General features: G+C 56.1%; 14 protein-coding genes across 14 annotated transcripts; 10 read left to right on the top strand and 4 right to left on the bottom strand.

The window, feature by feature from the left end:
* Positions 1-7,028: 7,028 nt before the first annotated feature.
* On the top strand, positions 7,029-9,525 carry ColSpa_12250 (cullin-4B; the record flags this gene model as incomplete). Its single annotated transcript, XM_049278462.1, has 3 exons — positions 7,029-7,445; positions 7,507-9,419; positions 9,468-9,525. 3 exons carry the CDS (start codon positions 7,029-7,031, stop codon positions 9,523-9,525), a joined length of 2,388 nt encoding a protein of 795 aa, XP_049134419.1.
* Positions 9,526-10,378: 853 nt separating this feature from the next.
* On the top strand, positions 10,379-11,328 carry ColSpa_12249 (ribosome assembly protein 1; the record flags this gene model as incomplete). The annotated part of the gene is made up of 2 exons (XM_049278461.1): positions 10,379-10,569; positions 10,704-11,328. The coding sequence occupies 2 exons, from the start codon at positions 10,379-10,381 to the stop codon at positions 11,326-11,328; spliced, it is 816 nt and encodes a 271-aa protein (XP_049134418.1).
* Positions 11,329-12,174: 846 nt separating this feature from the next.
* Positions 12,175-13,758, bottom strand: ColSpa_12248 (U1 small nuclear ribonucleoprotein C; the record flags this gene model as incomplete). The annotated part of the gene is made up of 4 exons (XM_049278460.1): positions 12,175-12,911; positions 13,150-13,219; positions 13,311-13,438; positions 13,497-13,758. The coding sequence occupies 4 exons, from the start codon at positions 13,756-13,758 to the stop codon at positions 12,175-12,177; spliced, it is 1,197 nt and encodes a 398-aa protein (XP_049134417.1).
* Positions 13,759-14,161: 403 nt separating this feature from the next.
* On the top strand, positions 14,162-14,680 carry ColSpa_12247 (54S ribosomal protein L51, mitochondrial; the record flags this gene model as incomplete). Its single annotated transcript, XM_049278459.1, has 3 exons — positions 14,162-14,200; positions 14,253-14,335; positions 14,389-14,680. 3 exons carry the CDS (start codon positions 14,162-14,164, stop codon positions 14,678-14,680), a joined length of 414 nt encoding a protein of 137 aa, XP_049134416.1.
* Positions 14,681-14,992: 312 nt separating this feature from the next.
* Positions 14,993-15,991, bottom strand: ColSpa_12246 (tripeptidyl aminopeptidase; the record flags this gene model as incomplete). The annotated part of the gene is made up of 4 exons (XM_049278458.1): positions 14,993-15,021; positions 15,072-15,677; positions 15,744-15,814; positions 15,954-15,991. The coding sequence occupies 4 exons, from the start codon at positions 15,989-15,991 to the stop codon at positions 14,993-14,995; spliced, it is 744 nt and encodes a 247-aa protein (XP_049134415.1).
* Positions 15,992-21,022: 5,031 nt separating this feature from the next.
* On the top strand, positions 21,023-22,583 carry ColSpa_12245 (uncharacterized protein; the record flags this gene model as incomplete). The annotated part of the gene is made up of 2 exons (XM_049278457.1): positions 21,023-21,516; positions 21,560-22,583. 2 exons carry the CDS (start codon positions 21,023-21,025, stop codon positions 22,581-22,583), a joined length of 1,518 nt encoding a protein of 505 aa, XP_049134414.1.
* A 3,886-nt stretch (positions 22,584-26,469) lies between these two features.
* Positions 26,470-28,225, bottom strand: ColSpa_12244 (uncharacterized protein; the record flags this gene model as incomplete). Its single annotated transcript, XM_049278456.1, has 3 exons — positions 26,470-27,082; positions 27,147-27,416; positions 27,444-28,225. 3 exons carry the CDS (start codon positions 28,223-28,225, stop codon positions 26,470-26,472), a joined length of 1,665 nt encoding a protein of 554 aa, XP_049134413.1.
* A 4,678-nt stretch (positions 28,226-32,903) lies between these two features.
* ColSpa_12243 (uncharacterized protein) lies at positions 32,904-33,911 on the bottom strand (the record flags this gene model as incomplete). The annotated part of the gene is made up of 1 exon (XM_049278455.1): positions 32,904-33,911. The coding sequence occupies one exon, from the start codon at positions 33,909-33,911 to the stop codon at positions 32,904-32,906; it is 1,008 nt and encodes a 335-aa protein (XP_049134412.1).
* A 7,236-nt stretch (positions 33,912-41,147) lies between these two features.
* On the top strand, positions 41,148-41,884 carry ColSpa_12242 (uncharacterized protein; the record flags this gene model as incomplete). Its single annotated transcript, XM_049278454.1, is given in 2 exon segments — positions 41,148-41,162; positions 41,177-41,884. The coding sequence occupies 2 exon segments, from the start codon at positions 41,148-41,150 to the stop codon at positions 41,882-41,884; spliced, it is 723 nt and encodes a 240-aa protein (XP_049134411.1).
* A 4,340-nt stretch (positions 41,885-46,224) lies between these two features.
* Positions 46,225-48,593, top strand: ColSpa_12241 (uncharacterized protein; the record flags this gene model as incomplete). Its single annotated transcript, XM_049278453.1, has 3 exons — positions 46,225-46,612; positions 46,675-47,726; positions 47,778-48,593. The coding sequence occupies 3 exons, from the start codon at positions 46,225-46,227 to the stop codon at positions 48,591-48,593; spliced, it is 2,256 nt and encodes a 751-aa protein (XP_049134410.1).
* Positions 48,594-53,082: 4,489 nt separating this feature from the next.
* On the top strand, positions 53,083-54,884 carry ColSpa_12240 (uncharacterized protein; the record flags this gene model as incomplete). The annotated part of the gene is made up of 2 exons (XM_049278452.1): positions 53,083-53,987; positions 54,047-54,884. The coding sequence occupies 2 exons, from the start codon at positions 53,083-53,085 to the stop codon at positions 54,882-54,884; spliced, it is 1,743 nt and encodes a 580-aa protein (XP_049134409.1).
* A 1,038-nt stretch (positions 54,885-55,922) lies between these two features.
* On the top strand, positions 55,923-57,733 carry ColSpa_12239 (uncharacterized protein; the record flags this gene model as incomplete). Its single annotated transcript, XM_049278451.1, has 2 exons — positions 55,923-56,128; positions 56,206-57,733. 2 exons carry the CDS (start codon positions 55,923-55,925, stop codon positions 57,731-57,733), a joined length of 1,734 nt encoding a protein of 577 aa, XP_049134408.1.
* Positions 57,734-58,119: 386 nt separating this feature from the next.
* ColSpa_12238 (protein kti12) lies at positions 58,120-59,322 on the top strand (the record flags this gene model as incomplete). Its single annotated transcript, XM_049278450.1, has 2 exons — positions 58,120-58,125; positions 58,186-59,322. 2 exons carry the CDS (start codon positions 58,120-58,122, stop codon positions 59,320-59,322), a joined length of 1,143 nt encoding a protein of 380 aa, XP_049134407.1.
* Positions 59,323-65,263: 5,941 nt separating this feature from the next.
* On the top strand, positions 65,264-67,471 carry ColSpa_12237 (pH-response regulator protein palH/prr-4; the record flags this gene model as incomplete). The annotated part of the gene is made up of 1 exon (XM_049278449.1): positions 65,264-67,471. The coding sequence occupies one exon, from the start codon at positions 65,264-65,266 to the stop codon at positions 67,469-67,471; it is 2,208 nt and encodes a 735-aa protein (XP_049134406.1).
* Between the last annotated feature and the right edge of the window lie 978 nt (positions 67,472-68,449).

Here is a 68,449-nt window from a genome sequence, read left to right as displayed (position 1 = left end):
CTTCTATGCAGCTCCATGCTCTCGGAGCTATTCGCGTCTGACTTGCCTATCAGCCCTGATGATGCTTTACGAGTCGTCGAGAAGCTTGGTGAGGTCATTGGCGAGCAGGACTACACGTGCTGCGAAGTAGCACATTCGACAAGCCTGAGCGTTCTTGAGGGCCTCATACGGGTCTGGATGGACGAGAAACATGAGGTATTCTCACTTGTTGGTGACCTGTACAACTATTTTGTCAAGGCCTCGCTTCCAAAGAACAGTCTGTCTCCCAAGTCGCAGATGTCTCTCGCAGGCTTGTTGTTTGCGCTTCTACGAATCAACCCGCAGTATGGAAGCGACCTCGGCCTTGACTCCTGCCGCACGACACTACTTTCCATCATGCAAGATGGGACATTGGCTGTCAAGCATTTTATCGGGTCTGCCTTGCCAGATATATTCGGCATCTATGTCCTTAAAATGCATGACGACATCTTCGTAGATGTCCTGAACAGCCTTCCTACCGATCCGGAGGCCATCGAAGGCATTGCGTTTCGGCTTTTCGTGCTGTCTCGGCTGGCGTGCCGTTGGCCAACGCTCCTGAGACGATGCACCTACCATATTTTTGAGACGCCGGGCAAGATCATGCAATCAACCAAGTATGCGAAAAGATGCCTGGAGAAGGTGTCTGAAGCTCTTCACTTGTCATCTCCTCAGGAGCTATTCAGCATCTTCAGCCCCCAGCTGTTGTATACTTGGCTTGAGCTGGATGCCATCGAAGACATCCCGTTTGAAATTTTCGGTTTCGCAAGTCTTGATAGTCTCCTCCGAGAAGCACAGGCCGAAACAACCGCATTGGAAATCATGCGAGGGCGGTATGATAGTGTTCGGTCGCTAGCACAGCGCCTTGGAACTCCTTTGGTCGATATGGTCAAACAAGGATTCACCAAAATCATGACCTACACAATTGCCCATGAAACAAGTACTTCTGGCGCAGAAAGCGATGGTGGCGAGACCTGGGTGCGCAAGCTTCTGGGCAGGGAACCGTTTTTGAATTACATATATCTTAACTTCGCCGACATTGTGGCGTTGTTGTTGGACCTTTTCGATCAAGAAGATCCGATTGAGAAATACCTCTCAAGGGACAAGAACTTTCAGTACGCAGCCGACAACTTGAACGAGATGAAAGCATTCGCTCAGTCTACAACAACACTGCCGCCTAATCAACAACCCATGTTCAGAGCCAAATTTCTTACCAAGGAACTGTTCCATCTGTGCAGCAAAACAGAATATGAGCTACACGCACTATGGACGCCAGCCCTTGTGGTCTCAGTCGCCCGAAGACTCCTCAATACGGTTCACCCAGCGTTGGGCTCCCTTCACGCATGTTCCGTGCTGCGGAAGGTTCGAGTAGTGATCGCCCTTGCCGGTCCCGTGGCGTTGGAAGCCTACCCTCTTGAGATGCTCCTCTCGTCTATTCGACCGCTCATTGTGGACTCGGAATGCGCTGATGATGCACTTGGCGTAAGTCGGTACTTGGTCACCAAGGGGAGCGGGCATCTGGAACAAACTCCCTCCTTCCTTGCCGGCTATGCGCTATCTACCTTGGCTTCACTGAGGGTTTTCCTCGAGTCCAGTCAGTCAAGCACTACTCAAGAGAGTCAATTCCAGGCTACCATGAGCAAGGCACAGACTTTCCACTCGTGGCTCAGCTCATACCTCATGGGCTATGACTCGCCTAACTTCGCGGATGGCCAACAAAGAGAGGCCTTCGGATCAATCACTCGATCGGCTTCCAATATTCGATCTTCAGGGAACGCCGAGAAGGGAACGCCCGAGAGCACGCTTCTCTTGGAGATTCTCAGAGATGGCGAGCGCGAATCCAAACTCCTGAACGAAGCAGCGCGAGACCTGGCACTCGGCATGCTCTGCGGAGATTTCGTAGTGCCCGCTGTTGGCCACCAAGACGTTATTGACAACGACGCCGAGGCCCTACGCCATAGTGGCCTTGTTTGGAAGAGCTGTGATGCACTTGCACTGAGTGACGAATATCTTGCCTGGGCGGGCCGCGTCGTAGGCAGGTCTTTCGCTGCGTCAGGGGAGATACAATCCGAGCTGTTGGAAGAGTCCGAGCTCTCACGGTACAACAGCCTTGCGCCAGGAGCCAATGATTCCGAGCAGGCACTGCTCAACCTGTTGCAGCAACTCACACAGAGCAAGGAGTCTGACATTGCTGGCCTCGCCGAATCAGCGTTGAGGGCAGTTGTGTCGGAGGCAACAGCCCAGGGGGACGAGGCCCTCCTCGTTGCAGCCCAGAGAACGTTGACCGAATCGTTGTGTCTAGCTTCGGCTTGGGACCAATACCGTACGCCACCTTCCGACTTCGTCTTGTCGCAGACTGTCCCGAATTCTCAGGTCTTCTTCCGCGACCACGTGGAGAGTTCCAACTGGGTTCAGCAGCTGGCAGTCCATCTTGCACAGTCAGTCCCTGAGTACATCATCCTTATCGCATTGGTACCGATCCTCAAGAACGTCAAGGGTTTCGCTCAAGACTCTTTCCCTTTTATAGTTCATTTGGCCTTATACAGCCAACTTGACAAACAGCAGCTCATCAAGCGTAATCTGTCCGAAGCTGCAAAAGAATGGCTCAAGATTCAAGATGATGCTGCGCAAACTAACCAGAGGCAACTTATCAATACGATTCTGTACTTACGTACGCAGTCATTGCCCAAGGAATCGTCCATTGCCGATCGGGTCTCGTGGCTCGATATCGACTTTACCACCGCCGCTGCTGCCGCCTGCCGCTGCGGTATGCACAAGACTGCTCTTCTTTTCACCGAGATAGCCGCCTCCCAGACTATCCGCGCGTCCAGACGGTCATCCGCAGTTCGTGAAGAGGACTCTACTGAGATTCTTCTCTCAATCTTCGAGAACATTGACGACCCTGACGCTTACTACGGCCTGCCACAGTCTGCCGATCTCTCTAGCGTCCTGGCTCGTTTGGAGTACGAAAAAGATGGCTCTAAGAATCTGGCCTTCCGAGGAGCCCAGTACGACAGTCATATTCGAAGACGAAATCCCGCATCACAGTTGGATAGCCAATGTCTTGTCAGAGCTCTCGGCACTCTAGGCTTGGCTGGTCTCTCTCACTCCTTACTGCAGACGCAGCAGAGCCCTGATGGCGATGCAGCTTCTCTTGAAAGCACATTCCAAACAGCACGTCGATTGGAGTTGTGGAACCTGCCTGTGCCTGCAACGGCCGACAACTGCTCTGTGACTATCTACAAAGCGTACCAGAACTTGCAACATGCTAGCGGGGAGGCTGCCGTGCGTAACGCTATCTACGACGGCTTCAGCCAAACAATGCGGAGCCTTGTCAACCGTGGGTTGAATGCAGCTAAGCTCAGGCAGCATCTTGGCGCTCTCGCTGTCTTGACCGAGCTAGACGAAGTGGTGAATGTGATCGACTTGTCCGAGCTAGAAGGCATGCTCGGAAACTTCGAGCAGCGTAGCCAGTGGATGAGACGCGGACGGTACGTTTCCCCTACCATACATTGCTTCCTTTGATCTACGCATCTGAGGTTTCCCCAACATTTCTATCCTCAAGTTTCTCGAGTGTCTGAGCCTTTAGACCTTCAAAGCTAACGAACGACAGATACGAGGATGTTAGCCATCTACTGTCGTGTCGAGAAACAACATTGAGCTTGTTGAGTCAACAGTCGACACTCCGAAGCCAAGCCCTGTCCACTGCCGAAGCTAGACAAGTGGAGATTCGGTGCATGTTGATGTCCTCAGGGATATACCGCTTCCATCAAGCCACGCAGGAATCCCTCAATCTTTCCACGTCACTAACAGACTTGGTCGGCCCCTGCGAGGACTTGGGTATCAAAGTTGATGCTGCCATCAAAATCGAGGCGGCGAACTCCCTGTGGGACCACGGAGAGATGATTTCCTCGATCCGCATGCTCCAAAGCATCGATAACGACTCTTCTCTGAAGAAACAGACCATACCAGTAAGCCGTTCGGATCTGTTGTCTAAAATCGGTCATCAGGTGTCGGTGGCGAAGCTGGAGAAACCCCATCACATCCAGAAGAATTACCTCGAACCCGCCCTTAAAGAGCTCAAGGGTAAGAGCGAAGGACAGCAGGCCGGGCACGTCTACCATCAGTTCGCCATGTTCTGCGATGAACAGCTACAGAACCAAGACAGCCTGGAGGACTTGGCAAGATTACAGAGCTTGAGGAAAGGCAAGAGCGACGAGGTCTCCCAGCTGCAGAGCCTCATTTCAAGCAGCCGCGACTCGCAACTGAAACACAGATACCAGTCGCACCTGAACCGCGCTCGCCAATGGCTGCAGCTAGATGAACAGGAGCTTCGCCGCGTGGAGCAAACGAGAAGCGAGTTTGTTCGGCTCAGTCTCGAGAACTACTTGCTCTCTCTCATTGCGTCCGACGAGCACAACAACGACGCCTTGCGTTTCACCGCTCTCTGGCTTGAGCGTTCGGAAGAGACGGCAACTAATGAGGCTGTCAAGAAACACCTTGACAAGGTGCCGACGAGAAAGTTTGCCACGTTGATGAATCAACTTTCTTCGAGACTGCAGGATCAGCCAACTTCGGCTTTCCAAAAACTCCTCATTAATCTTGTCTACAAGATCTGCGCCGAGCACCCGTATCACGGCATGTATCAAATCTGGTCCGGCACGAAGGTCAAAACGCGAAAGGAAGATCAAGTAGCAGTGCTGAGGCTCAAGGCAACGGAGAAAGTTGCAGCCCTCCTGCAGTCAACCAAGAACGTGGCAGCGATCTGGCAGGCCGTCGATCGGACGAGCGCCTACTACCATCGATTGGCCGTCGACCGAGACCCTGCCAAATTCAAGGCCGGACAAAAGATTGCGCTCAAAGAAATCCACTCAGCCCAGTCCTTGCAAAATGCGCTGATGAAATACCGGATTCCGCCACCAACCATGCAGCTCGAGGTATCAGCGACAAAGAACTACTCGGACGTCCCGATCATCGAGAGACTTGAGCCTCAGATGTCGATCGCGTCTGGTGTCAGCGCCCCCAAGATTATCACGGCCGTCGGAAGCGATGGTAAAAAATACCGGCAGCTGGTCAAGGGCGGCAATGACGACCTCCGTCAGGACGCCATCATGGAACAGGTATTCGCAGCAGTATCGTCCCTTCTGAAGCTACACCGTTCGACCCAGCAGAGGAACCTCGGTATTCGCACTTACAAAGTTTTGCCTCTCACCTCGGCGTCTGGTCTCATCGAATTCGTCCCAAACACCATCCCGTTGCACGAATTTCTTATGCCGGCTCACGAGAGATACTTTCCCAAGGATCTTAAGGGGTCTCAATGTAGGAAAGAGATTTCTAACGCGCAGGGCAAGACGACAGAGACTCGGATAAGCGTGTATAGGAAGGTGACGGAAAGATTTCATCCCGTCATGAAGTACTTCTTCATGGAGAATTTTGTCGACCCTGATGACTGGTTCGTGAAGCGGCTAGCTTATACGCGCACCACTGCAGCAATCTCGATGCTCGGCCACGTACTCGGTCTGGGAGACAGGCACGGCCACAACATCCTGTTGGATAACAAGACTGGCGAGGTCGTACACATTGATCTGGGTGTTGCGTTCGAAATGGGCCGCGTTCTTCCTGTGCCAGAACTCGTCCCGTTCCGGCTGACCAGAGACATCGTAGACGGCATGGGTATAACAGGGACCGAAGGTGTCTTCCGCCGTTGCTGCGAGTTTACGCTCCACGCCCTGCGAGAGGAAACGTATTCGATCATGACAATTCTCGACGTCCTCCGTTATGACCCTCTCTATTCATGGTCTATCTCCCCCGTCCGGCTGGCGAAGCTACAGGGTGGTGAGTATGACGGCGACGGGGACGAGGGGGAAGGAGAAGGAAGAAAGGACAGAAAGGGTCAGCAGGTCAACGAGCCGTCGGAAGCAGATCGGGCGTTGGAGGTGGTGAGGAAGAAGCTCTCAAAGACGTTGAGTGTAACGGCGACAGTCAACGACCTGATTAATCAGGCGACCGATGTGAGCAATTTGGCGGTCTTGTACTCGGGCTGGGCAGCATATGCGTAGAACATATTCTGTCACTCTGATTAACTCCTCCCATTCGCATTCCAATGATATCGATGCCAGGCCAGGCAGATATAAATACACGAACAGCGGTGCCCTACGGCCTATGGGGACAATATCCAGAAATAGCTTCTCTGAAGACGTAGTCGATGTTATAGGACACGCAAAGGCACTCGATTCAGTTGATGTATCGAATTAGACTCCTGAAATCAATTTTCTTTGATTTGCAGGAGGGTCTTTGGTACTAGACTGTTCATCGTGCTTCTCTGTGTTTCCAGATGAATGGGAGTTTAAGGAGGTTTGTAGGTGTGCCTGTCCACGAAATGCAGCTAGTCAGAATATTGCTCTAACAGTAGGCGTCCGTTCAGGGGGGGGTGGTTGCCATGGTGGGGTAGGAGTCTTATCTAATACCCGGTCGACGCGATAACCGGTGCAGGGTACGTGCTAAATGGATGATGCGAACGAACCGATGGTGATTTGTTAATGGCGTCCATAGCTCCGCGTTTAACTCCGCGACAAGTTTCCCACGACAACGACCTCTGTACTCGGGTTCCCAACCTCCTGCAAGAAGCCACTCTGCAACCACCCGACGACTTGCATACGCCGAAATTGAATAAACACCCGCGATCTTAGCCGCCGGCCTACCCCCTCCTATCCATTTCCACCAAGAGCGCATAGGTCTGTAACAGCTTGGACAGAAGTTGTTGCAGGGCCACCCGGTCCATGCCGTCGAATTCACCCCCCGCAGTCGAGGGAGCTTTGCCAACACGGGCGACGGGACGGACAGGTGGAACAGCAGCGCCATTCAACGACACGGGTAGTCCTCCGCGACGAAGACCCCGTGTGGACTCTGACGTCTCGCGCTCCGGCTCTATCGCCCCGCACCAACAGCAGTCAAGCAGACCAAGCCCCAAGCGGCTCAAGGTCGGCGCCGAAGACCCTCCCTCCCACTCCACCATGTCGACCAAGATGAAGGGGAAGCTTCCCGAGGTCATTGACCTCACGCAGTCCAACTCGTACCGGCCGTACACGGGCGCCAAGAAGCTAGTGATCAAGAACCTGCGGCCTGCGGCGCGGAACGAGCAGCTAGAACAGTACTATCAACGGACCGAGCAGGAGTTGGTTGACGCCTTGCAAGACATTTTCAACGGGCGCAAGCCGCAACTGCCATTGGAGAGGCTATATAGGGCTGTCGAGGATATCTGTAGGCGTGGCAAGGACAATGAGCTGCAGCTTTATGAGACGTTGCGGCGGAAGTGCGAGGAGCACCTGACCCATGATGTCCTGCGGTCAATCAAGTCCCGTGGCGGCAACACAGACGTTGACATGCTGCGGAGCGTCCTCCAGCATTGGCGGGTTTGGAACGGTCAAATCGTGAGTTGAGCCGGCGCTCCCGCCACTCGCATGGATTGTGAACTAATAAGCCTGTGGACAGATGACGATTCGGTCTACATTCAGCTACCTCGACCGCACTTTTCTTCTCAAGAACAAGCATTACCCTTCCATCAACGACATGACCATTTCGCAATTCAAGAGAATGGCATTTCCATCTCGAGATGATCCAGACGGTCAGTCGCCCGGTGGTAGGGCGTTACGTGGCATGTACGACCTGATCTCATATGACCGCCTTGGGGACGAGCGATTCGATGCGGCACTACTGAAAGACTCCATCATGATGCTTCACGTCTTCAACATCTACACCAAGTACTTCGAACCCCGGTTCATCGAGTTATCAGAGCACTACTTTGAAGAGTTCGCAGAGGAGAGGAGCGCGTCGAGTCTGAAAGAGTACATTTTGGCGTGTGAAAGACTCTTGAAGAGAGAGGACTACCGCTGCAACGAGTACAACCTAGACTCGACGACGAAGAAGCAGCTGCTTGATTCGGCACACGGTATATTGATTAAGAACTACTCTGACAAGCTTCTCAATGTTGAGAGTCTTTCTAAGCTCCTCTCTGACCATGAGGTGGATTCAATGAAGGCGCTCTACGATCTGTTGCGGCTCTCCGGAATCCAAAAGAAACTGAAGGAGCCTTGGAGCGCGTACATCCGGAAGACCGGCGCAATCATTGTTGCCGACAAAGAACGAGGCGATGAGATGGTGCAGAGACTCCTTGAACTCAAGAGATCCCTGGGACTTATCGTACGGGATGCCTACGGGGGCGATTCAGACTTTGTCAACGACCTCAGAAACGCCTTTGGCGATTTCATGAACGACCGCAGCATTGCGGCGACATGGAGCTCGGGAACATCCAAGGTCGGAGAGATGATTGCAAAGTACGTCGACATGCTGCTTCGTGGTGGTATCAAGGCTCTGCCCAAGGTCATGCTCTCGGACAACAAAGACCGAGCTGCGGCGGAACAGAGCGGGCTGGCCAGCACAGGAGACGAAGACGCAGAGCTCGACCGGCAACTCGACCAAGCTCTTGAGCTCTTCCGCTTCATCCAGGGCAAAGACGCGTTTGAAGCGTTCTACAAGAAGGACCTAGCCCGTCGTCTGCTCATGGGCAGGAGTGCCAGCCAGGACGCCGAGCGAAACATGCTCCGAAAGCTCAGAGAGGAGTGTGGAATGAACTTTACCCACAACTTGGAGCAGATGTTTAAGGACGTTGAGGTGGCCAAGGAGGAGATGGAGGCATACAAGCAATGGTCCGAAGGCACCGGTGTTGGCAGAGCCCCTGTCGACCTTTCCGTCATGATCCTGTCAGCTGCTGCTTGGCCCACGTACCCCGATGTCAAGGTACACCTGCCAGACGATGTCGCCAAGCAGATCGAGCGCTTCGACCAATACTACAAGAATAAGCATACCGGCCGGCTTCTCAACTGGAAGCACGCTCTGGCGCACTGCACGGTCAAGGCGAAATTCCCCAAGGGCACGAAGGAGCTTCTCGTCAGTGCGTACCAGGCGATCATTCTCGTCCTCTTCAACGAGGTCGGCCTCGAGGGCTTCCTCACCTACGAACAGATCGCCCGCGCCACGAATCTCCAGGGAGAAGAACTAGGCCGGACGCTGCAGTCGCTCGCCTGCGGCCAGGTCCGCGTGCTTGCGAAGCATCCCAAGGGCAAGGACGTCAACCCGACGGACACATTTACAATCAACAAGACGTTTGCGCATCCCAAGATCCGGGTCAAGATCAACCAGATCCAGCTCAAGGAGACCAAGGAGGAGAACAAGGCGACGCACGAGCGCATCGCGCAGGACAGACGGTTCGAGACGCAGGCGGCCATTGTGAGGATCATGAAGAGCAGGAAGGAGATGAGCCACGGCGAGCTGGTAGCCGAGGTGATTAATCTGACCAAGAACCGTGGGGCGGTTGACGCGGCGCAAATCAAGAAGGAGATTGAGAAGTAAGTTGACCTCTGATGACAGTGGGAGCATTGCTAACCGCCAAATAGCCTGATTGACAAAGACTACCTCGAGCGCGAGGGCAACACCTATACTTACCTGGCATAGACAGGGAGGTGGCAATAAGACTAGACAAACGTTAGACATGGACGTCATCGCGGGCGCGGGGTTGCATGTCGGAAAGGGTGATACACATGAACGTAACGAAACGGGTTCCGGACGAACAGGGACTGGAACAGGGGCGTTGGAAGCAATGGGAATCAATGGACTTGACTTTGCAGACTGTGTGCTGATCACCAGTGAGACCCAGGGTGTAGTTACATGTCGTGCACAGTGATACGGCCCAAACCTATTGCCATCGACCAGACATGTAAAGATATCTACGCTTCGCTGCGACTTTAATCTCGTCAAGGGTAGCGTTTCATGGCATCAAGTAGTAGAACGTCCCAGTAGCGAATCACGCATTCGACCTGCGGTCTTTATTCAAAAGGCAAAGTCTCAGCCTCACGAAACGCGATAGAGCTGGCATGGGTGGGGACACAAGCTCGGTGGTCAGTGGCATCTACCTCAGAAGTGTAGCGCCCCAGCGTCGGCCTCGGTGAGCTCGGTCAGGACCCCTGCCAGAGGACCCTGCGGAATATCGTTCCACCTAGCGCATTGCGGGGTTCGAAAAAAGTTGCGGCGGTCCCTCTTGCAGCGGCGGGCGTGGTGGTGTGCACCCGGGAGCCAAAAATTTGGGAAATTTTGTGCCAAAGGCGGTCGGCCAGAAATATTTCCCATTGCAGTCCCGCGCAAACCTCTTGACGACTTTTACTCGCAATCGATCCGGTCCCCTCGATTTCGCAACCACCCCACGATCCGAAGCCAACCAGGTCGCCGAGCACTTTTATTCTCCTGATACCCTAAGTCGGCTTTTCCGCATTTATAGAAAGAAGGTCCCGTTTGTCTCGCAGCCGCCAAGATGCCCAAGTCGAAGCGCAACAGAGTGGTCAACCTGACCCAGGTGAGCAAGAAGACGCGCGAGCAAAAGGACAAGCTCTTCTCCAACATCCGCGAATCGGTCCCGGAATACCAGCACTGCTTCGTCTTCGGCGTCAACAACATGCGCAACAACTACCTCAAGGAGGTCCGCCACGAGCTCAGCGACTGCAGGTTCGTCGTCCCCTCCTCCAAAGTCCTGTTGCTCTACGCCATGGCACAAGCCCCCTCCCCCCGTGGTCGTGCATACCCAGGACAGCAAGCCTTGAGACCAATACAGTACTGACAGACCCCCGCGCGCAATGTAGACTCTTCTTCGGCAAGACAAAACTCATGGCCAAGGCGCTCGGCCAGGACCCCTCCTCGGCAGTCGCCGAAGGCATCGACCGCCTGACCCCCTTCCTCGCCGGCACCGTCGGCCTCCTCTTCACCAACCGCGACCCGGCCGCGATCCTTTCCTACTTTGACGGCGTCGCCCCCGTCGACTTTGCGCGCGCCGGCACCGTCGCGACCCGCGACTTCACCATCCCCTCGGGCGTCGTCTACGCCACGGGCGGCGAGGTCCCCGCCGAGCACGACGTGCCCATGGAGCACAGCATCGAGCCCGAGCTGCGCCGCCTCGGCATGCCCACCCGCATGATCAAGGGCCGCGTCTGCCTCGGCGACGCCGAGGGCAGCGGCGACGGCTACGTCGTCTGCCGCGAGGGCGATGTACTCGACAGCAGGCAGACGAGGCTGCTGAAGCTGTTTGGCGTTTGCCTGAGCGAGTTCAAGGTCAAGGTTCTGGCGTACGTTTTCCCCAATAGCTCCCCTCACCCCTCAATACAAGCAACCGTGACTGACCTCCTCCGCAGATACTGGAGCTCCGCCTCAGGAAAGGTGACGGAGGTGAACCCCGACGCCATGGACGGCGTCGAGGACGAGAGCGACTAAGTCTGTCGGGAGCATGGATGACCAGAGAGGGACACGCACACACACACACACACACAAAAAAGCTTCTAGACTTGATGATTGCTTTCTATCATGTAGGCCGATACCATCATGGATTGCGAGGGTGGATTCCAAAAAAACAACTTACGGCGTTCCGGGCGGTTTATTAGACATTTTCGGTCATGCGTCAGGGACCAAATTTATCACGTATTTTTTCTTCCTTCTTCTTTTTCCTCACGCAAAAGGTCCCTCTCTCCGCGGAGGCAAAGCTTCTTTCTATACATGGAAAATTCGGGGGCAGGCTGTGTGCTCTTCCGCGACATCAAGCAATGAGAAAGCTACTGTGCGACCCTGTCTACGTAGAGAGACGACGAGAGGTCCTCACCTATTGATACAAGTAATTATAACGTGGTACATGTCCTTTGATCCATATCCGTGTCTCCTTACTACGCTCCAGGTCAGTAGGCACGAAGTCCCTTACCTCTGACCTTACCTGCGTCGCCAATCACTGTTGGAATATGTCGTTGAAGCAATCCGTAGCCTGGTCGTTTGATCCGGGTGGGCGCGCAAAACACGTAGAGAAGATTACCTTCAAGCGGGTGCTATAGACGTTCGAGGCACTTGGTGACCTGCGAGATGTTTGTATGTTGTGGTACCGGCGCGCCTGGTGGTTTGCCGTATACTTGCCCAGTGGCATGGGTCCGACTTGTCTTGATCCGAATACGGAGATACTTGAGAATCTTGCGCCTGACACCTTCTGCTTACCCTCGATAGAGAAGGGGAAGGAGAAAAGAGACTAAGAGATGAGACGAGCGAGCTGTCACCCACCGCAAGACACTACGTGTCTCGTCAGTAACGACGCAACTTCCTGGGGTCCTCGTAGCCGCCGCCTTCGTAGCCACGTTTCCTACTATCATCGTCGCGGGGTCGGTCGTAGTCCCTGTCTCTGTCGCGTCCACGATCCCGGTCCTCTCTGTCGCCTCGGTCACCGCGATACCCACCTTCTCCTCTGGGTCTGATCGGTTCCATGTTGCTTCCAGTTCTTCGGCCACCGTCGCGGTCCCGATCGCCGCGGTCGCCGAAGCGGCCTCCATCACGGTAGCCGCCGCCGCCGCCGCCACCGCCGCCGCCAGATCTGTCGTCAAATGAGCGGCCACCACCACGGTCATACCCACTGCCCGAGAAGCTGCGATCGCCACGGTCGCCACGGTCGCTTCCGAAGCCGCGACCAGGTCCTGATGGGGCATCTCTGGGTGCGCCATATCCGTTAGGGCCGCGGTCACCGCCCCGGGAACCAAAGTCGCCGCCACCACGGAAACCTCCACGGCCACCGAAGCCTCCCCTGAAACCTCCGCGGCCACGTCCTCCCTCGAAGCCGCCACGGAAACCTCCTCGGAAGCCGCCGCCAAAGTTGCCGCCAGGCCCGCCGCCCATTGGCCGGGCGGGGAGAGCCTTGGTGTAACCTCTGCCACCAAGACCACCGCCAAATCTGCGGGGCACCCAACCCTTGACGGTGCGGCCTCGCTCGACGTCTACCTTGATACGTCGGTCCTTGATTCGAATACCATCGCAGGCATCTAGAGCAGCTACTCACCAGTGCGCCAAGGCGCGTGTGTCAGTAAAACCTTACCAATATCATATACCTTTGCATCATGGTTGAGTAAGAATAGAGAAGAAAAACATGATTTGAGATGGGCATGCTTGAGGGCCACAGATCTCGGTGTGCAAAGCAGAACGCGGGCAAGCCTGAGGGCCTCGCGCCTGAGGGGCAGGACTGGCAGGCCAGCCGGGTCTCGTCGAAAGGGGTGGGTTCAGCGGTATTACCTCTCATGTCTTTCTCTCGTTCAAATACGACGAAGGCATAGCCACGGTGGGGCTTCTTCTTCTTTCTGGGCTTCTCATGTGCATGAGTGTCAGTGATGATGCGAATCTGTTCACATGTTAGCAATGGATTCGCAAGTTTGAAGAGGGCATGAGGCACATACACGCTCAATGGGGCCGAATCGACCAAACTCCCTCTCGAGATCCTGCTCGTTGGCCTCGTACGAGAGCCGCGCCACGATCAATGTCTTGAAAGCGTCGCCACGGATGTTCGGATCTTCGTGTGGCTTGACTAGATGGCAGATGGGTTAGCAGAGATTACTCGATAGCCGATGAAGTCGGAAACCAACAGTTCTTCGGCCCCTCAGTCTTCAGCCTCTCAACGGCAGCCTGTTTCTCAAGCTTCTTGCGGTCGCGCATCTGCAGCCAGCTCTCCGTCGGCTTGTATTCGTCCGTTTCTTTGTAATGTTGGAGCGCGGGAAGGAACTCGGCGACGCCAGAAACAGGCAGGGTTCGTCGGGATTCGGGCGCATGGTCGGGAGGCGCAACCCATCGCAGCGGAGGGCGCGGCGCGAAGAGCGCCAGCAAGTTAGGAGGGAGCTTGTCCGTCATCGCGAAGGCGTCTCTTCGTCGAGTCCCAAGTGTCGCGGTCGGCGGCTCGGATGAGATGCGTGGCGTCTGTTGACTAGCAATGCATCGATCGAGCGTAGTGGGATGGAGTTGAGGAAGGGAGCGTCGCGTCGTCCCGGAAATTGACACGAGAGAGCATGGGAAAGTTTGTGGTGCAACCTGGCGCAGGCAAGGTCCATCCAATCAACCGTCGTTCAGCCGACCCAGTCCGTCCTGCCGCAAAGCTGCCAGGGAGGTACGTACCGAACCCAAGCTGCCACCTCAGGCTAGGCGTCGGCGGCCGGAACATCTTGCATTGACGCGCTAAGAAATTTCCCGTCCATCCTCGAACAGGAGCTTCTCGACCCATACCATCAATTGGATTCTGTATGCCAAGCAGGATACCATGACGATCAAGGCATTGAAGACGGTGTCTACCGGCCGGGTAAGACGTCTGGCTATTGACTTACTTGGACCTCTCGCTGACACCCTGACAGAATGGCCTCGGCGCCTTCATCCTGCAATGCAGGAAGATGGACTTCCACTACTGCGACTGGGCCGGCAGCTCCAAGGGAATGAAGTACGCAGATCCTTGGTAACAACGGTTAGAATCTCTGCTGACACTTCCTGCAGCGGCTTCATCAAGTCTCAGCTCCCCAAGTTCGCGGCCGCCAACCCCCAGATCGAGTTCACCGTCTCCCCCCGTCCCTCGAAACACCCGGTCATCGTCGGCCACTACATCAACGGCCGCGAAAAGGCCATCTGCGTGCGGAACATGGAGCCCCTCGAAATCCTTAAGAAGGCGGAGTTGCTGCGCGACGCCAGCGGAGAGAAGGTCAAGAGGGTGAACAAGCCGGTGACGAGCATCAACCCTAGTGTCAGAGGCATCTGGAGTCCTTACCACGGAAAGGGCATGACTGTATAAATACGAGAGGACGTGAGCGCTGTGAATTTGAGAAATGTGTAAAGCTACGAACAGAATAAGGCGTGCATAGGAGGAGGCGGCATCTTTGGATGCTTGTATCATACAAACACCTGGCAGGGAGGGGAAGAGCGCCCCCTTAAAAGCGCTCGAATTTAAAATCTCAAACATTCACGTTGTGTCCGTTGTGCACGCGATGGGGGTATATTATTTTTCAATTCTTCTCGCGGCTAGGGAGCTAGGGAGTGCTAGTCGCTCTAGGCTCATCCCGGTCAGGTTTCAAGTCATCATCATCAAGTATGTAATCTGTTGTATTTACTGCTTGGCGTTGACGATGTCGACGACTGCGGACTGTTAGCTGTCTGCTCATCATGGAACGCCGGGAAACACTCACAGCCGGGCTTCAGGGAGGCACCGCCGACCAGGAAGCCGTCGATGTCCTTCTCCTTGGCAAGGTCCTTGCAGTTCTTCTCGTTGACACTGCCGCCGTACAAGATGCGGGTCTCCTCGGCAACCTTGTCGCTGACCTCCTTCTTGAGCCAGGCGCGGATGGCGGCGTGAACCTCCTGGGCCTGCTCGTTGGTGGCGACCTTGCCGGTGCCGATGGCCCAGATGGGCTCGTAGGCGATGACGACCTTGGACCAGTCGGAGATGGCGGCCTTGAGAGCAGCCAGCTGCTTGCTGACGACGTCAACGGTGGTGCCGGCCTCACGCTCCTCGAGGCTCTCGCCGCAGCACCAGATGGCGCCAACGCCGTTCTCGGTGGCGTACTTGGTCTTGGAGGCAACGACCTCGTCGGACTCGCGGAGGATGGTGCGGCGCTCCGAGTGGCCAAGGATGGCCCAGTTGATGTTGAGGTCCTTCAGCTGAGAGACGCTGATCTCGCCGGTGAAGGCACCGTTGGGCTTGTCGAAGACGTTCTGGGCAGCAACCTCGACATCCTTGCGGAGAAGGTCGCGGACAAGCTGGAGGTAGATGGCGGGAGGAGAGACGACGACCTCTGTGGGACGGTTGTCAGCCAAGTTGCACTCCGGTGAGCCGAAAATGAGAGAGGAGTTGCACGTACCAGTGTTGGGGTCGAGGTTGGCGTTGTTTAGGTTCTGGACAATCTCCTTGATGGACGAGAGGGACCCGTTCCTGTAATGTTGGAAACACGCTGCGTCAGCCTGTCATGTTTTGGCTAGAGACCGAAGCTTCCATGTTTCGTTCCCCCTCCCGCTCCCTTTCTGTGTGGTGGTGCAGAGATCGTGGGACCCCGCCATCGGACAAGACTTACATCTTGAAGTTGCCGCCGACGAAGAACTTGCGAGCCATGTTGGGCAATTGGTGATATCTGATGTTTTGAGGGAGGGTTGTTGGAGCGTGAGACGTCTGAGTGACTGTCAAGAAGGAAAAGATCAGATCAAGGCTGGATGTAAATGACGCAGGATGGGTTTGGCAGCGGTAGCTCGATCGTAGTAGGCAGTAAAAAGACCTCAGGGTTGGGTCACGTCAAAAGCTCCAGCGCGAGGTGGGCTTGGTTTGTCTCAATGGAGGGGCAGAAGAGGGGCGCCAGCGCGGGCTGGGCGAGAGGGGCAGCTGGTACCGCCGCTGGGACGCCGACAACACCAGTTTGCAGCACACAATCAGCAGTTCCGGTGGGTCTCCCAGCGGCTCCGACCTGGCCCGGGGGGCTGCAGCTGCCCCGCACTCAACCTGCCTGCAGCAGTCCAGCTTCGTGGTGACCAGCGAGCGAGTGTCTGCCGTGGGCTGAGACCATCCTCCAACAACCAGCGCCCCTCAACAGTTTTCGTGCCCAGTCGGACCGTTGCGCTTCCTATGCCCCTCGGGTGCCGAGTTTCTGGCTTGCCAATCCAATCGGATGTCCGCTGTCGTCTCCTTGTGTATAAGTGAATGGCACGCGGTAGCACACAACTGGCTAACGACTAGTTTGCAGATTCAGTCGGAGACGATGAAGTGTTGGACTTCACCAACCGTAGCGAGAAACAACAGCAAGATTTTACTCGCGGGTCCAGCCGAGTGCTCGAGTTACCAGAATCCGCAATCGAGCTTGATCAACCCGCGATGCTTCAACTCTGTTTAGACATGCCATGCCTCTTTGGCAAGGTCAACAAAGAGGTCGCCTCGCTGCTGTGAGGTGATGGACTCGGCCACTCTGGTCGGAACCCTGTTTCATCCGATTCCACCGCTATTCGGGCTCCCAGCTTCCCTTAAACCTCGGTAAATCGACGTAGACAACATTTTCTTGTTTGGCAGATGATGTACTGACAAATGTTTCAATAAGTGACGACTGGCTGGCCGCAGGACTTCGAGTGAGCACTGTGCTGGTCACGCCCACAGTATTGACAAACCTTGAGATTGGTTGTTAGAGGCTCGACAGTCAGTCTTGTTTCCTTGATCTCGGTAACAAAGATCGCGTCGCCAGTTGCGACAATTTGTCATGACTCAACCTCCGACTCAAAAACGAAGAAGCTGTCATTCCACGCAGCAGGTCCCGTTGTCAACGCGCTTGCAGTTCTAAGTCATCTCAAGAAGGGTGCGTGCTGTCTTCGATCTGGGGCATCAAAAGCAAGAGAGGGTGATGCTGTCTCAGATATTCCACAGCCAAACATCGACCCGGACTGGGAGGCCTATGTTCCAAACGTCCATCACTGAGAAGGAGACTAGCAAGTGCAGTGTCTCCTCCAGCTCCCACGCTTGTCGCGGTACTGGCACAGTTTATGATCGGCAATCTGCATGATTTTTGTCTTCCTGCAGGGCACGGACCGCCTTTGTGGACTTCCTCCCAGTAAGTGATCTTCATATCTTGGTGACCAAGTGACGTCCCAGAGACAGCGATACCAGGGAGCGCGAGCCGGCCCAGGTCTTTGGCTGTGCTCGACTCCCTCGTGTCGTGCTGATCGATAATTCCTTCATCAGGTTTGGGATCCCTGAGCTCGGATCTACGCGCCCTGAGCAGCGTCGTGTTGGTCCTGTGTTGTGACTCTGGGAAAATACAACTGTGACACATCTTCGCATTCGACTGCAGCTTGGCCCGAAGGAAACACCACGAGGCCAAGGTTTAGTTCTGCTTGCTCCTGATCAGTCTCACTAACTTGACATCCCACATGTCCAACGTCCCAGGTCCAACGGCAGCGTTCTACGCATGACGAGTCGTTCGATGTCGAAAACACACACATACACGACGTCGACTGACACTGGACGGTCTGAAATGCGAGTCTGACGTGACAGAGTTTGCTGAAGGAAGAGACGAAAATCCAGGCCTAACGTGTTGCATACCGGCCGCCTATCGGGTCTGCCATCGGCCCGGTTTCCCCACTCGGCCTTCCGCCACTCTCCATTGCCGGTCACGGCATTTCATCCTGAGAGTTTTTCTTTTTGCTTCGCCCCTTTTCCTTTATAATATTGGTCTAGATATGTCAAGTCTATATTGAATCTTGGAAAGCCTCACAGTCTGGTTGAGACCCAACCGCCGTCGCAAGAGCATCAAGCCCATATGAAGGCAGTTCGGTTGAACAGGTCCAGATCGCGCAAGGACGAAAAGCTATCTGGAAACGACACAGCGAAGACCCTTCAGAGTGGTGGCCTTTAGCAAAGAAGGCGGATGACAGGGCTTGGCTTATCGGATCGCCGCCAAGGCCAACAAGGCATATTGGAGGGCACTGTGCTCGAGATCCGGAGGTCTTATCATCGAGCAGAGCATTGAGCGTGATTGCCATGTTATATTGGTGTTTCTTCAGACTATCGCGGTACAAGTCATCTCAAGACCGTCCTAAACGCGCCGACATACCGCAGCGTCTGTCATGTGAGGCGGCTGGCCATTCTAGAAAAGCATCAAGTCACGGAGCCTGTCATGTCGTATTGTATTCATCGCAACTAGCGAGCATTCCGGGAAAATCAATCAACCTGTGTCGGCTGTCGTTATGGTAGATGATTGAGTCAGCCGGCTGAGAAGGGGGCAACGGGTTCTGTCGTCCGGGGGCGCAGCCGATGGCAGGCCGGACATACGTGGGGTTGACAGCCCCGGCTTGATCTCAGGGCCCAATCGCATCTCTGCCTGCCAGAGCCCATGGGCAGATCATGGCATCGTGATTCCAAGGGAGAACAAAAGGAGGGGTTTGGAGACGTTCTTCCATACCCGGCGTCGTCCGCTAACGGTAGGAACAACGGGTCCGAGCTGTGCGAGTGCGCGAGAAATCCATTCGCGGAGGGCAACTGAACCCCGGTCAACGTACGCTGATTGAAACACCTGCTCGCAGTGTGGTTCGGAAAGGGCTCAGAAATAGCAATACTGGTCATACCGTCGGCGCCGTGGCTGCAGTAAGAGGCGACGAGGCGTGCGGTTCTATTTTTTTCGGTTCACGACTGTTGTATGAGCCGATGGTGACAAATCCCAGAGGACGTTGCACAAAGCTTAGGATATGGCTTCAAAGCAGAAGCGGACGAGGAGCAGCAAATGGCGTCTTTCATGCCGCTTGAGACGAGCCGAGTGAGTGAAGGCGAGAACGTAGTTGTCTAATCCCCATGGTAGGTGTCGTTCTGGTAAGGCCTAAGAGTTCACATGGTTTGGAACATGCGTGATGGCGGTGTTTCGAGAGCGCAGCTTCAGCTGACAGCCGCTTCCAGAGACCTTTGCCAACCTCACAATTTTACGCCACCATGCGCCATTTCGGGCCTTTTTCTTCTTCAGTGCGCATAGAATGGCAACCCTGGTGTATATATTCCGTTAGACAAGGTAGCATTCGGCCGTCATTGACCATGGGACTTCCAGATCCGAGGTGATCGGGACTGAATCCTGGCAGACCGAAGCGTTGAGAGTTGCCGAATCATCGTAGTCTACGACCACAAGAAGCCATGGTGAGGGACTACCATGACCTGTCTATAGGGTTTCCTATTAATCAAACCAGGATGTCGGAAATTTCGATGGGGGGAACCGAAAAAGGTGCCCTGGTATTCAATATCTTCCGACATGTCCTGTTTGACAACTACCTCGCTCGGCCGTCAAAGCGCCGCTACGAACCCAAAACCCGTGCGTCCCGTCAAGCTCCAAACACTCTCCCTCTCAAGCAAAGGGTAAAAGGGCCACCAGCAGTGGGGAGGAGAAACGAAATGGTGGCACGGCCTCGAAGACGACTCGTCGATTTTCGTCACCCGGCACGAACGTTTTTGATCTTCGTCCAGGAAGACATGTCTCCTCCACATTGAGTCGTGGTGCAACCCGCATCCCACAACCCTGCACGACCACCACCATCGCCAACGGCAACACCACCACCACCACCACCATTGCAACATTCAGGCAAGGGGGCAGAATCGGGAGTTCGACCGCACGTTCCCACCAGCGCCTCCATGCCGTGTGAGAGCCGTTTAGAGGCAACCACATCGTCGAACAACTTGCTGGCCTGCCTGCCTTGCCCTACCCTGCCATCCCCACGATGCGATGGCAGTCCTCGCGCATAATGTTTACAACCATGGATGAAGGCCTGACACCTTCAGCATCCAATATCGGAAACTCGCTGGACAGCTGGCTCGGTAGCTGTAACCAGTTCCCGCTCCGGTAGCTACATCTGACCCCTGGTCACTCGGTTTGGGTCTACAACGTCACAACTAGCTAGTCAGGTTGAGCCTCCTCGGCCGGCTAGAGCTACGTCTCCCCCAGTCGCGCGACCAAACAGCAAGGCTGGTAGCCGTTCTCGCCTGCAACGGTTCTGTCGGAGTAATAGCGACACTGTCCCAGAATATGGCTTACTCAAAGAAGCAAGGCGCGAAATCTGCCCGATTCCCTTCACACAGACATGCAACCGGCCAAGATGCCGTTGGGTCAACAATGTAGCATCCGTCGTGCCCTTTGCAGCACTGCCCCATGGTGATCCAATGGTCAAAGAGAGACAACACGATACAGCAACATCGGTTCTTCACCACATCCCCAGGTCGAGCCGTCAGTGCGGCCATGAGAACGTCTCGCCAACGCCCATCTGTCGTACCAGTCACCCCGCAGTGCGGTACCGGGCCAGGATGGCCACCATTGAAGGGAAAAGGATATATTTGGCCGGGTCTCGCATCACTGCGGCGATTTCGCAAGCACACATTATGCTTTCTCATTACCTTTATCTGGTAGGTCGGTTCAAGCACGGTCACCAACGCTGAAAGCTTCTATTTGCCCATCCACTCCATTTGCCCATCCCGTCTGTCCTATCCGTCATTCGTCTACCGTGTACTCGGACCACCTCTGTCGCCGTAAAGGGAAGAGTAACGAGGTGTATATCCCCAACCTTCTCCGGCAACTTCGGTTTACAGTACTTCCTGGTCGAATCCCGTGTCTACAAACATGTCCACGCAATCAACGACATGAGAATCCCGCCGCTTGAATTCCTCCTCAGTTGGCCACCACCGCGTTACGACAACCCCGAAACGAGAGGCCCGGCCAACGAGATCGTCGCCCTCAGCCTCCTGGGCATCGCCGCCGTCCTCCTAGCGATTCGGATCCACACGCGTCGACGCATTACCAACGCGTTCGGCTGGGATGACATCCTCATCGTCCTGGCCTTTATCCCAGCTACAGGGTTCGTGGTCCTCGGGGTGATCGCCACGAATCTCTACGGCTGGGGACGGCATATATGGGATATGCCTGCGAGCATGTTTGAGGGATCGCTCCAGATAGGCCTCGCCAGCCAGATCTTGTTCGACCTGGCGACGAGTTTTACCAAGCTCTCGATGCTTGTTCTGGTGTACCGGATCGCCTGCGCGGCTTCGAAAAGGCTGAGGGTTCTCGTCATGGCGCTCCAGATCTTCATCTCGGTTAACTGTGTCGTCTTCATGACGGTAGCTATGCTACAGTGCCGGTAAGTCCATCTTGAACGCCTCTGGCCATCTCTCAACTAACAGTGCAAGGCCCCTGAACCTCTACTGGACGCTTTCGATGGAGCCGCAGAACTGCATCAACGAGAGCACGCACCTCTTGGTTGCAAGCATCATCAACACTGTCACCGACTTCCTGGTGGTTCTCCTGCCACTTACCACCGTACGCGTCGTCTATGCCGGAAAGCTCACCACGAGGCAAATGATTGTTGTCAACCTCCTGTTTGGCGCCGGCTTCCTCGCCTCGTTTGCCGGCGCGGCGCGAACATACTTCACTTGGATCATGACCTCGCAGCCAGACGCCAGCTGGCATGCCTGGATCAACTGGCTGGTGTCCTCTATTGAGCTGTTCCTGGGTATCATAAGCACCAGCATACCCTCGACCAAGCCGTTCTTCAGCAGATACATTCCGAAGCTGATGGGCGCGAGCTTGCGCACGTCGGAGGCCACCAGCGCCCCCGGGCTCACGGACAAACCCACCAAGGCCTCCGTTGATATTAGTCGGGCCTCGAACGACTTCAATGCAGAAGACCCCAAAGCCCTTTCGGAAGAATTGCAATCTCCAGCAACGAGACGGTTCAGCAACGCAACGCTCAACAAGCCGTTGCCGGCTGTGACGAAGAACCGCTCGGTGTACACCATCAACATTCAACTCGACGAAGCTAGTTTGGGCCCGGCCGACAGGACGCATTCCCACGAGGATCTCATCAGGGAACAGATAGACTTGGCCTGGCGCCAAGCGGCCAACAACTTTAGTCGCCCGAGGGTTTACCACGCCCGGAGCATCTCAGAGCCGGCGAGTCAGCACCGACTGAGCATGTACAGGGAAGGTGAAACCGGGCGGGACAGTCGCAGAAGCGACCACACGTCGGGCGAAAGCAGTCGACACAGTTACATCCTAGACGACATTGAGAGCGTATACAGCCAAACCATTGGCGATCTCGAGGCAGGGGTCCGCTACAGCCCCTACGACCGCCTCAGCGTCTCCGCGGTGCCCGCGCCTCTGCGGAAGCACAACAAATCTGTATCGATCAACACGTTTGGAGGTTAGCTGGGCGGAGCAAAAAAAAAAAAAAAAGCATGTCGTGTGTATGCATGCGGGAAGGGATCCATCGTACAGCGTTTGGGGCTCCTCTGTTCCCTTGGCCGGCGTTTCTTTGTTCTGTTGGGAGGGATTACCTGGGCGAGGGTGGCTGCATTCCTCGCGGGGGGGCGAGGACTCATGGTACACCAATAGGAGCGGGCAGTCCCTGCATTTTACTTCCTCTTTCGGCCATGTCTATACTTTTTCATCCAAGATACTAGGGAGCCGAACCCCCAAAACTTTAATAAAGACGTCCATGATCCAACAGTACAGACTGGTTCTTCCTCGGAGGAAGCTTCCCCCAGTCTGAAGTCCTTATCTCTGCGACCGCCCCTCCATCTGTACGTTTGCTTGATCCTCGGAACTTAAAGGGGCGAGGCATCCCAAACAGCCCCGAACTCTCGTCCCCCGTCAAGCGGTACGGATGCCGGACGAGGTGAGGTCATTGGCCCAACTCTGTTCCATCACCCTCCGTCTCGAACAGAAGAGGGATGTTGACGGTCCGCCGCTCGGGACCGTTCCCGACGGCAGCCGAGCGCGCGAAACTCTGTCTTGCCGTTACTTCCGCTGACCACATCATCAGATCATCACACGAGTCCATCGAGGCGGCGGTCGAACAGAGGAAAGAAGGACTCCAGCATCGTGTACAACTTGCTTGCCCTGCAATGTTGAAGCATGCACCCGCAGCGCAATCGACATCGGCCTCCTCCGACAGACCCTCTCGAGAAGTCTAGATACCATAGGTACCATGTAGGTAGCCCCCATGGCGCCTACACTCCGCTCCCTTTCTCCATGCCCTGCCCCCCCCCCCCCCGTCGTCGAACCCAAGGCGCCCCCCCTCAAACGCACGACGATTGACCGTCCCGTCCCCGCCCTCTCCGCTGCCGGGATCGCTCAGAGAGTGAACGGCGAGGGGGGGGGTCCAGGAAAAGCAAAGAAAAGAAACGGCTCCGCCAACGTCCCGCTGCAGAGCCGGATCCAATTCGGAGGCCATCAGCCCACTCCCACGTGGCTCTCCCAAAGTCAGGCAATCGCCGGCATACAACCGCTTCGGCCTTGGCCTGCCCTTCTCTCTCTCCTTCATCTGGAAGCTTAACCACCCCCCGCAGTAACCGCGCATCATACCTAGACGACGGCCGAGTGACGAAGAACAGGAGCATACCGATTCGATCGTCCGCATTTGACTCTCGTAGAAGGCGTAATCGATGGGGCCAAAAGTTAATCCTGCATCGGATGGCCCTAGAGCCCACAGACATTCCTATTAGCGGACACCTGGTGACGAACTCCCATCGATTGCCTCTCTGGGGCTTATAGACCTCGTCAAGGGAGGGGGGGGGGGAGGTTCGCCATCGCCGCCACGAGTCGGCCCCTTTGCGACATCCCTAACCTTGCCCACACCATGCTCTGCTGCACCTCCCGGTGGAGGAGAACCATTCGCTGCGTCTCCAAGCAAGCCGTCGATCAGAGCAGAGCTGAGCTTCGGCAAAGGGAGAGCTGTGATATTGAGTAGCGGCATGCTGTTTAAGGGTGTCCGCAGAATACCCTGGTCGAATGACCTGGGCCCCTCGTCGTTCGCTCGAGACGCCATGCTCGCCACCCTCCCTTTTCGAGCATTTGGCTCTGACTTCACCTGCTTTTTGGCTTTCGGGCCTATCCTGCTAAAGTGTGTAATTCGAAAACCTCGGCGTGCTCCTTTCTATCAAGTACGTACAGCAAACAGAGTTAGTCGTCTCTTGATCTTTTGCCTTTTGTCCGCCGTCCCTTCTTACCTACTATGTATATTGCGGTCGCACTCCCTGACGCAGGAGTCTGCCCTTGTCGCCAAAATGCTATACACGATAGCAAGGTTCTGCAGACGCGCGCTGCTCTGAGAACTGTACGGGCCCCGTGCAGCGGTAAAGACTTGGTCCGATCACACGAGGCCGTCTGCCCCTCCCGTCCGTACCGATCTTCGGTAACTGCCGTCAGTTTTGGTTGGTATTCGCCCACATCCCGTACTGGCGGTTGCTGCGGTTATCGGGAAGCCGCTCCTCTTGCTTGACTCGAAGAGCGTTGGGCGTCCGAGACGTTTTGTGCTGGCCTGTATGCCTTCCCAGAGGCCCAGGACCCCAATGTCTCGCCATCCGAGCTTCATGGGAGCCTCGTCCGTAATGCGGGCCAAGTAGAGAATTGCTGGGAGAACGCAGCCTAGTTCCATTGCAATACCGCCGTCGAGCGACAGCCCGCGGCTATTCTCATATTCCACGTGGTATCAAAAGCCGAGCTGAAACCATATGGATTTGGCCATCGCCACACGGTGGCACAGGTCTCCAACTCGAGAACGCGAGAGGCAAACGTGGAGAGCAACCCCCCTCCAACTTTGGACAATAACCGCGAGGACGAACCTAATGCCTCAAGAAACCCCGAGATTGCTCGATGCCATCAAATATTCCTATCAGCTTGCGACCGCGTACGACGTAATAGACTCCGACGGCGTCCAGGGGAGCCACTGTCCGAGGAGCCCGTTCATTTCCCCTTTCCATCACCACAACCGTCACCACCATGCCCGCGGGGCTGTACAGACAACCGATGCCCACCACCCCGAGATCCAAGACGTGGCCGTGCGCAGTGCTGCCGCGGCCGCTGCTGACCGAACATCACGATTGCGTTCTCGAGAAAGGAGATGGCATAGAGGAAACGGATCTCTGAGGATGAAAAGGCTAAACGGGCGGCATGAGCTAGCGAGCCTGCCGCTCCCATTGGAGAGAGTGAGAGAGAGAGAGAAGCTTGTGAGTTTATGCAAAATTACCTAACGAGGGAGACCTGGTACCAGAGAAGAGCATGAGGAAGCACCTGCTGGCTGCTCCTCTCGGAAGCCAATAGGCATGGGCCACCAAGCCGGGCTCGAAACAGAGCAGACGGAACGAACGCGGACACAGCTGCACGACATCGTCCCAAGTCCAGCCCAGGCTCGGCCAAATGCACCGCAATCACTTGCGCGGAATGCACGGGCGAGGAAACATGGGCTACGCTGTGCTTGATGTCAAGCCCGAGGCTTGATTCAGCCGTCGGGGTCAAGAGCCATTTCACTTACCGGTCAACCACTCAAGACGGGTGGCCTAAATCACAATGGCGAACAGTCACTCGAAATAGCGCTTCGCAAAGAGAACCAAATGCTCAGCACCATTTTCTTGTATTTTCTCTCTCTACTACTCCCTCTCTACTATCAGCCCCCTATATGCTTTCAATGAACAATGTAAAATCAAGTTGCTGTTGTTCCATCTTCGAGTCTGTGTAACTCGGCCACCTTTTTCTTTGTGGCTGGACCTCGTACTATGAGGGTTCCCTTTCCAAAACAAATATACAAGTTCTGTTGTGTCGAGCGCGAGCTCTTACATGTACCCTCTTCTAATAGAATTCCAATGTTGCGTAAAAATCAAACAAATGTGCCTCGCCATGTCGAACAGCATTCCTCCACCTGCTTCCCCTGGCCGCGGCTCGGCCTTTTCTAGAGCGCATCTCCTGGCTCACGAGTCTCCTAATGGTGTGTCCATGGCTTCCATCCTGGATGTATCCATAGCCGGGCGGCATGTGAATTATGTCCTTGGGCTTTGTGGTTCATCCACGGGAGAGAGGTGTATTATGGAAACACGAGTCCCTCGTGGCAATAGTGCGATGGCTCCTTAGTGATGACTAGCAATGTCCACAATTTAGAGGATCAGATTGCTGTCAAGGAACGAGCTCGATGCGCTTGCATTCGGAGCCGGTAACAGTCTGTGGTTGTAAAATCTTCAGGATTCTGCAACGTTGACCAGGTTAGTGGTTGTCTTTTTGAAAAGAGCATTGTGGGCTTTTACGGACCAAAAGTAGTTGTTCATCCGGCCTGGACGAAGTTCCGGTGGAAGGACATCTTGGTATCCATTGGCTGAGGCGGGCTCAGGTTGTATCCGATCTTGCCCATGGCAGACAGGTGGTTCTGGGCATCCTGAATGAGCTGGACGTTCCGGGTGTCCTCGGGTTCCTGGAGGCCGCGGATGATTTCCTCGAGAGCCTGGCGGTGGGACATCCACTCGTCAATGAGGGGCTTGGAGGATGGCTCCTCCTTGGCAGCAGCCTCCACGACAGCGGCCTTGGCAGTCACCTTGCGAGAGGGAGGGACAGGTCCGACGGCCTTAGGCGCATCCTTGCGCTTGCGGCCCTTGGAGCTCTGCTGTCCGTTGCTGGTGCTGGTAGGGGATCCGGGGACTCCATTGTCATTGTGAACGCGGCGCATGTGGTCCTTGAGGTTCCACTGGCGGGGGAATCCGTTGCCGGGCATGGCGCGGTCGCATCCCTCGTAAGAGCACAGGAAAGGCTTGTCGCCGTGACCGTGCATGGCGTGGGCCTCACGCTCGTGTCGGAGCAGACAGGCAGTGGAAGAGAAACGGGCGTTCTCGCAGGAGTCAATCTTGCAGCGGTAGGGCTTCAGGTGGGAGTCCACGAACTTGCTGTGAAGGGGGAGGGCGGTTAGTCGCGTGGACGGGGATTGTAAACGACGAACGGTCGACTCACTCGTAGTTGCACTTGAGCTTCTCGGGCTTGTGGTTGCAGCTGGATTCTCCTTCCCACGGGCAGTGGAACAGGCCATCGGCTTGCGGGGTAGCATTCTTGTACAGAGGGTGGTCCCGGGCGGAGTCACCCTCGTTGGTAGGCCGGCGGCTGGGGAAAGTAGGGGGCAGAGCGCCATCGCCAACAATGGTGAGGACACTTCCCGCGAGTTCGTCTCCCATGAACTTCCCGTTGGCGCTGTACAGAAGTGTCGAGTCAGAGGCTGACTCTAGGCTAGAGCAGCTGATCTGAGGAACGTACCTTGGAGACTGGCTTTGAATAATGGGGGAGACGTGCTCCGAGTGAGAGGGCGAGGACATGAGGGGGGCGGACAACCAGGAATCCTCAGTGCTTCCAGCTGGCGAGGATAGATGGGACTCCGCAGGGCTGAAAGAGTTCCACGAGGCAGAAGGAGAGTGAGCACCCAGGCTCGAGTCAGGGTCAAGCTGCATCTGAGCAGGCACAACGTGCATGTTCAAGTCGGCAGACGGGAGGCCGTCAGAAACCATGCCGAGCTCCACGGAGTTAAACCACTGCGACGAGACGGCGCTCGTGTCCGTGTCCAGGAAGTAGGGGTTCACGTCCATCAATTGGGCGCTGTGCTGGGATCCGTTGAAGATTGTAGCATTACCTGTGATGTCCATGGAGGACAGTTGGGCAGATACTTGAGACGACGCCGCAGAAGTCATTCTGGGTCGGGTCTTGGGGGATATGATCTTGGTAATCCTGTGCTTGCGGCTTCCGGTCGAGCTGCGCGAAGTCCCTCTTCGCATCGGCTCACCACCAGCGGGCACCACGGTTGTGGTGGGCGCGGCAGCAGTCCACTTGCTCTGCAGGTCCTCGGTGGCTTGGCCCTGTCCTCTGGGCGTGATGTGGCCATCAACTTGGAAAGAAAAGTCCTCGGAGTCTCCCGGATGGGCAGATCCGTTGTCTGAGAAGTCTTGGAAGTTCTGTGCACCTTCTCCTGTCGTTTCCCACGAACCACTCAAGGGGTCCGATGGTCCTGTTTGAGAAGAAAAGGAAAACATTCCTGTGGGCACCATTCCGGCGTGGAAGAAGCTGTAATCGCTGAAAGGGGTTAGTGTGCTGTTTCTCCACTATTCATATACGCAATGCAAACAAGAAACAAAAAGCAAATCTCAGCATGGCACAACTTTGTTCCTGTAGCACAGCAGTGTTAGCGGTCGTTGCTTTTACCTAAAGGTTCGGAGTTACGAGTTGACAGACCAAGCGAGCACAGATCCATTAGATCAGGCCAGGGAGAGGACAATTCCAGAGTGGGTCGATGAAGCAATGGTCCGGGACATTCCAGTGGACTAGACAAATAAAAGTTCTGGGCGGCCAGAGGCTCAAGCCAGTGTCGACATCCTGTACCTGGCGGCGGGAGATTGTGAGCAGAAGGCACCGATGGGCGGCAGGGTTGGTGGTCGCTGGGGGTGTTGGTTCCGTAAGGGTCGTCAGTTTGATGTTGTTCCGTGGTTCGAAGTAATCCTCATTGGGCCGGTTCAGTCCAGGTACGAAGTGTCGTCATGTGGAAACCATCAGAATAAACACGCAAGCCATTACCCATCCTGTCGTTGAGGCTGATGTCATGTAGAAAAATCCAGGTCCCTCAGTTCGAGGCAAGGGAAATCGAAGCATACGGAAATCCATGAAACATGAACAGACGAAACCAGCACGCGCAGGCGCAACGTGCCTTAATCCAGAAGCCAGTGTCGGAGAAGACCAGTACGAGCCTAAAATAAAGCTGTGACTGGGGGGGAGAACAGGATCCAGGGGAGTTGTGGAAGGCATCCTTGGTAGTCCATCCAATTGCGAGGCTGGGCAGCCTCTCGTCTCGGGTGAGACATCCAGTTTTCCGGGTGATATAAAATCCACGTGGGCTCTCCATTGGCAAACAGTCCAGGCAAAAATCCAGGGTCGAATAAAATGTCCAGGAGTCCAAGTTGCTGCTTGTCTCAAGTTTGCTCATTGTCGGGCAATACTCACCATCGTGAGATGTAATATCAAATTTCTTGTGACCGGTCTGGCGCGACGGCAAGAGGGAAAACCTCTGCACAACGGTCTCCTGTGTCCAGCGGGATGAAAGAGTATCCTCTGAAAAGGCTCCCGGGGAAAAGTCTCCTGGCTTGAAAATCCGGCAGATATCCTGGTTTCAAGTCCTTGGGTCGACGTCCTGCGGTATCAAGGCCTCCGCGGCCGGGAAGATCTGGTTGGTAGACTCGAAAGAAACAACAGAACATGACGTGCGCAATACATGACTTGAAGAACAAATGGACCACCCTGGGAACAGAGAAAGAAAAGACAATACCTAGAAGGTGTGTGGACGTCGTCCAGGTCAATAGAATTGTAGCCAGGCATATCCGGGCGCGGAACAACAAGGGCAGTCATTGATTCCTTGGGTCGTGTATTCATGCAAATCCAGGATAATTTGATTCAACTCGGGTGAGTTGTGTCGTAGTAGAGACCAAGGAGAGGAGCAAACACAGCGGGATGACTTGTTTGCAACGTTCCTGTGGAATGGTTGTCGAAGTTGGTGTCGAGTAGGATGATCCTTGGGGGTGGCAAGATGTGAAGATCCTTTTTGATCTTCTTAGTAGGGCTGCTGTTGAGCGAGGGCTGTGAGGGATGTTGGCGGGTAGAAAAAGAGAAAGGCGGAGGTTGGGTTGCCAGAACGATCAGCGACGCAGAAGGCAGAAGGGTTGGGCAGGAATGTATCTTGCGGGTTGGGCTGAAAGAAAGAGAAGAGAAGCAGATGTTGGGCAGGGAGGGAGGGGGTCAGCGGGTTTTAATGTTGCAGGACGAAGCGAAGCCTGGGCTGCCATTCCAGGGAAACCAACGAACGAGATGAGGTCTGCGAGGGGGTACCGGGGGGAAGCAGGCATGGCAGACTTGGGAGGGGAGGATTGGGGGTGGACACTCCACCACGTCGCCGTGCGTGGGCCCCTGCTATGCTGCTCTGCTGCTCTGCTGGCCGGCAACAACCCCTGTTCCGAAGCGCAGGCGCCCTTGATTCTGCAGGATAGGGCGGATGGGTGTGTGCCAGACCAGGGCTATCACAATCAACGTTTGTTGTTCACTTTGTCCACCACTCATTTCAGAGTCGGCCACTCTCATTTCTCTGCGGTGTGCCGTGTCCAGCTGCTGACCAGAGTCCCTGGGCTCCCGGACTCCTGGAGGGGCCCTTTCGAATGAATTCATCCGGGTGCTATGGAAGCAAGAAATGCCGCGACGTCGTGTGCCGTCGTATGCGCCGTGTTATCGGCCGTCACAGAGGCCGCAGGACTCGACGCTACATGGCGCTAGCCAGCTGGCCTCATTCTGCCTGCGACTGTCATAGGCCCGTTCCGAGCGAGGTTGGCGGTGACTGGCCTGCTTCCTTGATTTTCTTGACTTTGAGTTGGGTCCCGGGTGGATGCAGACCACGTCCCGGACCTATCGCGGTGCGCAGAGCCGGATGGCCGTGGCAGCTGGAGGGATCATGGCTGCAGCGACAACACATCCGCGCAGACCCTAAGAGCAAGCCGGAAGACGCACGCTCGCAATGATTAGAAAGGGGGCTTGCCCGGTTTGTCGACTCGCAGCGCCTTGGTGTTTGCTGTCGACGAGCCTTCATCTTGCGCCGAAGCTGCTCGTCCCATCCCATTAAGAGGAAATGTTGGCCTCGTTCAGAATATCCCTGGACCCTCCCCTCCCCTCCCCCTTTCCCTCGCACAGACGAGAGAACCTCCCGTTTCCAGTAGGCGTCTCGAGCATCATCAAAAGTCATGGCGCGATCTTGGACGAAGGAGTTTGATGCACATCAATCAACGTCCGCCATAGTGGAATCGATACTGTCACCTCAGCATCAAGCCAAGCCGTAAAGGCGCGGGCAACGAGCCGACATGCACTGTACTGTGTGCACCACTGCCGAGCGGGAGTAGCGGAAGGACGGCCTGTCAGCCCGTCGTCGCCTGGCCCTCGTCCTCGTGTTTCCCTTCTACCCTGCCGACGTCTGCTTGATTGGTATCCGTTGCCTCACGTGTTGGTGAAGCCGCAGGCCGTGGTGGGCGGGCCGCACTCGCTGACACTCACCGGTCGACGTTTCCATTCGCGACTCTGCACCACCCGACGGCAGCTATTTTGGCGTGTCCAATGCTCACTGGCCCGGGTCGTCGTTGTAGGTCGGCCGGCCACACACCACAAGCAGCATGCCACGCCCGCAAGACACACAGAAAGCGCTTCGCGCTGTGATTATTCGGGCCATCGCCAACTGGCCTGCCTCTGGCGGAAGCGGTCCTCGCCAACCATTTGCGACTCACATCATGACAATGCATTTGTGATGCATAAAGCAACATGCAGCGTGTGCCCCGGTGGTCGCTTGGACGACATCACCCAACTTTGTCATGCCAGCTCATTCATCGTATCATGGAACGCCTGCCGCCGTTGGTCGTGTTATTGATGCGATCCACAGGCGCCCGGCTCGATCACCAGCAATCGCTCCACGTCCTCGTCGCCTGGCAGTATGTAGGACTCCGAATCCCCGTCTGGTTAGAACAGTAATCCGTGCTCCACATCGGTCTGATATTGACACCGACGGTCTAACAATGGGGTGAAGCCGCCCATCCGTCTTGACTTTGAGGCCAGCATGAAGTTGAGACGCGGGGCAGACTAGTGTTTGGCGGTGTCATGCGAAGACAACTGAGGGAAGCTGACGTGGGCGTCGAATACAGGATGTGGGACGAGGGGAGAATGCGAAGACGTGAGACGAAGCGCCCGTTTTGTTTTTCTGTTTTTGTTTTTCTGGCGAGCGGAGAAATTGCCGATGGGATGGAAGGGGCCTTGGCGTTGTACATGGACGACGGGTAGCCGAGATCGAGAACAGCTGGCTTAAGCAATAAGGTTCTTGCTCCGTCGAGTCGCTCTTTCTTAGGTAAGGCAGAGAGAAAAACCGGCCACTTCCCCAACGTCCCGTCCAACGGAAGACATGTCGACTCAAGCCACTCGCAGCCTCAAACCAGCGCCGATCTTATCCGACCGACGGTAATAGTCACAACACGCAATGCTTTTGACACATCCATTTGACGATGACGAGGAGGATTAACACACAACTCACCTCGCGTCTCTTCCGCCCAGCCGCGAAACCAGAAGCTCCAGACGGCCTACATCCTCGCCCTCGCCATTGCACATGATTGGCAGGATCCGGTTTGATCACTCTCCTCCTCTCAACTGTAAACGTGTACTGTGTTGGTCCATGGTAGACTTATGCTGCGACCCATCCGTGCCGACAGAGTTACCGCCCGGCTACTCCCATTCCCCGGTCGAGCTACACTCGCGGATGGCCGTCCATTACTCGGTCATTCCCTGTCCAGTCTTCCACACCATTAAACTCTGTTACGCTCGTTCCCTCGGCAAGTAGCCCTCGGGTCGCCGATCCCCCTTAAACACGACATGAGGCAATTCGCACAGCATGGCGATCCTGTCCCGCGCGCCGAAACGTTGCAGAGATCAAGAGGCGAGATTTATCAAACGGTACGTGCAAAGATGCATGTATTAAGATATCTGTAGTAGGAGAAGTCTGTCAAGTGCAGTGTTCTTGCCCGTTTTACCCTGCGGTGGGCGATATGCCCCCATACATCGAACCCGGGCAAGTTAGGTGAAGAGATCCGTCCCAGCTGTACACCCTGCTCACTCTCCTCTCTCCGAGTCCTCCAATACCCCGAAACCCTATCCGGGTAGCGTCTAGGCACTGCTCGGGTACGACTGGAGAAAGAAGCCCAGGAAAGCATAACCTCCAGCGCAGCGCACATTCGAGTTGTTTGGGATCATGTACACGTAACCGCCCTGGTTGGGGCAGTATCCAAAACCATACACGACGGGGTTTCCGGTGGGCGAGCCGCTCGACTGGCAGTTGCCATAGTACTCGCCCGCGTTGCGCCCGACGTTGCCACAGGTGATCGGGTAGTTCCCTACGCGCTGCACGTCGCTGTACACCTTGTCGTTGGCAGTGGCCGGGTCGGGCTGGTAGTAGTCGACGAGCGTCTTGTCCGGGCTGTTGTAGTTGCGCATCTGCCCGGCATTGTCGACGTAGAAGGGCGTGGCCGCCGTGACGTCACGGACCAGGCGCAGTGCTCCGTTGCCGTCGACCGTCACGTACAGACTCCTGTCGCCGGAGCCTTGCAGGACGAAGGCCGTGGGCTTGTTCGTGGGCGTGAAGGCGGCCTCCACGGTGCTGGTGCTGGTCACGGTGACGACAGCAGCGGGGAGCGTCGTCGTCGCGGCGGTGATACCGTCGCACGAGCAGGCAGACGAGTAGCGCGCCGTGGGGACGAGTGTTCCGATGGTGGACTTGCAGGCCGAGTCGATGTAAGCCGGCATGCTGCTCGGACTGTTCCTCGAGGGCGTGCACGACGCCGCCGCCGCCGCGGTGGTGGTCAACGAGACCTGGCGGTCTTCCAGCTCCTCGCGCTTCACCTTCCTAAGGCCCGGGTACGGGTTGCTCAAGGTGGTAGTAAAAGACGTGACGACTGCAGTCTCCGTCACGGTCGATGCGCAGGGAGTCTCGGTGACTTGCATCCATGAAGAACAGTCCGCCGACGCCACCGCCGGGCCGGGCTTAGAGCCGATGACCGCACGGAAGCAGTTGTCGCGGTTGCAAGTGGCTTGGCGGCCGAAGAGCTCGTCCATGGGGGAGGCGACCACACCAGCAATGGTGCCGCTGACCAAGGCGGCGAAGAGCGAAGACTTCATCTTGGAGGGAGGGGGTGAGGAGAAGAGTAAATTTGTTGACTGATGAGTGAGGCTTTCAAGCTGCTTTCAGTTGAGGTGCCGTGAGAGTGATGAGCAAGAATATCCAACTGCCCATGACAGCGAGCTGTTCTTATAGACGGCCGTGACAGCATCTCGACCTAGGCTTCTTGAAGCCATCCACGAGCAAGATCGTATGGAGTTAGACTGAAGCGTAAAGCTGAACAGCTTCAGCACGCCTCGTCGCCTCGGTTCGTTCAATCCCAGCCCGTACCTGACGGCTCAGCAAGCCTCATCAACTTGCTTCAGTCCCTCCTGGGCTTCGCTTGTATCTTCTTTGGGAGGAATCCGTGAGCTAGCAGCCCAAAAGCATGGGTTGAGACAGAAATCCGCAGCTGAACAGTCAGGAAGATTGGCGAGCCCTCGGCTTCCCACTCCGGTCCATTCGTAGATATCCGCTTCCGGGGCGTCCGCGACTAAGCAATCCGAGAAAAGCATGGAGTGCGGCGAAAACCCTGTAGCCGAGCATCACAAGAGTCCAGCAAATCTCGCCAAGCCGGTGAGCCGCCATTTCGATATACACTTGTATCTCAAGCCACCATTTTGGCCGTTTGAGCCGTGGCGCAGACGCTTGCTGCGGGTGTAGCCGCCGCACGGCAGCCAACCGTTTAGGCATAGGCAGGGTCCTCCGGCGAACGTAGTCCAGGCTTGAATAGCGTGTGCGCCACGAGGCCACTAGCCACTGCTAGTGGCGGGCTGAGCCCCTGACAACTTCCTCATTCAGCTCAGCTTTTTTCCTTCTCCGCGATCGTTTTGCCGTGTTGGGACCCCCAGCTGCCCAAGGGGTTTGGAAATTCTCCTATTTCCACGAGCCACAGAGCCTCTCCGTTCCCGAGGAAATGGTTCTGGCGCTCAAGCATCGCCGGGTGACCCGAGACCCTTGCAACTGCGGCTGACTGACTGGTCTCATAGGAATAGAGTCTAGATGCTCCGTTCGTTCTTGCGGTGGATAGGGTTTACTATGATATCGTATTATGAATAGCTGCATAGGCGTGATTGCTGCAAAAGGAGTACATGGTCTTTTCGACTTAGCAAAGTAAAAGTTGCGCATTAGGAATGGCAGCACATTGGCGGCATGTTGCAAACCCGAACTCTGAACGAAGATGCAAATCTCAAATGTGCCAGCCGCCTGACTCAACCCTAGTCACCACGGCTTTGGTACTGGATCTCGACTGAAACAACTTTCGGTCTCGGTGTCTCCGTCTTTTTTCTTCCTCCTCTTCTTCCTCGAACGTTAAGCTTATAGTCCCCTCTCTGCTATAGCAGTGCTGTGATATCCTGCTCTGGCTCGATGGAAGGGCCATGCTGCTAGAGGATTCAGGAGTTGCCACCTCCTCCCGCCGTCTTATCAAGTCCCTTTCCCCTATCCAGTCACATCGAGGACCCGGTCATGAATATCCCGACCCAATACTGCATCCTCCCAAATGTCTTGCAATCTCCCCTCGGCGTCTGAACCGTCGGTCCAGGCGACCTCGGCGAGGACTGCCTTTGCCGCTTGCCAATTGTCGAGCTGCATCACACTACTCGCCAGACCTAGCTTCGCCGCATACATGGCCCTCCATTTTGCAAGCTGCTCCCTTCCTGTCGCAGTGATAGGCCTGCCCGTATTCGCCACGGCGGCACCAAACAGGACGCTCCAGAACCACAGGCTCCGGCTGAATGTGCCGGCAATCATTTCCGCCTCCATGTCGCAGACGTCGTCGATGAGCTGCTCCAGCAGCCACACCGTCAAGACGCAGTCCATCTCGCTGTCGTTGACTGCCATGACTAGGTAGAAGAATGTGGCGATGTAGCTCGCCCTACTGCTCTTTGCGTCGCCGTTTAGCATTGTGGCTATGTTGCGCTCGGGGTCGAATCCTCGAGAGAGCTCCCAGTTGAGATTCTTCGTGTAGTCCTGCCAAAGTCTATCCGTTGGGGTCTCGTCGCCTTCCCACCAGCCGTATCTCGGCGCCTGTCGCGGCGGCAGACTCTCCATGTCCCACAGTGATGTGAACAACAGGGCAATGATGCTAGGCTGGAAATCAGCACTAATGGCGTCGTGTATGACGCTGACCTCGCCTCGACGTAGACGGTCGCCGGCCCTGCACGAGAAACGTCAAAATTCCGGTCACCCACGCGTCCTGGAAGAGGCACCTTACATCTCCAACATTTTCTGTGCCAGGTTTGACCTCATCAAGTTGTAGCCATTCTTCCTAAGCGTCAGTCGGTGAAGACCTCGCAGGTGTTTGGAAGAGGCATCTAGATCGCCTACAGCGCCCTTGGTAAGGTTAGCCAACAAGGTATCAAGACGGGCTGCTGACGGCAACACACCTCGGTGAGTGCTAGTGTGGCTATTGCGAAGACGGCTGTGTCGCTGACGGTTTCCGCAGACTCGGACAGCTGCTGCTTCGCGAACTCGTATGCCGCCGTCTTGTGGTAGAGGAACGGGACTTTGACATGTTCGAGAGAACCAGTTACCCACGCCCACTGACAGGCAGCGACAACCAGACACCCGTGGAGAAGACCTGGATGTAGAAGCGTCCGTTGAACACTTCTGATGGTCAGTCTCGTTGGATGCCGTAAGGCGAGGGGGTCAATGACATACCTGCACAGATTGTTTCCTCTCTCTACTGGAGTCTGACCCCTAACGTAAAAAGTAGAGACTGGGGGAGCATTAGTTGGATGTCTTTAGGACACGTTCGTGCCACTTACATTGGTGCCATAGCCACTGCGACGTGGGCGACATTTGATAGTCGCCCGAGAATCCGGCGAACGGCTGATGTGACACGGCATTGATAAGAGGAGCCGACGCCTCAGAGGTGACGGATTCGGACGCGGCTCGAGACTCATGGTCGTCGAGCTCTGGTTCTGGATAATTGCAGTCCTTGCCAGTCTGCAAGCAGTTTGTGCTGCAAGTGCTGTTAGCCAACAAACAGTATCAAAACGGGGCCTAGACTGGTCTGATCAAGGACGGTCAAGGTTTCTCCGAGGTAACGACACAGGCGAAGACGCAAGAGAGGAAACAATGCAGAGAGAGAGAGAGAGACAGAGAGAGAGACAGGGGAAGAGTGGAGCATACCACAGAGGCTTGCGCTCGTCGCAGCGCACATGGCGCTGCTTGCATGTCGTACAGCCGTGCTTGCTTCGGCGGTGGAACTTACGGACTCGGTTCTTGGGCGGTGCCATGGTAACTCGGTCCGCCGGCGCTTCGGGTGTTAATGATGCTCCACGCAGTCCCGGGGTTCAAAGCGGCGCCGAATGACCATGCTTGATGCAACAGCGGCTATGCGATCCAGGGCGGGATTGATCATGCAGGTGCATGAGATCCCGGACTCAGCTCTGGGCAGGAGAGATGCACACAGATAGATAACAATATTTTGAGGTATGGAGAGGGGAGATCAGGCACATACGCTTGGGAGACTGAGAAGAGTTCTTCATTTCTAATCGGCCTCCTGAGCTCTGTGCCATGACGGATACGTCGCTGGCGTTGACGATGATTGGCGCAGGGTATCATGTGGGAGTTGCTACACGAGACGTGCATGACAATCTGTCCAATCAGACAGGGCAAAGGTAAGCTAGTGGGTCCATAAGCCGTTTGGTCGGCCCTGACAAGGACTGGAGCTTTCTCCGTCTCCGTCGTCTGCGCGCCGCGTCTCTCAACGAACGGAAACGAGGGAAGAGGAACGGCTCAAAGGGGAAGGGGCGATCAGGAAGGCGGCAGACTCCCGGCCTGCATCAGCAGTAAAGGATCAACGGCAAGCGTCAACCATGATCCGAACTTGTTCCAACTTCACAGGGCTCGCTGGTTCTCGTTGACGAAGCGAACGGGTTCCAGAACACGATTGCATTGGCTCGCGTCATGGACCAATTTAACACATCCGAGTCATCGTTTGCTAGCGTCGAGCGTCAACCTTGTTCTTGCTGCTTCGGCTAGCCATCGGGCCCCTTTTGCAACCTAGTTCGGAGAGTGTTGTTTCTTGCGGTCAGCATCGAACGTTCGAAAATGCTTCCGTGGCTGGGTCCCTTCTGCCGTCGAAATGATCTCTGCAATCCGTCAACCAGGATCCCGCCTTTGCTTAGGCGTGGGCTCGATCTGGAGCCGCTATCCCGAACCAGCCGGGATTGACGCATCTCCCGAAGACGCGAAGCCGCATTGACGAGTCGGCGAAAGTAACCGGTCATGCCCCTCCGAATCACCAAATTTAAAGTGGGGCGCGCCGGTCGTGATTTCGGCCTTGTCATGCGCATTTTGCTCCGCCATGCGCACCATCCCGGACTCATCAATGCCCGGAAACATGGAGGTCCCAAGACCTTTAGCTCCTGTGTTTCGGCTAACTTTCAGCGATGTGCTCTGCTCCGCTCCAGAGAGACCTCGTCTCGACGAAGCATGCGAAACAACAAACAGCCAAGCCACCCACCTTGGCTCAATGCGCTGGGAGACTGAAGGTTACCTGTCGACACATGCAGGACGAACACTCGGCTTTCTGCAACACCTGCGCCTCTGCGTGCTTAAGCTGTCACGGGATGGAGGCATACCTCGTACACACCTAGACGAACAATGGGAAGCGACTGAAACTGCACACTCCTCTACCACGACTACGAGTAGCGAATTACAAATGTCATCGCAAATTGGCTACATGATCGTCCCGCGGTGTATCCCCGCAAACCACGAGGCGCCGCCTGACAGCTCGTTGAGCACAAAGCAGCCCGTCAACCCCCTCCTCCACCCATCAGTCTCGGGTCGAATTGCCTGCGACTGCACCCGGAGATCGAGCAATCTCCCCACGCACATGATGCACAGATAACATGGCCCGTCCGTGATGCTTGGTCAAGTTCGATCGGCTGAGGTTCTCGACAAAGTTCCCAGGATACTGGGGTTAACCGAGGTGCACGTCATCCCGCCTGATTGGCGATGGAGGTTGATGTCGATTGACTAGTCACCCGCAGCCAGCAAAACGGCCGGCTGCGCGCCATTGGCCCTCGCGCCGCCCAGAGGCTTCCATTTTCCCACCCCAAATCTTCTCCAGCCAGCCCCATCGACTGTATTCCTGGCAATTGTTCATGGGCCCCGGCTCCCTGCCCCCAATTCAAGACAAGACACGTCCAGCTTCACGTCGCTACGTCAAGGTCAGATCATTCGATCCTTTTGCGAATCATGGAGCTTTTCCCGGCCACCAGCCTGGCCTCATATTGAAGAGGGAGTATTCAGCAGTCAGCACGGTAAGGCGTCCACGAATGTCACTACGGAACACGTCCATCGCTGCCCGTCGTGATTGGCTGTCGTCGCTTCTCCCTCGCTGACGGTATCACTGTTGGGATACTTGCAAGGTAGTGTAGGGTTCCTGATTCGATGATGCACAAAAGCAACTTCATCTCTCTAAGTGGGCATCAAGGCATGGTTGGGCACGCACATTTCGCACGTAGCGCGCGTCCCCCCCATCGTATCGGCCGTCGGTATTTGCTTGTCCAATTTGTGCCCAACCCAGCGTGCTGTCACCGCTTCTTCTCCCACTAGGTACAACCCTGCACAAATCATCCCATACGGTACCGAAAAGCTACTCCGACTCTTCGGGCAACAATTCTACAGCCCAGCAATGGAAAAGTTTCTGTCACAGCCCAATCGGTGCCCTACTCTACACATCTGGCTCAGTCCTCCCTCAGGAGTTGGCATGTCCAATGGCTTCCACGCGCCAGCCTTTACTGACCAGGCAGAGGATTTGTTGTTGTTCTGGGGTCTTCCCTGAGAGAGGGGCCAACTGTCAAAAAAAGTCGACCTGGCATCGCGCGAAATAGATGGGGACGGAAGGGCACCAGCCATCAAAGGGCACGCTGATCTCCCTCATCACTCGCGTGTCGAGCCCACGATCCACGCTGCAAACCTGGCTCAGCAAAGCTAGGGATGTATGCCAACTTGTCTTAGGGCGCGCACCGTCAACCAATCTATTCCAGGACGCCCGACAGACGAACCTTCTCGACTACAGCGCTTGGCAGTCACGTATCCTCCAGCCCATGCGGCAGCCGTCCGCTTGAAACCAAAGACGTCTCCGTGGTGTTGGTCATTGGGGCGAATGCAAATCTTTCCTTGAGTCTCGCCGGCCTGCGTCCGTCCTGGTCCCTGTCCTACCCTCCGCCTCGACTTCCCAACGGACCCCATCTTTCTGCCGTCTTGACTGGGATCAACCATTTTCGCCGCTTCAGTGCAACGCCCCACGACGAGAGCCATCGCAAGCAGACATAAATGCCTCCATTCCGAACTTAATCATCCACTGTCAGGATCCTGCCCGCTCCCCCATCCTCGTCCATCCCAGGAGCTTGTTGGTTTCTTCTTTCCCGTTTTGCGCCAGCAAAACCAGACCTATCCCACTAACCCCCTAGTGCATTTCACATCAAGCCATTCCCGATCATCTTATAAGTCATTTAAGGTGGCCGTCGTGGAGACAGGTCGTTTCTTGGACTGATCACCTGCTTCCCCTCCAACGCCCACACCGCCCTTGCAACGACCCGGAGTTCTTCAAGGGTGCCATCCTGGAACAAGACCATTCTGTTATCGTGGATTCCCTTGTGTTTGAGGAGACATCTTGCCGCATTTTCCCAGGAATACTTGGCCGGAGATCACAGCCCAAGGGACTCTTTCCGGACACCCAGGGCTGACCTGCCCGCCCAAGGACTATTCTTATTTCACGTGGCTTCCATCTCTGGACCCTTTGGAAACCTCCAAAGCTTTGCTGCTTGAATTCTCTTTCTCTACCGTTATGCCCCGGAAGAAATGGCTCAGCCGGATTTTGCCTACAGACCATCAGCCATGTCCAACGGACCGTGGAACTCGACGCGGAGGTACGGACCGCTTTCTTTTATTTCCTGAAGCCCGAGGAGGGAAAACTGACCGATGAGACAAGTTCAATGTACAATGACACATTCCCGCCCGCTGGAGGGTTTGACAACAATTATTATCGCTCATCAAGGTAAGAATCAGACGTCGAATTTTTGCCATTTTACCCCAAAGGAGCAAGCGAGTAACACCGTCCCTTTCAAGCGTGTCCACGTACTCGCCCGGAGCCAGTAACTATAACCTGCCGATCGGAACAAACCCCCATGCTGCCGCTGCTGCCGCTGCTGCTGCTGCTGCCGCCGCCGCCGCCGCCCCGGCGTACGGATCGCGCCCAGCTTCCGGTACTTACGGCACCAGTGGTGCTGCTGCCTATGGCTCGTACAAGAGTACGAACTCCCAGGCGTGGGACCACCAGGAGAGATACTCCCCGACGGACTCGGTCGACGACATCATTGCATCCCCGAACCTGTCTGATTACTCCCTCGAGAACGGAGCCAGCGCCACACCCCCGAGCAAGGGAAAAGCGAATGGGAAGGGTCGGCCTCAGCGTAGACCGTCTAACCGCGACGAGTTCGACGGCCCGCATCAGTTTCTCGCCCGTCCGCCACCAGAATATATCGCTATGCAAGAGCGCGAGTTACCTCACCTACCTACGAACCTGCACGTCCAGGAGCAAGACCTAGTCCTGACCCAAGTCAACGACCGACTCTCGCAGTGCGCCTACGATTTTGTTGCCAAGTACCAGTTTCCGATTCCCTTGACACAGGATATGCGACCTGTAGAGCGGCCGCAGGACCGCGAATGGACGGAATGGGTGTACCTTTTGAAGCGGTTGGCGACGAAGCGCCGCATCCCGGCGCGGGTACTTTACAACGGACAGATCAAGCAGTTTGTCACGATTCTCGAGAACTCCCTGGAGATGCGGCATGCGGCCAAGCACCAGAGCCGGCCATTGAAAGACGACCGCAATATCCTACAGCTCATCTCGGCGGGCATCCAGGTGGCCAAGATCCTCAAGGATGCGAGCGCCATGGACTACCTCGACCGACTATACGTTTCCACGGAGAAGCAGATCCAAGACCGCGCGGCTGCGCGGTTCAGAAGTTGAATGGCTTCTATGCTTCCCACATTACTCGCCCAGACCTAATGCCGACGATGACGTGGTTCAAATGGCAGCCTCGACGAACGTTCCGGTGAACCGGGCCATTATATATATATTTTTTTGATGAACTCATACGGACCTTACGAACTTGAAAGTTATTGCAGATGGACGGGATCCTTCTCACTCTTTAGAAGAGAACATGAAGAAGAGGGTAGATGATATTGACACGGAACCCTGGGGGCGTAACAGGACGACAGGACCCCCCAAAGGCACGACGCAGGGAGGAAGAAAAAAACCACCACAGGCTAGCCTAGCTCAACCCTCCATCTCTCGGCAAGCGAGTTGCGTCTTGTTTGTTTGGTGTTTTTCTTGTACTGCGGAGGATTGGTAATGATGCCCACCCACTCGGGCAGAAACAGAGACCTCCTTGTTACTATTCCGAATGATCTGTTTTTACACACACACACACACACACACATATATATATATATACCCTACTTCCCCTCCCATCCCTTTTTTACGAATTGGTTTCGCAAGCGAAAAAGGGAACGAGCATACTACAGGGAAGCGATGGGCGCTACGGGTTTATGGGAAAGGGTGGAAATCTGTCCTTGTACATTGTTGGTTGTCTCTTTGTTCGGTTATCGTCGATTACATTGTTATATCTTTTGCACCATCACGGCGTGTTGAAGGGGGGCGGGGGGCTTCAGAGCTGTTTCGAAGGGTCATGTTTTCTTTGACATGCTTGACCTTACACTTGGGCTCCCGGGCGGTTGTTTGATGTTGTTGCTGTTGCGGCCATGTGCGTCTGCATTTGGCTCTGTAGTTCTTGTCGAGGAAGAGCAATTTGGACATCTCCCTACAAGTTTACCGTTTCTTCTCTACTCACTGGTCTGGGCGGCTTAGATGAACCTTCGGCAGTTTGATATCCATAGCCCTTGGCTGGGCGCGCTCTCTAGCGCCAAAGAATCTATGCAGTATCTTTTCACATTTGGCGGTATCCAGTTCGTGAACGTCACCACTTTGGAGGTCCTGTTTTAATGCATTGTTCGCTTTCTGGCTTCGGGGTGCTCTCCATACACATGGCCTAGGGGCCACAGCCCCGTTGCTTTGCATTCTGGCACCAGTGCATCTGTGTCCACCAGGAGTGGCAGGAGTCAACGACACCTCAGTGGTCTCCCTCTGGCCTATGAGTGCGGTTCCTCCCCCCCCCACCCGATGACGCCTGCGTTGGGCTGAAATGAACGGTGATCATCGGCCGACGTGTATTTGCTTGCGTGCCTGACGGGGTGGCTTGGGCGGGAGCAATTAAGGGTAACGGCGATCGGTTGGGGGTTGGTTCTCTTGATTGAGCCAAGGATGGGAACCGGGGCCGTAAACGACTCGATGTGTTTTGTGAGGAAAGGAGGGGGAGACTGTGATGTCGCATCCCGCCTGATGGGTCCCCTGGGGAAGAAAGGGGCCAAGACTGGGGGTGGGCGAATGGCGAGACTGGGGAGAGAGGCAATAGATGCGATCTGCACATCGCCGCTTAGAAAGTTGTTGCAGTACGCCACTGTGCCCCCCCTGACGACTTACGTCTAAAGCAGGGCAAGAACTGATTGGTAGTGCGATGTAAACCTACAGCTTTCTGTAATGGTTGTCACTGAACACACCAACAGACGATGGGCAAGGTTGCCAACGGGATGGTGGGTGGTGTTGAAGAATGACAAGCTCGATAACAGGCACATGGCAGTACAATGCCGTATTCTGGCCTGGGCGCTGCCCTGTTGCATTCTTCAGTTTTGCCGCTCACATGCCGACGCTGATAATAAGACTTTTGCAGGAGCAAGGCCTTGTGACTTGTGCCTTGTTCTTGGTGCAGACGAGGCTTGTTCCGAATACTGAGCAGGCTGGTGCTAGGAGAGACATCGAGGAGGCCACGGTGACCAGGAACCAGGGTCGCAAGGGGAGCGGGATTCTGGAAGAGCGTTAGAGTCCGATGGAAGGTGGTTTCGAATCTTGGCTGACTATATATTGAATAAGCAAAAGCGTGTGGCAGCAAGGGTTTGGTACTCTGTATAGGTGGTGTGTGGTCATGGTTCGGTTAGTTTGGACATTCTATCTTGGGGACATTTGCCCATTGCTCCAAAGCCGACCGAGGGTAATCCAAGGAGATTTCGGGGGAAGAGTTGGGGGAGGGAGTTCGCCCACACAGAGAGGGCTCACTGGGTTAACCTTGGCCGGGCTGGTACGAGCTCTTTGGTGTGGAGTGAGGGTGTTGTGCCAAGCAAAGGTAGTTCGGACTCGGAGCTCTGAATTGTTGTTTCGAGATTTGGGAACCAGTTTCGTGTTGAAGTGGACCAAGACGACAATAGTAGACGGCGCTGAAGCTGGTCTGCTGTTGTTGGGTATTCTGCTTGCAACATCGTTTAATCTCAAACCCTCTGAACAACTGCCGGTTTGTGGTTTCTGCCGGAGGAGCTGCGGTAACGGCAACAGACTAGAGAGTGCGGCAGGATGCCGACGGGAGCGGCGCGGAAGTTCTGGCCGGCTTTCCTCTCTCAAGTGGCAACTATTGCCAAACTATGAACGTGTGAGCGCCGGACGCCGTGGTCGTCGTTTAGCCTCCAGGCCGAATGAGGTTCGTTAGGTGAGCTGTGCTGTACTAGAGATGGCCGACATGTACTAGGCGTGGGCGAGTGTGTCTTGTGCCTACAAGTCCTACTCAAGCGCCGCGCGCGCTAAACCTTATCTTGGCGGGGGATGCCAGGTATCACTCTGGTCGTACAAGTAGAGAGGCGAGTCGATCTGGTTCGCTGCACGCCACTTCTGTAGTTGAAGTCGTGAGCAGGGAAAGACTGGCGTCGAAGAGTTTGACTGAAGGCAGTCCCGCGATTACATTGACTGTGAAAAGTATCAAGTGCGAAGACCCGCAGAGCATTTCCTTCAGAGACGCGTAACCGGAGCTTGGGAACGGTTCATGATGCTGGAAACAAGGTGGCGTGGAAGCACGGAGCGTGGGAGGTTAGTTCGAATCAAGATCTGATCGAGACTTGATGTTATGACTGCAACGGTTCTGATATCGACGGGGAGCGGGATGCAGTCCTAAGGGATGTTGGATAGTGGTCGATGGTCAAGGGGGTTCGGGACTCGGGCCGGTTCGCTGATGCACGCGCATCCGTCGATCTCTGGGAAAGTCGTCAGAGTGAGTAATTCAAAACTATCTCTTCGGATGTAAAAGAGTTGTATAACTAAACCAAGCTGGAGTCAGGTCTTTGTTCCATCGATCAATGTTAGGTTAGGTGAAGTTTGTCGAAGCGAGAAGCACGACCCAAGTTCGCTTAGATGGGGGGGAGAAGTGCTGATCACCACGAGCCTGTCTCACGAAGAGCCACCAGTCCCTACTTGTCGGGATCATGTCGTGCCTTCTGCCGCGACTCCTTGGAGTGCCAGCTGATCCAACAGGACGTCTGTGAGGTTCTGTCTTCCACGCCACAAAGCCAGGCACCTTCTGTCCCCCGTTACAGGCGCCGAATCAGCTTCGGTCACCCGGTGTGGCAAAGGGCCTTCCCGCACCGCCGAGCCCCGGTGAACGGCCGGTGATGGATCGGGCTAGCGAAACCAGCACCCAATCAATTGAGTGGTTTGGAACCCGCCGTCGGTCCCAAAAAGGGTTTAGCGAGCTGAGGATTGGGAGTTCCAAGGGGGGCGAAGACTGTACCGTAGTAGTGTCGGGTCCAGCTCATTCAGCAGCAGACCTCAGCAAGCCCAGAAGGATTGCGCGGGATGTGCTGCGGCGGCGCTGCTAACTGGTTGCTGGCATAGGGGTGACACCGGCCTTCCATTCGTATTAATCTTGTTGGCCGCCCTTTTTCCCGCCCGATTCCTAACGTTCCCGCCCTCCTGCATGACTTTCCCGAGCGGTAAAGAAGAGCGGGAAAAAGACGAACTGTCAGATTGACGTCTTCGTGCTCGAGTCCGACCCCAGAGCATTTTAAACGGCCATTTCCTCTGTGTTTTTATGAGTATTGAATGACGACGGCGACAGCGACGGCTACGACGACGATAAAACCACATCTGGCACCATCGCTTCCCCAACAAGGACCCCCGCGCGCGCCAGGTTCCGAGATTGGGCGTCAGCATACACAGCCCTCCCCCCCGGGCAGCTGACCATCTGGCGTTGGAGAAACAAGTTCGCCTAACATTTGACGAACAAAGAGGTTCCCAACTCATCAATTCGAACTACACGGACCGCTTGAAAGCATTCGGCGCTTTACCGACTCACCAGCGAGGCACTTCCAGCCGCGATCAATACAACGTCCGAAGCGAACAAGTCGTCACTGCCTCACGCACCACCGTCCGCAATGACGTCCGTCTCCTCGAGAGGCCCGACGCCTCACTCCCCTTACGACGCCCAGTCCGCCGCCGACACGGACGAGTCGTGGCAGTACCTGGACAACGCATCGTACCCGGCCTCGGTCGGTTTCCTGCCTAGCCCAGCCAGCGGCAGCTTAAACGGCTATGCCGTTGTCGGCCACCACGCCAGCTCAGACCCGGCGGGACTATCCCCGCTAAACCTCGACCTCGACCCCGACCAGCCCGCCTTCTCCGCCGCGAGCTTCCCGGACCAGGCCGAGACCTTTGTCGCCCCGGCCCCAGCAGCCGATGGCCAGTTCGTTGCCGGCGGTCAGGAGTCGGACTTCCTGACGCCGCAGGGCTATCTCTTCTCAGAAGAGCAGGTCAATCTGAATGGTGAGCCCAGTCTTGAGGTCCGAGTCGTTTTCGTGCCTCCGAACTGACAGTTTGCTTCCCAGATTTGACCTCCTTTGTCAATTCATTCCAGACGAACGTCCCCCTGACGGGTCTGGAGACATTTCCCCACCACCAGCAGGACGACATCAACCTTTCACAAGCCTACCCATCTGATGCGAATCCAGGCCCATGGAGCCCGACAAACCTCAAGGCCGACAACGGGAGCTCCATGTTCTTTATGGAGGATCTCTCTTCCTTGCCGCAGGGCTCCGCATCAGGAAGCTCACCTCGCTCAAACCCGACCTCGCCTGACATCAAGTACGAAGGTGACAAGGCCACCACATCCAGCCCCATCCGCAAGGTCATAACCGGCAAGGTCGAGAAGAAGAAGGTCGCCGAGCCGGCGAACAAGTTCGTCATCGTCACACCCCACTCCATCAACGCACACTCGGGCCGGCCCAACCCGTTCGAGTGCTTCGAGGCGTTGAAGACCCAAACTCGCGGGCGCAAGGGTCCGCTAGCCAATGCCACCAAGGAGAGCGCCTTGCAGGTCCGCCGCCTGGGCGCATGCTTCTGCTGCCACAGCCGCAAGGTCAAGTGCGACTCGCAGAGGCCGTGCAAAAACTGCAAGAAGCTCGCGGTCCAGGTGCCGCAGGTAGTGTGCTGGCAGTTCTCCGACTTCCTCACCGTCTTGTTCCCCGACTTTATGCGGAGCCACTTCCGGAAAGACCAGATGTCCCGCTTCATGACGGAGAATGTAGATCTCGATGCGGTGGAGCTGGCGCCTCGCGAAATCGAGCTCTTTTCGGGTCTCTCCGCGTCGCTGAAGGTCAAGGCGAGGTTTTTCAGGCCCCGAACTGCCGACGTGCAGCAACACTATCATCTGCACGTGCAAAGAGACAGAGTAGACCTTCAGGCTAGAGGTACGGCGCCGATGGTGTTGGAGCTGGACTCGGCGGCTCAAAGAGAGGCCCTGAGGAAGAAGGTGAAGGAGTACCTCGCTGCCATCGCTGCTGAGCCCAAGTACGCAAAGTCGGTAACGGAGTCAATACGGCATACCGACCTGCCGAGAAGAGTGTTGGACGTTGTGCAGAAGTATGCCAGCAAGTCCGATGTAAGATGCTTTTCACCCCTCTCAACGAGACCGCTTGCTAACCTTGTTCAGTCTGCAATGGTCAAGAAAGCCCTGGCGATATACGGCGCCCACTTCGTCATGACCCGGCACCTCTGCATCACTCGGCCGAGCGTCGTCAGCCTGCAAGATTCGGGTCTCGTGCCGCAAGAAGTACCGTGGGTGACGCCGCGCGTGCTCAACAGGCAGATCAAAGCGGTCATTGACGAACTCCTGATGAGGGACATGCAACACCTCTTCGACTCTTTCTCGAAGTCACTCAAGCCCAAGTCGCGACGGGAGTGGGCGCCGTGTATGGCGTCGTTCCTGGTGCTCTGCCTATTCATGGAGTCGGTCGAGACGGCGGCCGACACGTTTGTCGTTGCGCTTAACGAGATTAGCCTGCGCAACCACACGCCACCCGAGTACCAGCGCCAGGACGCCCTCAATATCAACCGGGAGGTCGAGAACATGCCGTTCAAGCAGTTTGCGTACCAGTTCCACCAGATCTACCAAACGCACAGCCGTGACATGTCGACGAAGCCATTCAACCCCATGCTCGACAGCTCGTGGGCCGAGCAGGGCGATCTGGACGGGCCGGCAACGGAGATGGTGATGGGCCTTAAAGAATTGATCCAAGGCGACAGTTGTAGGCCTCCCCGAGACCCCAATGGTCGAATCATTGTTACTGACGCGGTGTTTGCAGATATCGAGCTGGACTTTCTCACGATGGACCCAATTCTTCCCAGCAGCGGGGAGCAGCACCCGTTTCCTCGCGACGTCTCAGTGAACTACACCGGTCGGTTGGTGGCTAAGTTCTTGCTGTCGTTCCTGGACGAGAAGTACATCTTTGGCGAGAACACCCTCTGACAAAGCTAAATGTCTGGGATGCGAGTCGTTGTGGAGTTGCAGTTTTTGGAAACGCGCCGTCAAATACCCTCTTAGTTTTCAACGGGCAGTCACGATCCACGATCACGGGTTGGATGAATGACACTGGCATAATGAACGAGATTTATAAAATACGCGATAGTGAACACACCAGCCGCAACTCGAGCGAGAGCGACGTGATATGTTCGTCCGATTTTAGTCCTGGAGCCACACTTGTCTCAATGGCATCAGGGTGGAGCGGACCGGTTGTCTAGACCGTTGGTTTTGTTCTCCCACTCGAACGATATAAAAAGTAGTTGACACTCTTGCGCACTGAGATCGCGAGGTGTAGGCAAATCGTGGGGTTTGGTCACTTGTGACCGATGTTCGTGATGACAAGACTCTTCGGTACTTCGCGTGCGTCCGCTGCGGTTGGCATCGGCACTTGCACAAAGTCCACCAACAGCAGATTTGGTTCAGATTCGAGGTCAATACTGCCTCGCGATGTAACGAGACAAGTCTGACATCAATAGACTGAAAAGGACCATGCATATGGATCCAGACCCTGATTGGAATTCGGGGCTGCAAGCGAAGCCGTTTGAGTGTCGATGAGGAACTGAGAACGAGGAGGAAGAGGGGAGGAGCGTGAAAATATACTTTCCCGAGAAAAACACGTCGGCTGGAAATGTGGAGACGCTCGTCCTCAATCACGGGTTAACGAGGTGCTAGCCCTGATTGGTTATACTAGCTCAGGCAGCACTGCTTACCTAACCAGGCTGCCGATAGGCAACGACACCTCCTACTTTATGCCGAGACCCGTTTTCCCGTTCCTTGCTTTCCCTCTTTCTTCCTTACACACTTTGCACCAAAATAATCAACCGACCATTGACGTACTTTTTCTAGTTATGTTCGGTCAGTTTGAGTGCTAGAGGGAAACTGGGCTGTGCCTCCCATCCAATTTTCTTGCGTTCTGGTTCCGTCAATCATGGCGGTGCACCTCACCGAGAAAAGTCAGTGGGGGCGTGATTTCCGACATACCATATCTTTGCAATGACTGTTTCCTTCCACCTGTACCTGTCTACGTCTGCAGCAACTGTCTCCAGCGCACCTTGCCGGCCAGTGTCAGTCAGCCTTAGCCGATCGACTCACCAGAGATTGATGGATGCCTGTTGCAAGTGCGCAGAGTTGTTAATGTCAGTCATCCGGGGCAGTGTACAACCCTGGCTGCCGACTTGACGTCTCTCTTTTGTCATTATTCCGCTTCGCTTTCTTCCCTGACAGAAGGGCGCATCTGCGCTCTCGACGTCCCTTCGCCGACGCGCAAAACCCCTTCGCCCAAGGGTCCTCTCGTCCACGCGCGGGCGCGCGCTCATGGATGGTGGATGCCTTATTCAGTCACACGCAAGGCGCGCACATGCCAAACCTCGTGACATGAGGCCCAAGTCTCCATCTCTGGGCTTTTCTGTCTTGATACAGAGCATCGCCAGAGACACTGCTTTCAGGCAGCTACCCCTTCTTGCCTGGAAAACTGGGGTCGCTGCCTTCTAGCGTCTGGGGCCCCCATGCCGGTCTGTTGCCGTATGACCCAGGCAGCACAAGGTCCCAGCCTCCCCCCACGGTCGCAAGCGGCATGCCATCTCGTCTCTCATCTCGCCGATGTGGTATCATGTTTTCTTTCGTTCACTTCCGGAAGGAGGGGTGCTTGTCACCCCTCGGCATGTCGTCAACGCCGTCACATTCAATCTGACTCACTGAGCAATTGATGTCTTCGGTACGCCTTACTGTGGCAGGGTACAACCATGTCTGGCTCAATATCAAACGCGAACTCAAGGCGCCCGGCCTAAGCGTTCCTAATTTTTGGGAACTCCCTTTATTTTGAAATATACAAATCATGGACGAATCAGACCCCGCGATAGCCTAGGTTTCTGGGGGCTTTCATGGGCTGGGCAGCACAAGCGCAACATTTTTGCGCATACGCGCGCCCCGGGTTGACATGGGGTTAGGCAATGGCCATGTCTCGACATTGATATTATCGACTCTGTAGTTCGGCATGGCTGTGTTAATGGGTAACATGTCATGACTAGGGTTTAGGCTAGGCCGACAAGATCGAGGCACTGTCTTGTCTGCCTTCAGAGGCGTATTATGTACTCTCCTGCCTTGAGGGTGACTCAATCGAAGCCATGAGGCTCAATTGTTGGATATAAACTTGATGCCTTGTGCCTTTTCTTTGCCACCAACACACTCCAACAGACACGCCTAAACACAGTCAAACCAACAATCATACGCCTTCCTCACGAGACAGCCACTCCTCCATACCACTTTGATCTATCGACTCATCCTTACCAACAAGTAAACCAACCGCCACCATGAGCGCTTTTCCCTTCACTACCTCCAACATGTTCTCCAAGAGCGGCGACGATGAATCCAACAGCTATCCCAACGACCCGAGTAAGTCGCCGCTGAAGTACTAGTCTTGCTGTTTGATGCCTCAAATACTAACCTTTGACAGCCAACGGTCGCTAAGTAGCGCATGACGCAAACCCAACCAGATCTTGGCAACAAGACAAACATCTTATACCAACGGCGTTTACGGGAATCTCTACGATATACAAGACACGGAATCATACAGCAGGAGCATTGTCGTTTGCCTCACGGCCTTCCATTGGCTCGAACCACAATATGTACTATATAGAAAGAGGGGGTGTGGTTCATCTCAGATTGGCAAGATCCCGAGCATAAGGCTGAAGAGGGGCAACAAAGCAGGCCAACGCGGCCTGCTTGTGTCCTGAAGCCCGATGCGATACCTTGCATTACACAGCGGCGTCTGTGACATTTTCGACATGATCTATTGGACGGCGAGAGCAAGCTCTAGGGGTGTACACTACAACGACAACTACGATAGGGGATCGATCGACTCCATTAGGCAGTAAGGGCGGGAATTGACATACGCATTCGTACACATCTCATGCAGACGAGGGTCCTCCACACTTCCGTTTCCAACCAGTGACAATCCCCCGCAGCCGATGCCAGGCGCCCTTCATCCGTTTTAGGAAATCGTGACATGTCGTCTTGGTGGTGGGTTTACGCCCTTCGGGAAGGGGGCTGAGGGGGGGTGGAAGCGGCTGGGGCGGGATCTCGGGCCAACTGGTGTCGTCTGGCGAACCCCTGATGACGAGGCTTGGGGGTCGTTTGGTGATGGGTACAGGGTGCATTCTGTTCTGACTGAGGCATGCGTAAGATTGTTTGATGCCTTGCCAGGAAGGATATGAGCGTTCTTGGCGTTTGGATAGTACCTTGTGTTTAGCTGAAGAATCTGCCGACGTTTTGTGTACTGCTGCTTGATGCAGCTCCATGAACAGCGCAAATCACCCTGTTTTATATCCAATACTTTGGTCTATCATGATGTTTCCAAACTAGTAAAGTGATCATGTGTCAATTGATGGAAGTGTCAAGAAAGGACTGAAACTTCAGAAACTCCGCTTAATCAAGCCAGACTCATCATTGATTGCACTGGAATTTGAAGGGCTTGCTGCTGATCAAAAGATACTGTCACTTGATTTTACAACGACATCACGTGCAGTTGAGCATTGGTGGTCTCTCCGTGGGATGCTCATTCGGATCACCTGGAGTTTCTAGAAATTACTCGGTGTCTTCTGTTGCATGGGTTGTTGTGAGGGGTAGCACATCGTGGCAAAGTGACACACCACCACCATCCCGACTGGGCCGGGCCGAACCAACCCAGAACCGTGGAAAGCGCGCATCTCGAAGTAGGTTGGACAAGTGCATAGCGTTATCATATCTCACATCTGATGGAGTGGTTAGTCTTCTTGCTCCAGGTTTGTGTTGCACCTGAACCAGGCAACCTCGCCAACGAGGAATGAGGTATTTACATGACCAACCATTAGTATGAAGGCATGTTTCACGAAGCAGAGACAATCATAGTAAAACCGAATAAGCCAGCGCTTCTATCAGAACCAACAAAGAGAACTTTGAAGTCCTGGAGTCTTTTGCTGGCTTTTTTCTTCCTTCTTCTGCAAGGTCCTTTGAGAGTATGCCAACTACACCCCTTTTCTGTTGGTGGCTCCCGAGCCCTTCAACCAAACAGTAGTCGGCCACTGAGCGACCAACGCAACGAGTTGGATCCGGTCTCTTCACGTTTTCTAGACATGGTTGAGACTTACCTCATGCTTTACCGCCTGGATGGCAAGGGAAGAGTGCCCATTAACCTAGTGTTGAACGGGATGCTTGCCAGCCGTGGTAATGTCCGCCCCCCCACCCTCTTGGACGGCCTCCGGCATGCAAACGAACAGACACATGAATATGGGTGCCCGGCTTCGGTTTCTTGATTTTAATACCCAGAGTTTTCTGTCCTTCCAACTTCCTTCTTCATCTTATTCTCCAAAAGACCTTAAGGCTATTCAATCGAGATTCTACTCTCTACGGCCAACCCCAAGGAGATACTTGCAGCCACCCTCAAACCTCTCTGGCCACCATGGATATCAAGGATGTCTCCGGAATCGAGGAATTTTCGGCGTTCTTCCAGCAACTTCAGGTCACCGCTGAGAAGGCCAGAGGCAGGAAGGGGCAGATTCCTCATGACCATCCACTGCCCAGCATGCTCGTTAGTCAGTTCAATATGGAGCTGATACAGGCTATAGCGATGTCGACCATAGACAACGGAAGAGTCAACATCAAGACTTCGCAGGTGCCCCCAGCCTACATTCCGTGCTCCCGGCCCGCGAACGAGCTCGAACCCTTGTCCATCTCCAAGATGCGGCAACGCCCCGAGAAAGCGCTGCTCGATGCCATCAGTTCCCGCAGCAACGGCATCCCGACTGAGAAGGGGCTATTTCGGGAAGCCAAGGCTTACTACGCACTGCAACAGTTTGACCGCTGCGCCAAGAAGCTGCAGCAGGTTCTCGTCTTGAACCCCGACAACAAGGACGCAGAGACGGACCTTGAGCGGACCGGACGCCGGATCTTTGAGCAGGTGACTGGGGACTTCAAATGGAAGCACATGCACAAGCAGTCCGAAGCGACTCCCCCGATGATCGACTGCGCGACTTACTCCAGCCCTGTCGAGGTTCGTGCCTCCCCGGGCCGCGGAAGAGGGCTCTTCACGGCGAAGGCCGTCAAGACCGGGGAGCTGCTTCTCTGCGAGAAGGCCTTCTCGTACGTCTATGCCGACCAAAACGACCCCTCCAGCCGCAAGAACGTCAAGATCCTGATGAACTTGGACTCCAAGAAGATGACAATGGGTGGGCAGGCAACTCTCATCTCCACCATTGTCCAGAAGCTGCACCACAACCCTGAGGCCGCTTCACACTTCATGAGCTTGCACCACGGAGACTACAACGGAGTCAAGACCGCTCAAAGAGGGCAGCTGGTGGTTGATACGTAAGTGGAGTTTTTCGTACACGTACCCTTTGACTGCACAGCTGCTGATGTTCTCCCAGGTTCCTCGTCGAGCGTATTATCAATCTCAACTGCTTCGGTGCTCCAAGATCGACCCTCGAGTCCATGAAGAACAAGGCGAATCAAGTCCAGGAGGACAACAGTTACACCACCTGCGGCATTTGGACCACAGCGTCCTTCATCAACCACTCCTGCGTCGGCAATTGTTACCGCTCCTTTATTGGCGACATGATGATCGTGCGAGCCTGCAGAGACCTTGATGCCGGCACTGAGCTGCTGTTCAGCTACGAATTGCCCAAGGAGGGAGCAGACTACCAGGCCACCCAGAATGATCTGAAGCATTGGGGGTTTGTATGTCGCTGTGAGTTGTGTGAGGAAAAGAAGGAGACCTCGCAGCCGATGTTCCAGAAGCGCCAGCGACTTGTGCGGGACTTGAAGAACTCGATGAGAGCCTGCAGAGCTCCAGCCCAGGAGGCGAAGGTGCTCCGACTCCTGTCGCAAGTGGAGGACACCTACCCCGGTGGCAAGGGAACGCTGCGTCTGGATATCTGGGAGGTTTACCTAGCACTGGGCCAGAAGCGTGCTGACAGAGGGAAGCTAGCTGAAGGCCTCGAGTTGATGATCAAGGGCCTTGAGGCGCTCGGCTTTGAGGTCGTGGCCTTCCCTCCCGGAAAGCCGTCCGGCAAGCCGACGCTGGAGATCAAGAAATGGGGCCAGGTCAACGACTACCTTGTCTCGGCCTTCCTCGCGATGTTCCACGCTTACAAGGTGCTTGCGCCCGAGTTGTGCGAGGTTGCCAAGGGCTATGCCGAGACTGTGTATGTCATTACTCATGGGGAGAAGGACACGATTGGCACTTTGTTCGAGGAGTTCAAGTAATCGTGGCGTCTGGATGAGGCTACGAGGAGGGAGGCTACTCTACACAAGCCGCTGGGTTGTAGCGTAAATCCCAGTTTCCATAGGTCACTCCGTCAAACAGTTCACGTACAATATGCATTGGCATCACGGTGACCAGTATGGGACTATCAATGATATCTCGTTTAACGGCGTAACAGCATGGATGCTTGGCTCTGCTTTGCTGTCCGTTTCTTCAGCCAGAGAGGAAAACTTTCACCAAGATGCATGACTGTTGTACCTTGCCAATTTACTACCCTGACGAGCTCGCTAGCGGCATCACTCCGGGGCGTGTTACCAAAAACCTTGGTGGTGAGGATGCTTAACCCGAACCGCAGCCTCCAGCACCACCTCTTGGACTGTGTAAGTCGAACGACACCACAACTTCCATCTCACCATCATTGTCTTCGCCCAAAACATATAGATCCAAATTGCCTACGGTGTTGGATTGTCGGTCCCGAATCTGTCAACAATCTGGGTTGATTAATCGGATTTCCCTACTTTGTCATACTGACGCTTTTGCTTTTAAGTTGCGGTGTGTTACAACAGCTCCGTGCTTGGTGAGGCGACCGCCTTTGGTGGAAACCAGCGGTTCGTCAGCCCCCGTCGCTTTGAGCTGCGTGCGTGCCAAGCAAGGAGTCGCAAAGATGCCTCAGACACTAGCAGGCATTTTTCTCAATGATTTCGTGTATAGCCCTTGAAACATAAAGCATGCGTACCGTTGGCTTGGTGGAAGAGCCAAGCAAACGTATAACCGTGGGTTGTACTTCAAGCAGCGCAACACTATAAGATGGGGTGTTGCGTTCGGGCACGGTGAGAGGCAAGCCCCTGCCTAGTACCTTATGCCGTCACTGGGACGCACCTGTACCACCCACCGTAGTAGACCTGGAGGAGCTCTGATTTTGGAAGGGACCGCCTGCGGGAGGGACCCACTCAACTTTAATTGCTAGCATCGCCCAGGGCGTTCCGATCGCGTTATCGCAACCCACGCCAGACGCGTCAGGTAGGAACCCACGTCTCGCCATGGAGCTCTCGTCGCCCCTGTCGGACGTGTGCGCCGTGTCGTCTCCAGCCTCGTTCCAGACCGCATTTCAGTCTCCCGATGCCGCCAACGCAACGAGCGCATCCGCGACCCCCGCACAACCCAGGCAGATGTATTCCCTCGCGAACCAGCTCCCCCGCGAGCTGAAGGAGCACTGCCAAATCTACCTGGAGGAGCATCTCTGTGTGTTGGCATCCGGCCCGCAACCGCCGCATCTTCCGCTGACGGGCATCTAGACAATGGCGCGCTCGGCCTCTACAACAGCCTCCTCACCGCGGGCTACTCGCGCAAGGACGAAGCCAACAGGAAGCCCGTCCACGTCCCGCCGTTGACCCACCTCGCCCTCCTCAGCACGCTGGCCATCCATCCGAGCCATACCACTCGCGCCGCCGGGTCCGACCGTCTCGAGATCGGCTCGCAGACGCTGGGCTACCTGCGCAACCTGCTCGCCATCGTCGGCCCCGTCAACGCCGGGTTCAAGGACGCATTCCAGTTCCACGGGATCCAGTACGGCCGCCGGAACCGGTACCACGAAGAGGAGGACGACGACCTCGACGGGGACCAGATCACCAACAACAAACTCGCCGGCGAGGACAGCATATGGCAGCGCGCGCAAGACTTCTGGGCCGTCGTCGGCTGGGCCTTCAACTGCAGCAGGATCCACCCCCACCGCTGGCGCTTCTGGAAGGTCTGGCTGGAGTTCATGCTGGACGTCCTCGAGACGGACCTGTACGAGCGGAAGCGCATGGACGAGGACGCGCTGGCCTCCTCGGACGAGCCGCAGGAGTGGACCAACATGAGCGAGTCCATCCTCGTCATGTACATACGGCAGAAGACCGACTCCGGCAGGGGCGCTCTGCGGATGATATTGCAGGCCGTGTTCGCCGACGGCTCCACCTCGTCTATGGCCAAGTTCCCCGAGGTTTTCAGCAAGGAGACTAAGGGGCTCGCGAGCGATGATAAGAAGCGCAAGCGGACGGCCACGCTCGACATCGACAACGACCAGTTTGGCGACTACTTCAACGACCCGACGGACTCGGAGCCCTCGGACACGGGCACGCCGGCGACCCAGGCCGAGGGGGCTACCGTGCCAGTGCCGGCCGACTCCATACCGCTCCGCCTGCGGCTGATGGAGCTCATGTCCGAGGTCGCCTACGACCTCCCCGAGATGTTCATGGAGCACAACGAATACATGTCGGAGCTGTGCCGGCTGCTCAAGCAGCAGCCCCTGTCGTTTTTCCACCAGTTCGTCACCGACATGGACGTCTACGTCCAACGCTACGAGGGCGCGTTCAAGATCGACCTCCTGACCATACAGCTGGACCAGCTGCTGCCCAGCGGGTACGAGGACCCCAGGGCGGTATGCAAGGGCGAGGGCACCGGCATCGTCATCAACGCCGACGTCCTCGAGCAGTGCTATCTGGGTGCGCACGCAAACACCATCGACCCGGACGACAACGCCAGGGTGGCGCTGATCCTCGAGAGCCTGCTCCACGTGCTGTCCGCGGGAGATATCAGGGACGCCAGAAACCGGCTCCGCGAGGCGGTGGTTGAGGGCATCGAGGCGCGCGAGGCCAAGGCCAGGGCCAAGGGCCCGAGCAGGAGGGGTGCAACGGCCGCGAGCCATCCGGCCCGCGGCAGGAAGGTCCCTAGTGCGCGGGACGCGTATGCCAGGGAGATGATGGACCTGGCAGGGGAGCGCATGCTGCTGTACATCGACATCATGGCCGCGCATACGCCCTCGGAGGACGAAGACGAAGACGGCGACGAGGACCAGAAAATGCGGGACTGAGAGGGCGTTGCTACGAGAGATCTGGGGGGGGTTTTTGCATCTGCTACAAAGGGGGATACTAGGCGTTTACAGGGAGCCACGGGGCTCAAGATACCCACACTAGACTTCATCGAGGTTCAGAACATGCTTCATCTGCCATATATTTACTGCTTTCGCCTTCCTCCTGTCTCTCACAAGGTATTCTGGCGATGAACCACAGAGTTCCCAAGGGATCCTGATCCTTGGCGTGGCCGTACGGGAAAATCCCAATCGAGTAGGTGGGGTAGCCGATCGCATCGGCGCGAAAAATCCCCAGAGGCGCCCCCGCCAAAAGCCTGTCACTCACACTTCCACTTCAAGCCACGAAAAGCCGTCGAACGTGACGACCCCCGGAAAACCACGCGACAATGCCGGTAAGCAGAGCCACGGCCACATTGGAAACACGGGTCCAGCCACTGACAGTCACGCGATAGCTCATCATCGTGTCGGGCCTCCCGACGTCGGGCAAGACGCACCGGGCGAGACAGCTGCAGGCCCACCTCGCCGCCCGCATCGCCGCCGCCGCCTCCGCCTCGTCCTCTTCGACGCCCGCCGAAGGCGCCGCGAGCAACAACGATGCCGCCGCCGCCGCCGGCGGCAAGCAGACGTACAGGCTTCACTACATCTCGGACTCGACCCTCTCCATCCCGCGCGACGTCTACGACCTCGACCCGGAAAAGGTGCGCGCGCACACGCGGTCGGCCAACGCCTCGGAGAAGGACGCCCGCGCCGCCGTCTACGGCGCCGTGAAGCGCGTGCTCACGGACCGGGACATTGTTATCCTGGACGGGATGAACTACATCAAGGGATGGCGGTATCAACTGCATTGCGAGGCCAAGGCCGTGAGGACGCCGAGCGTGGTGTTGCAGATTGGATGCGGGGTGGAAAGGGCGAGGGGCATCAACAAGGAGAGGTTGAAGAGGAGGGAGGAGGGAGCATCCACGGCGACGAAGACGTCGACGCCGGCACCGGCTACGACTACCGAGGCGGCGGAGACCACCGCGAGCGACAACACAAAGACGGGCGCCAGCGAAGAAGAACAGCCCTACGAGCCGGACAACTGGGAAAACCTCGTCTTCCGGTACGAGGAGCCGAACCCGATGACGCGGTGGGACAGCCCGCTCTTCACGCTCATCTGGGACGACGACGCCGCACAGGCCGCAAAGGTCTTTGACGACATCTGGGACGCCGTCGCGGGGACGGGGCGCAAGGCCGTGAAGCCCAACCAGGCCACCGTCCAGCGCAGCCGCGACGCCGGCGGGGACTACCTGTACGTGCTCGACCGCGAGACGCAGGACGTCGTGAAGCGCGTCCTCGAGGCGCAGGGCGACGGGGACGAGGGCGGCGAGGTCCAGGTGTCCCGCGGGGCCGCGGAGACGCAGGGCAAGGAGCTGGTCGTGCGGCTTCCCGGGCGCAAGGTCGGGCTGCCGCAGCTGCAGAGGCTGAGGAGGGCCTTTGTCGGGCTGAACCGCGGGGGCATCGGGCTCGAGGGGGTGGGGAGCTTCAGCGTGGAGAGGATGAGGGAGAGCTTCGTCGGGTATCTGAATGATACGTTTGACCAGGAGGGTTGATTGGGCGGCGCGAGAGCTGCATTGGTACCCCGGAGTCTATACAATTGATACCCCCTTTGGAATGGTTCACAATTCGCGGGAAGATTGCCCGTAAGGTTGTTCGTGAGGTCATGTGCGAAGCAGGGGACCGTTAGGCTACGGCAGTTGTTCGGGTTCGCTGTCGGAAACTCTGCTCGTCGCCAAGACCGCTTTGGTGGTTTCCTTTTTCGAGAACCTTTGAGGCGTGCTAATAATACTTCTGACTTTTAGCCGATGTTTTTTAGGCGGGCACTGCATCGTATTGATGTTGTTCGACTGCATTGGGACATTTGCGACTTGGACTACATCACCCAGCGTCTGGACCGTCACAGTCAACTAGTCAACGGCAAGCATGGGCATGGCTACTGTTCAATGGCATACATTTAGTTGGGAATGCCGTGCCCTCCAAAGCGGTATCGCCCACATACGCATTGGCGTGCCGATATGGAAGCCACCTGTTGGTAATGCTTACGCGGCGAGATCGTGAGCCCATCGCACTGTGGAAGGCAAGTTGCCTCGGAAATTCCATCAATCGCTCAACAAAGTGTACGGCTGAGGGCGTGTGGTTTCTGTGCCGCAATGTTGTCTCTCTGAAAACCGGTATTTGGTTCCCGTTCGGGTGGAATCGCTGGTTCTCCAAGACCAAATCAGGAGATTTTTGCGTCACCCCCTTCCCTTGATTGGCACAGCTAGGGAATTTGGGCGAGGGCGGGCGGCACACGCTTCGGGAAGCCTGCTTGTTTGTTTGGTCCTGTCCCGGCGGATCTGATGAGCCGGCCAAGGCGATCAAAAACTCCTAGAAGGGTCTGGGACGTGTTGGCGCACTTGATTTGGCCCACCTCGGAGTCGGTGTTGAGACGGCCAGAGAGATCTGGGCGTGTTTGCTGCGACTCTGGCAATCGCCAAGAACCGCATCTTGCCCAAATCTCAGTGGAGCCAAAACGGCATTAGGACGACTCGGCGACTCTAAGCAAGGTAAAACAGCCACCTGGATTCAGAGCAAGGCGGTGTCCCTTTCCCGCAGTCCTGGATCAAGGCAGATGCGGCTCGCCAACAGGACAGCACACTACTGCCTTGTGACTGGTTGTACCGGTAGTATGCCCCACGTTTGGGATGGCTCAGACGAGCGAAACACTGCCGCTACGAGCCGAAGCTTTCTCTGGGTTGAGCGTATGACCGGGATTACAAAGTCAGACAGGGAGCGCAGAGCGGCCTTGGATGTCACGGAGGCACCCGAGATGGTGATCTAAATCGAACAGGGAGTTTCATCGCGCTCTGAATAGATTCAAGTTGGGTAGGGGTAGGGTCGCGGCATCGGGTGAAAGCTTGTCGTGGGCCAAGAGACGAGGGGAATGACGGAGGCGGGGGTCACGGTGGGTTGGGCAAAGTGCATCTCGGATGGCAAACCGAAGAAGGGCTAGAACATGGAAGCAAGAGAAGGCCGGGGATTCCGAGGAGCTGGGAAGCAAAGGCGCCGGCATGTCATAGTCTACCGTGCCGGTGGTGATGGTGGACACTCGACAGCAATGTGGCTCTGGGCACGTTTGGCAATCTTCCTTTTGAGCGGTTTCCTCAAAAGACGCCGGATGTGTGGACCGGCCGGCGCTGGCTCCCGGACGAGTTCGAGACGATACAGGTGGCCGTCTGCTGGCCAGTGCAGATGCGTGCCGAGTGTCGAGAGTCGAAAGTGGCGCGTCGGCCTCGCTGGGCGGAGGGTGGAGGTGAGACTTTGCCGCTTGCCTCGCCTTTATTTGGCGGGTCTCTTAGTCGCCTCACATCGAGTCGCCTAGCGCCAAAACCGGCCCAGTCATGTGTCGAAAAAGGTGAGCTGACACGATGCGTGATCTCTAACTAGGCATCTGGGAGACTCGATTGAAAGCAACGAGTGAGCGGGCGGTGGAGCGAGGAAACCGGGTGTATCCGCTGCGACAACGTCAAAGGGGAAAGTACCCGTATGGGCTGATGATACTACCGGTGTCGGGATGTGGCGCGAGAGATGAGGCACAAAGTGTCTTGGATGTGTGCAGATGCAGTTCGTCTGGAGCGACGACGACAAGTTTGCAGTTGGACGGGAGGATCAAGATGGACGACGAGGACGATGTGCACATGCTGCCTGTGGCGGCAGCCAGCCAAAGAAACGGACAGTGGACAGTGTGTGGGAAGGGAAGGGGAAAGGAAGGGACGATGAAAGACGGACGGGAGGTCCCCCAAGGCGAATCGCCAAGCCTGTGGCCGGCCACGAGTGATAAGCTTTGCCAAGAGAGCCAGAGCCAAGACGGGCAGGTGTGGGAGAGGACTGGGACGTGGGTTTGGGGGAAGAAGCATGAAGAACGGGGGAAAAGGAGGAGAGAGAAGGAATGCCAAGGGAAAGCTCAAGCCACCTACCAAATCCCGTCAGCCCATCCGTTAGATAATACTGTGTAGTATCTCATCGAACCCACGCTGCTGGCGAGGCCAGAGAAATGAGCAAGGCAGGACAGGAGGGTCAAGTCTGGCACGCTGCAATTGGACGAGACCAAGATTGGACAACCAAAAACAGGCACACCACCACAGCGCCCGGCCACTGAGGCACCGGTTCGTTCGCCTGCAACCCGCCGATGTACCTACCTACGGCGGTGGTCTGCGGGGCTCGATGCAGCCCACACAATCCGATATTGGCCATTGGCTCAGGTATACTACCTATGTACTATGTAAGTAATAGCAAGTAGGGAGCCAACATCAGGTTTTGATCCGAAGGTCACCCGCCTCCCTCCCCTCCCCCCAAAGCGAGCCGGCGTTGCACGGCTTGCACGGATGGAGATTCTTTGACAGGGCATGGCAGCGCCGCCGCCGGGGCAACTCTTCAACAACGTACGCCAAGTCGATGCCTTGGCCATCGACGAGATCACCTCGCACAACGATTCACCCCTAGGGAGCCCGTTCACGTGCCATTTCGCTGGCAAGCTCGACAGCGAACAATATTGACCGATAACCCCTGTGTCGATGAAATATTGCCGTTGGTCTGAGCTTCGGCTCTCCTCCTATTTTGCGGGCTTTAGCGACTGCCACATCGCCGGGAGGAGACGACTGTTCGATTCCAGCGACTCAGGTCGGGGCAGGGAAGGCGGAAAAAGTGGTTTTCGATACCAAATTTCCCCAGTCACCTCCTAGTGTACATAGTAGTGTACTGGGCAATTGGCCCATTAGGACGTTGGTCCGCTGCCATGGGCTGCAGACGATCCATATTTCTCGTCCAGAACACGTCCCCATTGGACGACATGCGGACGGATGGCCAGCCCGGGGGAAGGAGGGGGGTGGCCTGGAAAGAAGGAACGCAATGCTCGAGACCCCGACACAGTGCTGGATCCTTCGATGGACGGGTCCATACCATCATTTCCCCATCCAGGCCAGTGGCCGCCGAAGCGGGGCAGGGCAAGCGGCAAAGCCTACCTAATCCGCAGCGGACGCGCTGGCACGACGCCCTGTGTCCATCTTTGACCGGTTCAGATGGTGTCCTCCGTCGACGACGTCCACCGTTCACCGTCCACCGTCCACCATACACAAACGTGCACTCGGTTCCCTCTCCAGCAGGGACCCAGCGGGCGCCGCTTGATTGGACGCAAGCCGAGGACGCGACAGGCACAGCACACACCAGTTTAGAGTTGGCAGAGCCACGATACAGAGTAGACAACAACGGAGCTGATGTCACCGCTTCCCCTCAAACCCTCGTTCTCGACGTTTTACTCTCGCAGCTTTAGCATCTGATGCGATGAGGGGACGGTGAGTTGGGAGAAGGTTGAGGGGTCGCGCACTTTGTCAGTCCTCTACCCTTTCTTTCCGTGTTTCAAAGGGCCAAGACAAAACGCTCCGGGCCCAAGGGACGGATGGCGGCCGTCTGAATTTTGTCCTTGATCAGCACGGCTGCGCGTCTCCGTCTCAGGGTTTCCCTCGAGGCGGGGAGGCTTAGCCACCGTTCGCTCGCACGCAAATGGCAGGCTCTTTAATCACTTTGACGGTGGGGTCGACAATGTACATACTGTGGTAATACCTAGTACAGGCAGCCCGGCCAGTCTAGCGTCGGGCGTACAGTGTCTCACTCTCCTGGTTGGTACGTACTCTCGACCATGTTAGATAATCAGGGAGGTGGAACACGCGATGCAATGAGTGGCTGACGACCCGGGCGATACGTACACACATAGCATTATTGCTGCCGCTGTCGCTGCCATCGCCAAACTTGGGACAGTGTAGTGTATTGCGTCGTCCATCCGTCCATCCGTCCTTCCCGTCAGTCCAAGACGGACCGGGGAAGAAATCGCATGCTTGCTGTATAATGTGATTCTCGCTAGGCAATCCCGTAGTTTGTACAGAGGAGTGTAGACGATACACATGCCTACGAATCCTCTCACGGACTATGGATGCCTCTGCGATGTCATACCCTCGAGCTTTGCGAACAAGTCTTTTGCCAAAACACGCGATGCGGATGCGAACGACAGGTGACTTGACTGCCCTGCCACTCGCCAGTTCCCCCTCCTCCGTCTGATCTCGATGGCCGGGCTACCGAGGGCGTCTTTGCCCGCCTTTCTCGCTGCAATTCCCATGCGACGGCATTGGACTTTCACTATGCCGCCTATGTCTGAAAGCATGGTTAATCAATTCCTTGCAACCCCATCCCGGTACCGCGACTGCCTACCTCACACTCTCCCACGACGACGCATCTAAGCATGCACGACTTTGGAGTCGAGCCTTTGGAGGATCGACGATGTGATGTCGAATGGCGTCCGGCGCTGCCATGCAGAGCGCTGAAGCCTTCACTCACGCGTCTTGTCAACGGCGAAGGACCCTTTTTCTTGGGTTTTGTCGATCGTTCCTAATCCTTCTTGGGTCTGCCAAGCTGTCAGCACACGATCGCGCAGCGTCTGGAGAGCCGGTGCCTCTGACTCGGTATTGTACAGTAAGTCTGACTGTGCGTTCGAGATGAGAGATACTTGGTCCCGCTCATCTCCGCAGCTACTGCTATGCATAAGATACCAGGGTCCTGCTCGTATCCGATAGCAATTGACACAGTTTGCGCAATTAGACGGATGGAGGGGTGTGAATTTAGCATTTCATGGTCGCGTACAGTGTGATTCGCCACGCTCGCACCAGCGCCCCCGTCGCCAGCACCACCCCCCTTCTGAGAGAGTGCGCCGCTGCTGTTCTCCCCCTTCTCCCATAACCATCCGCTTCCCCCGAACTGCTATTCCAAAACACTTTCGAGACGGTCTACGACTCCACCACGAGCAACGTCAGCCAGATCTGGCCAGCACGAGTTCGACAAAGCGCAATAGAATACAGGGCACCACCTTACCGTCTACGGCGACTCGTCAGGCCCCCTCGAAATAGCGTTCAGTCGCTTTTCTTCCCCCGGCCTCCCTTTTTCGCCCTTTCTCCCCCCCAAATTCTTCCGTCCTCCCATTAATCTCTCGGCGCCCAGCCTGCGATCCCTCCCACATCCCCCACCCGCAAGCCTTCTTGGAACCTATTCTCCGTTGTGGCCACTGACGATTTCTAACTCGACCCGGTTTATTGACCATTCCACTGACTGTGACCTTTTGTCGCTATTCTGTTCATCATTGGAGCGTCTTGGAAAATCGATGTTTCTTCCGCCGAACCACACGTCGGTTCTCTAACGACTTTGTACGCGAAACTGGAAACCGCCCGGACTCGTGTCCCTCGACTCTCGCTGCAGCCATCCGCCCGACCGAGCCCCCGAATCTGCGTCCCCCGACGCCCACGACAACAAACCCGACACCACCGTCAATCGACACTGCGAAACCACCGACGACTGCGACGTCTATTCGATGGCGAGTGTTCACGAATAGGAGGAAGCCTCTTCTGATCCTCACCTGCGGCTGGCCGCTCTGTTCCTCATCGACAAAAACCTCGACGAGTAGGCGCCGCGACCATGGTGGAAGCAAGCCCTCTCCCCTCTCTCGGGGCTGCTGGGGCCGCCGCTGCGAAGTTCGTGACCGCCGCACCCATCATCATTGCGAATAATGGCGTCAACTACGAAGAAACCGCGACCGGAGGCGCGGTACAATACAACGACCTGCGCGACCCTTTCTATGCCTCCATTTTCCCCGTCTGCTATGCACTCGCCGCGACGACCGTGACCGCATACATGCTCGTCATCATGCTCTTCATCACGCCTCGGTCTTTTCTCGACGGTGGAGTCGTGTACCTAGGCCGACGCGGGTTCACCAGTGGTGGGACGTCGAACGGAATCAGCATCGGAGGACGACCATGGCTGCAGAAAGTGGCCGCAGTAACCGTTGCGATTTCTCTTACAATAGCCAGCGCCGACACGTTTAAAGTGGCGGAGCAACAGTACCAATGGGCAATCCAGGACGCCAAAAAGATGCAGTCGGAGGTTATGGACGGCACCGAACTGAAGGTCATTCGCCTGATTTCCGATACGTTCTTGTGGCTGGCGCAAGCCCAAACTCTCATCCGCCTCTTCCCGCGCCAGCGGGAAAAGGTTATTATCAAGTGGACTGCATTCGCTTTGATCACGCTGAACCTCATCTTCAGCGCCCTCAACAGCTTTCAGTACCCCACTAGCGGAAGCAACGGTAACGCCCGTCCTCGAAGCTTCGTCGACGCCGTCCCCGCTCTCAGCTACCTATTTCAACTCTCCCTTGGCCTCTTATACGCCGCTTGGGTTATCTACTACTCGCTCATGAAGAAGCGATACGCGTTCTATCACCCGTTGATGAAGAACATGGTTTTGGTTTCCACCCTCTCCCTCTTCGCCATCCTCGTCCCGGTCTTTTTCTTCGTGCTGGATATGGCACAGCCGGAATTCACCGGATGGGGAGACTACGTCCGCTGGGTTGGTGCCGCAGCTGCCAGTGTGGTTGTTTGGGAATGGGTGGAGAGGATCGAAGCGTTGGAGAGAGAAGAGAAGAAGGACGGCATTCTCGGACGCGAAATCTTTGACGGAGACGAGATGCTGGAAGTATCCGCCTCGGAGTTCCCGTGGCTCAGGAGAAGGAAGAACAGGAACGGTGGCCGAGACGGAGGCGATGGCGGCCAAGACGGCCCTCAAGGTGGTGCCGGCGCTCAAGGTCCTCCTGCTAGTGGCAGAGCCAACCTCTGGCCCGGCATGACACAAATCGCCTCCAGGTACCGCGGCAACCACGCCCACGCCAACGCCAACGCCGAACCGAACAACGCCCAGAACGGCCAAAGATCCATGGGTGGCCTATTACGTCCGCCGGTGTGGCCCTCCCGACCCGCTCCGGCAGTGACTCCCGTGAGCCGAACCGATACGGCAAGCGCGGCGAGCACCGTATATGCCGTGAGATATCAACTGCCATCGGAAACAACCTCGCGGACGCCGGAAGCGGCTCCTCCCCAGGTCGTTGCCCAGACTCAACGCAATGGAGCAGTTGCCATGTCCAGAAGCAACTCGACATCTTCGAGGAGCGAGTCGACGGCTAGCGACGATGAGCCCTCGATGGCGGCTCCCGTCCCTAGACAAGCAACCCACAAGGCTGTTGAAATCGACACCGAGGCACAGGAAGACATTACTGCGAGGGGCAGGAACGGATGGAGATCACTCGTTGCCAACCCTCTCTTCCGGCGGACTGCTCGCGACCCCCCCGCCGAGGTGATGGCTCACGCCGAGTCCAAGCCGGAGGTTCGTGGTGGTCACGATGATACTGGAAGATGGGATCTCCGGGCCCGCCTGGAAGACTTCGCCGCGACACAAGCCGAGAAGATCAGAGAAAAGATGCGCCCAACCCCCGAGACAGACAGTCTACCAGTCACCGTGATCCCCGCACCGCCGAGGCAAGGAGCAGCACTGGCCGAGCTGCTGGAAGAGGAGAGAGGTCAAGAACCCCCCGAGCGTGCGGCGCTCGAAAGAACCACGAGCGACGCCTCTGCGCTCTCTCCCCACCCTGCCGGCGCGCTCGGCAGGACAACCAGCAACTTCTCTTACCAGTCTCGTGTCGCGAACCAGCCAGAGTCGGCCACTCTTCAGCTGAGCAGACCGCCCCTCTGGCCCGGTGTACGACCTCAACACCAGGAGTACGAGCCTCCTTCGCCCAGCCCGCCCTCCAATGGCCGGGGACTCGGGGACGACATGGGCCCGCCGCCTACTCCCTGAACAAGTCTTCTGCGGTTGAACGGGTTTCTTTATATATAAAAATAGCGCGGCGCTGTGGGCCTTTTTTCTTCTCTCTACATCTTCTGCATCGCGAGCAAGCATGACGGCGCATCATCAAGGGGGGAAAACGGGACGGCTCCGGCACGAGCCTCGGTTGTGTTTTGCTGTGGAATTTTTCTATTCTTTTTCGTCATCATTATAGTATGTACATTGTGGATGGGGCGAGATGTATATGGGCGGCGATGCCTCCACCAGACATGGGGCAAACCAAAAAATCTTATGGGGGTAATGAGAAGGGACCAACGTATAGTGGCGCCCATGTATATGCGCGGAACGAGGGGGGGAACAACAGCCTAGCCGGCGACGCAGGCTTATATGGGCGTTTGAACGGCTTTGATTTCGATGAGGAGGCAGCGGTCACGAGATGACCGGGTACGGAGCGGGAGAGGAAAGCAAGCCGACGCGCCAGGATACGGGAAGGCCTCATGTGGGTGAGAACAGCAAAGGCGGGGAGAGAGAGACTGGTCAGAGTTGATCGGCTCGAGGAGATACCAAGACGCTGTTAAGTTAGAAAGGGGATGGACATGAGGTGGTGAGAGGAAGATGAAAGCGATAGCCGCGCCAATGAATTCAAATCAGTCAACTTTTCAACTACATTGCCTTGCTTCGATACTGGAGTGGTTCCGGCTTCAATCCGCCTGCCTGCTTCGGTGCCTGGACCACTACGTATGCGTGGACTTGGATCCTGTGAGATATCGCTACGGGGTACTGCCTGGCCAAGGTATTGTGGTGTTCGGCCGGCGTTGCTAGACATGCGCGCGGTTGGCTCCCCATTGAGGAGCCCTTGCGATACTAGACTAGCTCGAACCCACCCTCCCCTCTCAACCGAGAGGATGAAGCCGCAGGTCGCCAGCAGGACATCCAGTAGCCGGCCAGCCGGGACGGGGTCTGGCACGCAGGGTTGTGTCAACTAACCGC

The sequence above is a fragment of the Colletotrichum spaethianum genome (assembly GCF_022836535.1).
Source record: "Colletotrichum spaethianum MAFF 239500 DNA, contig60, whole genome shotgun sequence".
Taxonomy (NCBI): Eukaryota; Fungi; Ascomycota; class Sordariomycetes; order Glomerellales; family Glomerellaceae; genus Colletotrichum; species Colletotrichum spaethianum.
The sequence above is the reverse complement of the archived record's forward strand: the minus strand, read 5'-3'. Positions and strand labels throughout refer to the sequence as shown.